The sequence below is a fragment of the Pan paniscus genome, chromosome 4 (assembly GCF_029289425.2).
Source record: "Pan paniscus chromosome 4, NHGRI_mPanPan1-v2.0_pri, whole genome shotgun sequence".
Taxonomy (NCBI): Eukaryota; Metazoa; Chordata; class Mammalia; order Primates; family Hominidae; genus Pan; species Pan paniscus.
Window position 1 is genome coordinate 3442025 of NC_073253.2, and position 72089 is coordinate 3514113.

Consider the following 72089-nt stretch of genomic DNA (forward strand, 5'->3'; position numbering starts at 1 on the left):
ACACTGAGCTTCATTTTCTCTCTCCAGACCATCTTCACTGTGGTGCAGCCTTCCTTGTCCACCTGCAAAAACGTTTGCAGTAAAATGAAAAACATTCTCCACTCTTCTTTGAATGTAAACTGTTAGATAGCGTTGTTTTCCTATAATCACATACAAAATTTACGTAGCCTTAACAAGGAAGAAAATGGCTTTAAAGAAGGTTTGGTTTAATAACATAATTATGAGGACTATATTCCTTCTAACTTCAAAGTGGGGACATGTGAGGTGTGATTTTGTTCCACTTCAAGCACGACACATTTTACTCCAAAGCATCTCTATTTCCTGAGACCCAAAGCCAGAGCAGGAACTGAGCTTTTCCAGAAAATCACGATGAATTTACAAGGTGTTTTTGGGAACTCTGGGTTAGAGCTTTTCTTTAGTGAAAGCCAGATTATTAATAGACTGAACACGGTTCCAGCGAAAGGCAATATTCTCTTGGAAGAGAAGTAGATTTGGGCTGTAACCAGTGATGGTCTGTGGGTCACTCTGGGTTTTCTTCAGAATATGGGGGGCTGTGAGGAGACCACTCCCCAAATGTCCAGCCACCTCTTTCGCTCCCATTTCCAGAGACAGGCAGCATGGGAGCTTTGTAAACAAATTCCATGGCCTTTTCAGGAAGCCCTTTCTGGCGGCCCATTGATACCACTGTTTATTCACGAAAACTCCTGAAGCGTGGCGAGCATGAAAACATGGTATTAAATGTGGAAACTTTAATTTTCATCTCATTAAGAGTGCATGAATTGAATACTAATTATAAAAAGTGAAGTAAAATAAAAAATGCCTGCTTGAGGGAGTCCAATTAAACTAACTTTGCCTTGACTGCACTCATAAAAATAGCAGGTACTCAATACAATGAATTCAATAACTAACCTGTATTAGTTACTGGCTTAAAGAACATTAAGAGGCTGGGCATGGTGGCTCACGCCTGTAATCTCGGCACTTTGGGAGGCCGAGGCAGGTGGATCGTTTGAGGTAAGGAGTTCGAGACCAGCCTGGCCAACATGGTGAAACCCCCATCTCTACTAAAAATAGAAGAATTAGCATGGTGTGGTGGTGGGCGCCTGTAATCCCAGCTACTCAGGAGGCTGAGGCAGGAGAATCCTTTGAACTCAGGAGGCAGGGTTGCTGTGAGCCAGGATCATACCACTGCACTCCAGCCTGGGTGACAGAGTGAGACTCCGTCTCAAAAAAGAAAGAAGGAAAAAGAAAAAGTAACATGAAAAATCTGAGATGGCTCCTACGAGAGAGGCGTCGTCATAATACCTCATATATGAGACTTTATTGCCATACCTGTTTTAGTAATACCTTTGCCAGTTTTTAAATCTTGCATTCTCAACTCCCTGGTTCTGAAAACAGACCTACTTTCTTTAAAACATGTAATGGGTTGTTTCCCATGACTTTCAAAGTCAAGGCATGTGACAGGTACCCTAAGTGGCTGTGTCCTCCTGGCCAAAAATCGCAGCCCAGGGTCCAGACATCTCTGTGTAGAGGGAGGGACGGTTGCCGAGGCCCCTAGGGGAATCTCTGCTGTCCCTGGAGTGGGATCTTCCTGCTTAAGCTTTTAGGAGCTGTCAGAGGTCACAGCAGGGGCTCAGCCCCTGGTCCCGTGGCAGCGCCGGGGGCCCCTGCGCACCCAGCTCCTCAGCCACCGCCGTGGCCTCACACTGTGCCCTCTGTCGAGCGAGCCGCAGCTTCTCCCACCTCTCCCTGCTCTGGGAGGCAGGTTTCCTTCCCCTCTGTTGCCAATATCTTGTCATGCTTAAAGAGCAAACAAAAGATCAAAAGCTTACATACAATGTTAGTGAACAGTACTCTCAAGTACAGGAACCTCTGTTTATTATTGTAAGAAAACTGAGCTAATTTCTTTAAAGCAAGGCAGACAGGCGTCGCCACCCTGCTCCGGATGCCCAGTGTGGTTTTGTGTGACCTGCTGGGGCTTGTTGTTTGGAAATCGGAGCGTTGCATTTTAGCCACATTGATGTCTTTGTAAAGGTGATACATGCGGTCTGTCTGTCAGACAAATACCCCAACAAGTACAGGTATTTATCAAATTACCTTTAAACGCGCAGGTGGGAGGGGCCTTTTCAGCCAAACGTGGGAAGGCGAGCTCAGCTCATTCACACAGAAATCACTTAATGATAGTTAATATCGCCCTATAATCTCTGCAGCTCCCACTTAATTGCAACGTTTTGAAGTCTGTCTGCACCCCCAGAGGACGGCGGATCCTTCGGTGTTAAGACAATTCAGGTGGTCCTGGCGCTCACGCCCAGGCAGAAAGGTCAGTGAGAGCAGTGACCTGCAGCAGCAGCAGCCAGGCTCCTCCGCCTGGATTTTCTTTTCTCCTTTGGAGAGGCCGCTCCCATGCAGCCCCTGCAGAAGGTGCCTGGGGAAGCGCAGGGAATGGGCGTGGGCTGCTTTGAAAAGGAAAGGCCAATATTGTGTGTGTGTGAATGTGTGTGTGTGTATGTGTGTGTTTCACAATCAAATCTTCAGGTTTTGAAAAGCCACACATTTTAGCAAATGACCTTGTTTGGAAATACAAACTAAATAGTCTAAAAATATTTAGTGACCTTCACTGTGTGGAGGGAAAATTGGAAAGTGGGATGTCATCCGTAGCATGGAGAGGATTTTATAAATGTTTTAACTGTAAAAGTTCCTCTCAAATAACTTCTTTCCCCAATGGTGCCTGATCTTTCCTCAGTTCCTGATGAAGTAGGATTCAAGTTAATGTTCTCCAGTATCTTCCTCTCTCCCGCCTAATTCACACTGGCTTTACCCTCAGAGCTATATGAATAAACAATTAAATAAAAACTGATGATTTAAACATTTTTTATTAGGTCTTCTTTCTTTTGATTACATAGAAACAGACTCAATAATCATTGCTCATCTTTTCCAGCCAAATTAATAAAACCATCAACAAATTAAGAGACTCAACATTACCACTTTTCCTTGCTCTAAAGTTCACAGATCTATTTGATATTTGTGTGTAATAATTGATTTTTCAGTGTAATCGAAAAGACACTGAAGTGTGCTCCATGCATATCTGTTAGGAATATCAAAGTGCTAACGAAAAGCTGGCAGCAATTTGACCTGTAAAGCCTTTGAATACTGTGGCCCAGAAAAGTTGCAAGTAAAATTCCAGCCACAAACGTAAAAGACTGGTAGACTAGGATTGTGATAGAATCCTTCATGTGTTGAATATTTTATTTGCTTTTTGAAGCAAGATAGTATGTACTTTTTAAAAGTGTGAACATATTTTCCTCAGCAGACATACGGCTTAAGGGTTCCATTGGATTGGGAATTATCTTAATTAAAATTATTCATATGAGCTGCCACAAATTTCCAATTCTTTGCCTTTTTTTTTTTTTCCTGCATCATGGGTGAAGCATTTCTGTTTCCTTCTTCAGCTGGAGTTAGCTGGCGATCATGCACGTAAAGCTGCATTTATTCCCCACTGCTCTCATCGGGAGCTTGCCTTGGGCCACGGAGGGCCCACCTTTTGCTCTCCTGAGTTGGGGAGTGGGCGGCAGAGGACAGGAGGGACTGGGCTGGTTGGATTCCAGCTCTTGAGCACCGTGGCTCAAGACTGCCTCTTCTGGAGGGTCTCCCAAGCACCCTCCTTGCCAGGAAAGCCAGCTCAAGACTGATGGTATCTCTAAATGTACATCTTCATCTGCAGCTCCTCCACCTTCTATTATAAAACTGGCACCCAAAGTGGGTTATGCTGCCAGAAAGGTTCACCGTTGCTTCAGGTAGACACAGGGCGACCTTGCGATCCCCTCCAAGGATGAGTACACTAATTGACTAAATAACCCCATGTCTACTGCCCATCGAGCAGGGGCTGCAGTGGAACAATGGCTATACATGGGAGGCCTCCCTGAAGCGGATTTGGGCATTAATTACACCCATGCTATGGGCTGATTTTTGTCTTATTTCCTTTTGTCTTGGAGATGACTGCCTGGACTTCAAAGGATGCTTTAAATTTGAATCTCTTCTCCATGGCAAAAGCCAGTGTTAAAAGACTGGGATTACAATAAAAGTTCTGTAGTTAAATGCCTGAGCTCATCATTGCACAAACTTCACAACAGTTAATGACATACATAAACCTATCATCGTTTTCAAGACAGAATGGTTTTAGAGTTTGGCATGGGAAATTCACACCCATTTATTTAAAGACCAGAAAGCATGCTTTTGATTTTCTTACCATAAAAGGTTTAAGAGACGTAGGCTTCCTAGGTTCTAACAAATATGTTGTCTCTGAATACATAGTAAATATCCCCAAAGCTAATCAAGACTGAGGCCGGTGGTGACCATTGAACAGTGTATGTATTTATTAGCCTTGTGTTCAAATCCACTTTGGATCCACACATTCACCCTGAATCAGATGGAAGCATTTTATTAATTTCTAAACAAAAATTTTAAGGGTGAGTGGTTTTACCCTGTCTGGCCACTACGTAGACAAATAGATGAAATCTAAGCATGAAGAGGTGTTGTGGTTTGCGCATTAGCATAACTTGTCCTGGCAGACACACCCTCTGCGATCCTGTCGCCTAGTACTGAGTGAAGGCGTCTTCATCCTAACAGACGGATGCCCGGCTAGCATCCTTGGGCTCTCTAAGAGTCCATTTCTGTGTATATTTGCATCTTTTTCTGGTGAGAATCCTTTTTCGAGGCTTCCCCGACTGTTTTCCCTTCTTCCCTGACACCCAGGCTCATACATTGTTTTCTGACAACCCCTTTGCTAATTTTGCTAACAGGTTCCTGTCTCTTGTAAAACATTACATCACAGCATTCCTATGCAATTATTCTATACATGAATTAGCACTTACTTTGCCTGAGTGAATGGCGTTTGGAACTTTTTGTTTTGTTTTGCTGTGCTGTGTGCCTGAGTGTGAGTGTGTCTACAGGGCGTGTGTCCCTTTGTGTGGGGTACGTGCACACACATATATAGAAGCAAGGCGATGCCCCCGGTGATCTCAATGGCTTTGTTACACATCCGTTATCGTGGCTGCTTGATTTCCGTAGAAATCAATCTAAAGAACTCGCGGTCCTGCGGCGTGATTTCCTGGGCCTGACTTCCTGGAGAGGCTACTGCGGAATGTGAGGGGCTGGCAGGAGCGGCCCTCCCAGGCCTTGGCCATTGTCTTTCCGGAGAGGCGTTCTGCCCCCGCTCCCGTCACTTGCGATGAGTCCCCTTTCCCAGAGCGGGCACTCTCCAGTCCAGCAGCACAAAAGATTGCTTTGCTCAATCTTGAGCTTGGGTGCTCCCGGCACGAGCTCCGTGACGACCATTCTCAGCTGCTCCTCGTCCCCAGTAATTAGCCTGTCACGGCTGCTGCCTCTTGTGGCTTTGCCTGTGAGAGACATTTGACACAGCAGACATCAGAGGGATTTTTCAGGAGGCTCTTGTGGCGTCCGAATGGCTCTTAATTAACCACTTAGGTATCCGCCTTCACTCCCCTGCCTGGCACTTTCCAAATGGTAGGGGTTGCGCTGTGGATCTAAACACCGGGGAAGCGTGCTATCAAAAGATCTTGTAAATGAAGGCTTGTGTAAATTATTTTTAATGATTCCCTCCTGGCACATCATTATGTTTGTAGTTGCACACAGGCACTTCAGAGATGGCTCCTCTTCCGCGAGGTCAGCTGCAGGACCGCCCTAACTAGCTGCAGTCAGTAAATGGCTTATTAATTAGCACCGTGATTTTACATTGCTAAGAGCTCTGATGTATGGAGCTGGAATTGTAATTGTGTAGGATCGAAATAATAAGCCATCTCAGGGCTCCTTATGCAAATTGGCATATTATAAAATCATTACCTATCTAAACACTGAGTTTTAATAAGAATTACCATGATGAATTTTATGATAATTGACACTCAAATTTTAATCTCTTGGATTTTTATCATTTTGGTGGTTAAAGTGTGTTTCTAATTAAATGTTGCTTAAAATGCAAAGGATTGTTTAACAATTCTATTCCGTTCTTCTAGTTCAAATCAGGTTATTCTCTTTGGTCATAGAAAATACGCCTTCTTAGTAATGGATACGTGACATTATGAAACACATGTACAGAAAGATGTTTAACCATCACTTTTTTTATGAGTATGGTTTTGATGACGATGTATTGTCAACTGTGAGACAAAGAACATTAAATGGTACTGGGCTTGACTCCATAGTAAGGGTGATACACCATGAAGAAGCAAAGCCAAGGAATATTGTTACATCTTTATAAGAGCTCATGGGTTTGGAGTGGGGATTGACTTTTTAAATAATTACGGCTTCAGTAACAAATATTTTATCTTCTAAAACCCATGAAATGCAATTTAATTTAAATGTATTGATTTTAAAATCACTTGCCAATATTATGATTTATGTATGGCATCTAGTAATAAATGATATCATAGTTGTTTCAAAAGCAAACTCTAATAAGCAAAGGAAGAAAAGTAAAGTTTTCTTTTTATTTGGTCTAGAACAAATAACTGTGTGAGATATCATCAGAAGACATAAGCTACACCTCACTGAAATAGTCAGGTTAATATAATCACTACCCCCATGATCTAAATAGAATTATCGTGCTTTTTTGAGAACTGACGCCATTTGTGCATGAAAGAAGTTTTTTCTATTTGTTGTGATGTTGCGTTTATCTCTAAGAACATGGGAAACCTGGCATGTAAATAATATGAGATTGAGAAAACTAAAAAACAACAAAACACACACATGCAACTGGATTTCAAAAGCAAAATAAAGCAGTTTTTAGAAAATCAATGTTATATCTTTTTGAGAGGAACAGGTGCACCTGTGGATCTTGATGATTTTATGAACATGTTACAGATTAAATAAAGGAATTTAACATGGGATGCATTCCAGGTGAGCCTCAGCGGGACTCCAAGGGTCTGTGTCCGAAATGTGAAGGATGGGTTCTGCCTCCCAATGGCCTGGAAGCCAAACTGGGTGAGGGCTACAGAACCTTAGGATGCTGGAGCTGGGAAGCCTGGGGAGTCCCCTTGTGCCACTGTTCTCTTTACGAGTCACCTGCTCATCCACAGGAGAACTGGGAACGGGAAGCTGTCTGCCAGAGCCTGACGTGGCAGTGCCCATGTTTAGGATGCTTCCTCCCTTTCCCTCTCCTTCTTTGTCCTCCAGGAAGTGACCAGGAGGACTCATGGTCTCACCCATGTCCCCTTCCCCATACCTAACTCTGTTTGGGGTGCTGTCCATCCTCAGAAAGGACCCACACTCCAAACCTCCTCCAACGTCCTGAGTGCACTGCCCCAACACCTGATCCACTCACTGGGGAGTCTCTGGGGGCTGCAGGGCCTCCTGCGCAGCTAATGCATTTGTGCTTGAGCTTGCATGAAGACGTTTCACATGCAAAGAAACAGAAAAACAGCAGCCTGGCCACCCCATTCTATCAATGCCCTGAGCCTTGTTCCACCTGCCTGTGCACATCTCAGGAACAGTCACCTGGGACGCCTGTGTTTTGGCACGTGGTTTTCCCAACTCCTCCATCAAGCAAAACTGCAGTGTGTGTAGGGAACCCCCGGAGGCAGCTGCGTACCTCTCTCGATGCCTCTGACTTCTTCCTGCAGCCCGGATTTACTGCTGCTTCCTTCTCAATGGATTCCACCTCCTTCCCTTTGCAACCAGCCTGCACCTCCAGATGCTGCTGCCCCGTGTCCCGGTCACACCCTCCTGCTGCTGGCAGGCTCCCCATGATTGCCTCTGCACCCTCAGCCTGGAAACTGAACCCCCTTTGTCGGTGTTTTGACCTTCAACCTTGCCATGCACTGTTTCAGTTGCCAGGGAGACAGCTGTGACCCAAACCACATGCCCCAGTTCTCCCAGGTCTCCCATTTTGGAGGTTTGTGTCTAATAAATCACTGCAGGAGGGAGCCAGGTGCCTCCCATGAGAGCTTTCCCTCAAAGCTTCCGGAGCCTTACAGAGGCCGAGCTTCCTGCTCTGGCCCTGCCCAGGACACAGTGAGACTGGGTGTGGAGACAGAAGCCACCAGATGTAGGTATCTCCTCCCCTGCTCCCGTCTGTCTTCAGCAGGTGGATATGCCGGCTCTGGGCTGTTGCTGAACCTGTGGCTGGCTCTGAGGGATGACACCTTTCCTGAGCTGCTCTTCTAAAAAACAGTCCAGATTGTCTGCGAGACATCTAGGGTAGGACCAAGTTTTGGCCAAGCAGAGAGCTGATGCGAGGGCGCTGCATCCTAAGAGGTGTGGGCTCAATTCCTCCCTCTTCTGGTTTCCCCCCAGGCAGCCAAATCAGAGCCCTACTAATTTTGGAACTTGGCCCCATATTGGGAAAACACACAATCCATTGGTATGTGCTCAGAGGAAAAAACAAAATGCTTGGCTGTCGTTTCAGCTGATCAGAAGCTTCCCAGCTTAGGTGCAGGAGGGCTGGAGGGGCCACGTATGTGCAGCTTCTTCTGGAGGCCTTCAGGCCCGTCACCCCCATCTCTCACCTCCACCATCAGCACGACGGTGCCTTCTTGTCCTCACCCCTGCATCCAAGCATCCACCGTGACAGTGGGGCATTTGAGCCCGACACCCCATCTCTATTAGTTTCTTGTACGGCTGTAACAAGGTGGCACAAACCAGGCAGCTTAAACAACAGGAATTTATTCTCACAGTCCTGGAGGGCTGGAGTCTGAAATCCAGGTGTCACAGGGCCACGCTCCCTCCAAGGCCTCCAGGGGAGGAGCCCTCCTGACTCTCTGGCGTCTGGCGGTGGCCAGTGACCCCGGCGCTCTGGGACGTGCAGGTTCATCCCTCCCCTCTCCGCCTGGCATCTCAGCCTGTGCCCAAATCTCCCTCTTCTTACAAGGATACCATTCATTGGTTCAGGGCCCACCCTACTCAGGGATGATCTCATCAAAGTGTAGCGAGTTGTATCTGCAAAGGTCTTTCCATTTGTACATTTTTTACTTTTATTATTTTAATTGACACATAGTAATTGTACACATTTATGTGATACATTGTGACATTGCTCTACATTTATACAACATGTAATGATCAACCAGGGTAATTAACATAGCCATTACCTCAAACGGGACATTTCTTTGTATTGGGAACATTCCCAATTCAATTCAATCTCTTCCAGCTGATTGAAAATATACAGTAAGTTGCAAATTACCATCACCATACAGTACTATACAGCACTAGAACTGTGTCTCCTGTTGAGTTGGGCTTGTGCATCCGTTAACTACCCTCTGGCTTGAGGAGGCCACGTGCCGAGGTTTTGAGCGGACAAACATTTTGGGAGACACCATTCAATGGTGACACCACCCCAGCCAAGGAAGGAGGAAAAGGGTAAGGGGTGCTCCTGCCTGCTCTCTTCCTCCTTATCCTTTTATGCAGAATACAGGCCTTTGCAGAAGTCCATCCTGTCTCCATAGGCACAAGCCTAATTTCTTTATTGGCTAAAATGGGTCCACTGCATGAGGTGGTTTTGTGCAGTGTCTCCCCGGACCCCCAGTGAGGACGGCGCTGGAAGGTTGCATGGCGAGCAGGATGACAGCTGCGGTGCCTTCACCTCACACCCTCAGGTCCGGAAGCCTCTGCCCCTGTGTGGAGCTAGAGCAATGACGTCCTCTCAGAGAGCCCTGCACCTGCAGCCTGTCACCTCTTCCTCCACCTTCTCCACCAGTGCCTCTCGGAGAGTCCTGCACCTGCAGCCTGATACCTCTTCCTCCACCTTCTCCAGCAATGACGTCCTCTCGGAGAGCCCTGCACCTGCAGCCTGTCACCTCTTCCTCCACCTTCTCCACCAGTGCCTCTCAGAGAGCCCTGCACCTGCAGCCTGTCACCTCTTCCTCCACCTTCTCCAGCAGTGCCTCTCGGAGAGCCCTGCACCTGCAGCCTGTCACCTCTTCCTCCACCTTCTCCACCAGTGCCTCCATCTAACCTCTGGAGCAATTCTTGTGGGCAAGTTGAAGACAAGTGGACCACGCGGTGGAGACATCTGACTGGCACAAATCGGCGTGGAGACCCGCGGCCCACGGCCTTGTCTCGGGACACGTGGCCCACAGCCCCATGTCAGGAGCTGGCCTGGTCGTCTTGCTGGTTTGGCCTCTGGGCTCGGGCTGGGTCTGGCTCTGCTCATTTTGCTCTAATCCCAGGCTCAACACACTTCCCTCAAACTCTAATTTTTGTGTTCCTCATTCCTCCTGGAAATTCCTCACCAAAGCAAATCCCATTTCCTCCTTTTCCCGTGAATGTTAGGTGGTTGATGCAGGCCACACCAGTGTTGGCACACGTCACCTAACTTTCAAAAGTGACATCAACGTAATAGAACGAGTGTGGCAGATCCATGCTAGCCTCTGACTCTGTAGGCAGATAAATAGATCCAAAAAATTCTTGGATGTCATCAAAGCAAACTTCAGATTCTTGTTTAGTACATGACGGCACTTGGAATAACCTTCACAAGCCATTAACCACCTAAATAAGAAGGCACTATGTTCCTCACTCATCAACATACAGAATGTAACTACTGACTTCTCAGTGAAATTCTGTTTTAAAGTCATGAGATAATGCCTGGGTAACAGAGCGGATGAGTTGGAAATGCTCACTGCCCCTCAGTCAAATTCTCTTTCTTTCTCATCCACAGGACTCTGACTGTGTGCTGGGAGCCCGGTGCAGACCTCGTTCCAGCCTCCTTTGCAGCTCGATGTGGCTGTCTGGCTGATCCTGGCCAGTGAAATGCAAGAGCAGGTGTGTGTAGGCTCCTCCAAAGCTGCCTAATGCCAGTGCCTCCACCAGGCATCTCCTGCAAGCCCACTGCCCTCTCCCTCCTGCAGCCTGAAATGTGAATGTGCATTCCAGGGGCTGTCAGCCACCTTGGCCCAGGAGAGGACTTTGAGAAATGGAGTCCATGTGGGATGCAGAGGCCACAGAGTGAGCATCCAGTCCCTAGCAATCGCATTTAAGCACCGGGTCTGTAGTCTCTCTGCTGGCAATGGAATGCACTTTCGAGCAGAAACAACCTCTTCCCCTACATTCCTCCAGCATGCCAGAGTCCAGTGAGTCTGTGGGGTTGCGCTGGTGCAATATTTTACAGATAGTCGCATAGAGGACTTGGTGGGTCCCCTGGTGTGTGATGGAACGTGGGGAGGGAGGTGGGCAGCTGGGCACGTTTTTCCTTTCTTCTGATAACAGGACTTCAGTTTGCCACGGTGGTTGTAGACCCCTCCGCACGCTCAGTCTCGGGGCTGATAGCACCTCTTAGAGATCATCAGAGGTCAAGAAGTCAGGCTTGGCTCCCAATCCCCATGGCGATAGTGGGTCCAACGAAGGTCAGTCCCATGACCGTGGAGACCACAGCAAAGAGGCCTCGGTCTTGCAAACTGAATTGCAGCGGGGTGCAGAGAAGAGTGGAAACCTGCTGGGGGGCAGCTCCTGGGTACAGCTGTGCCTGAAGCCAGCTAGCCTTGGACTTCTCAGGTCTCTGGAGCCGTAAATTCCTCTTCTTCTAAACAGGTGTGCATGCCCTAGGTTATTTTTTAACAATCACTCACAAACATGCTTTCTAATAAGAAGCAGTAACACAAGAACAGCCTGTTTGGGGCCAGGCCCCGAGGATGGGAGTGGCATCTGACTTGAACAGGACTGTTCTTCTAGGCCTGGCATGGAGTCTGGATCCTAGCATATGTGGCAGAAACTAGAAAATGGTTCCCCTGAAAAATTTTCAGACTGAGTCCTTGCGAACAACCCATGTTGCTTTACATTGTGAAATGGACTTTGTAGACAGGATTAAGTTTCAAATTCTGAGCTGGGGGGATCACTGTGGATTCTCTTCTGGGGGGCCTGCGTGTCCTCGCCTGCATCCTGATAGGAGGAAAGCACAGGGGGATTTGACTTCGACAGAAATGAAGAGGACAGACACACAGAGGAGAGAACCAGGTGGCCATGAGGTAGAGTCTGGAGTGACGCAGTCACAAGCCAAGGAATGCTGGAGGCCACCAGGGCAGAAAGAGGCTGGGAGTGGTTTTGCTTCTGAGCCCAGCACCTTTTGAGAATGAATTTCAGTTTGTGGTGATTTGTCATGGCAGAGTGTGCATACGCAGTGGCCATCGCCTTCTGCTGAAGGGCCTTCCATGGCGCTGACCATATGAAGAGATCGCTGCCCCAGCACCTTCCTTCCCTAGAGTCATCTGTCCATGTGCTACTGGAAGCTCTGTTAGGGTATGCCCATGGCATCTCAAATTCACTTCCCAGAAGCATACCTTATCTTCTCTCCCCACATCGAGGCCTTTTACATCTTTCCCCACAGAGTGAATGTCAGGGACATAGTGTCCCTTGAGCCACACACCTGGGAATTCTCCTCCACCTGCTCCTCTTTCCCACCCGCAAAGTCCAGCATTAGGGTCTTAGCTCTTTCCTCTTCAGTATCTCTTGAAGCATTCTTTTCTTGACACCTCCTTGGCCCGCCCCTTAGTTCAAGCTGCTCTGTCTCTCACCTGCGTGATAGCCTGCACTTCCAAACTGACAACCCTTCCTGCATGCTTCTTCTGCAGCCAGGTGAGCAACACCTTGGGTCAAGTCACCCCTGGGCAAGGTACTTCCCATAAAGAACCAGTTCCAGGGTCCATCAGCTCCCTCATGCTCTGGCCCACCCTGCTAGCTCTCCTGGGTGAACCTGCACCCAGCCATGCAGCTTGAGGGCGCTCTTCAGGGACTTGCCTGCTCCCTGTGTTCCTCGTGGGTGCCGTTGTGGTAGGACAGCCTCTTCTGCCAGTTTTGAGCCCGTGCCTCAGTTTCTCCTTCTCAGCTCCTACTCACCCTTCAGACCAAGCTTCCATCACCTTCCCTCCCTCAGAAACATCTTCCCCCATTTCCCCTTTAGTCAATGTTTTCATCACAACTGTTGTTTCATATTAGTTTATGTGATTCTTGAAATTGCCTAAAATTACACAGATCTTCATCACTAGCTTTGAAGCTCATGAAGGCAGAAAACAAGCTTGACTTTGCTTATCACTACATCCTGGGTTCGCAGCACAATACCTCATATGTGGGACATCCTTAGCAATGATTTATTGAATCAAAGAACACCGGGATAGAGAACAAAACACCAGCACCTGCTAAACATACTTGTCATGGTATTAGGCATCTCCAAAGAATCAAGTGTCCCATGAAGCTTCTTCTTTTTTATACCTTTGAAACCTCTCTGTGTTTTCCACTGATGATGACATTGAACTATATCATTTTATTGATTTATTTCATAATGCATTGGTTATTACATTTTTATCTCAAGAAAGGTCAACCACCACCTTGTTTTGAGAAGTATTACTTGGAAAAGTAATAAAGAAGCGTTATCATCCATTATAAAATAAAAAACATACTTTCTCCTGTTGTAAAGTCCACTTTCAACAGAGTGGTACTAATGCACAAAAGCCAGAGAAGAATCACCTCCTACTTCTGGAGAGTTGTTCCTTGAGACTCACCCTACGGGCATCCAGTGCTCTTGCAGCCCTATCTGCACCCCCCAGCTTCTGGGTGCCTCAGCGGCACATCCTGCCGTGTGACCCACCCCTGCTCCTTCCATCCCCAGGGGATTACTGCAGCACAGGAGCGTGATGTTTCCTTGGTATGGCTGAAATGAGATGTATGGCCCATCATCCATCATTTTCCCGTCATTCTTTCATACCTTGTCTGCTCACCCTCAGGACTCCTGCAAGAGCACGGACTGAATTCCTGTGTAAGTTCTTGGCCAGCTGTGAGGTGTCCCGCTGAAGAGGGCATTCTGCTTCTCCAGAGGCTCTCACAGCCCCTGGGCATCCCAGCCAAGCATAACACAAGCTGGACGTCCCTCAAAGCTCTCCCCAGGCCAGCGTCTACCAACCTTTCTAACAGGTGTCCTCTGAGACAGCTGTGCAGGAGAAGGGGCTGGGGATGGGGGTGGGTAAAAGAGAGCTTGAGACAATTCTAACAAATACCCGAGCTTGCTAAGCCTTCACTAAAGACATTTACTAAGTTTCCTGTGATAAAGTGAAAACTGCTATAATTTTTTTTTCCGTTTTAAAACAAAACTAAGGCCTGGCATGGTGGTTCACTCCTGTAATCACAGCACTTCGGGAGGCCGAGGCAGGTAGATTACCTCAGGTCAGGAGTTTGAGACCAGCCTGACCAACATGGTGAAACCCCATCTGTACTAAAAATACAAAAATTAGCTGGGCTTGGTGGCAGGTGCCTGTAATCCCAGCTACTTGGGAGGCTGAGGCAGGAGAATCCTTGATACCTGGGAGGCAGAGGTTGCAGTGAGCCAAGATCACACCATTGCATTCCAACCTGGGCAACAAGAGCAAAACTCCATCTCAAAAATGATAAATAAATAAATAAAAACTAAAACAAAATAAAATAAAACTCAGTGTGGTTTAAATGACAATGCCATGGCTGCCCAGAGACAGAGTTTTGCACAATAATCTCTTCTTTTCAGGGACATGCAAGATAGACATTTTAAGTGTTATTTTTAGCTTCAGAATTAATTTTTTAAAAGAGATTTTAACTTTTATTTTAAGTTCACAGGTACCTGTGTGCAGGATTGTCATCTAGATAAACTAGTGTCATGGGATTTGCTGTACAGATTATTTTATCACCTGGGTACCAAGCCTAGTACTCATTAGTTATTTTTCATGCTCCTCTCCCTTCTCCCCCCTCCACTCTTCAATAGGCCCCAGGGTCTGCTGTTCCCCTCTCTATGTGCCCATGTGTTCTTATCATTTGGCTCTCACTTATAAGTAAGAACATGCCGTATTTAGTTTTCTCTTCTTGCATTAGTTTGCCAAGGATAATGGCCCCCAACTCCAACCATGTTCCAGCAAAGGACATAACCTCTTTCTTTTATATGGTTGTATAGTATTCCGTGGTATAAACGAACCACCTTTTCCTTATCCAGGATGTCACTGATGGGCACTTAGGTTGATTTCATGCCTTTGCCATTGTGAACAGTGCTGCAATGAACACAGTGTGCATGTGTCTTTATAATCAAATGATTTATATTCCTTTTGTTAGAATAAAATGATTTACATTCCTTTGGGTATATACCCAGTAATGGGATGGCTGGGTCAAATGGTATTTCTGGTTCTAGGTCTTTGAGGAGTTGCCACAGTGTCTTCCATGATGGCTGAACTAGTTTACACTCCCATCAACAGTGTGTAAGCATTCCCTTTTCTTCACAACCTGTAGTGCAAGGAAATCAGAGAGCAAGCTTCAGTGTTCCAACACACGGACAGAGCCACAGCAATCTTAGCCTGGAAGTCACTTTTTAAGTCGGTGTAATCAACAGCAGAGGGGAAAAGGCCATGACCCAACTGGCCTCATCCAGACACTCATCTCTCCCGAGTTTAAGCAAGGACGCTGGTGCACCTCAAAGGTGAGTGGCTGGCGTGCAGCCTGCGGACACAGCAGAGTGCCACCAACACTGGCCAGCTAAATATTGATTTCCCAATGTTGGATGTAGGAGCAAATCTTTAGGAAAATTCCAGTTCAAAGTGTCAATTCCAGTCCAAAGGGGCTGAGATTGAGTCCTACGTAAAGTGCGCATGGAGCACATTCATCTAGAATAAGTCTCAGATTTCATCCATTTACAAAGAGATAAAAACAGACTTCATCATGATTTAGATTATTTTCTCCACTTTCAAGTAAAATGTGGTGACTAGTTTGGCATAAATTGGAAAGAGGATGAGCACAGGACATCATTTTACAAAACTAAAGAAGAGAAAACTTGAGTTTTACGAAAACTTTTTCAAATATTAATGTCATTTGTAAGCTATAAATAAATGAATAAATGGATTTTATTTGTTCATTTATTTATTTTTGTTTGTTTTTTTGTTTTTTGAGGTGGAGTCTCTCTCTGTTACCCAGGCTGGAGTGCCGTGGTGCGGTCTCACTTCACTGCAATCTCCCCCTCCCAGGTTTAAGTGATTCTCCTGCCTCAGCCTCCCAAGTAGCTGGGATTACATATGCCAGCCACCACATCTGGCTATTTTTTTTAATTTTTAATTTTTAATTTTTAGTAGAGATGGGGTTTTACCATTTTGGACAGGCCCATCTCCAATTCCTGAGCTCGAGCAATCTGCCCGCCTTGGCCTTCCAAAGGGCTGGGATTAGAGGCATTAGCCACTGCACCAGGCCACATTTTATTTATTTTTAAATGTTGTATTAGTCCTTTTTCATGATGCTGATAAAGACATACCCGAGACTGGAAAATTTACAAAAGAAAGAGGTTTAATGGACTTATGCTTCCACCTGGCTGGGGAAGCCTCATAATCATGGTGGAAGGCAAAGAGGAGCAAGTCTTACATGGATGGCAGCAGGCACAGACAGAGAGCTTGTGCAGAGAGACTCCCCCTGCTAAAACCATCACATCTTGTGAGACAGATTCACTATCACAAGACCAGAATGGGAAAGACCCACCCCCATGATTCAGTTACCTCTCACCAGGTCTCTCCCACAACATGCAGGAATTCTGGGAGCTACAAGATGAGATTTGGGTGGGGACCATATCAACTGTGTTTATCAAATGATCAACTTGGCTTGCAGGAAGTCACAGAACTGGTCCTTGAAACACCGAGAGCATAAATTAAGATTCTGACTTTCAGTGCTTTCTCCATTTCCACATGGCAAACTTTGCTTTATGTGTACCTCTCGTGTTTATTCTTATTTTAAAGGCTAATATTATTATTCTTGTTTGCCTGCACCATGCTCCCTTGGACAAGTCCTTTATCCTACTTGTATTCTTCCTTAAGAGCCTGAAGGTCTTTGGGGCCACTTGTTCTTGTAGAGCTGTATAACCGCAGTTTGAAATTCTGCACAGGCTATAAAAAACGGTCTTCTAGGATTGTTTTTAAATGAAAGACTTGGAGACAATTTCTTATCCTGGGTCACTGAAAGAAGCATATTGGTCCCAGAGCTGGAATAAAAGCAGATCGTGTCATGCCGGTGGCTGGACAAAGGGGCTGTGCTGTCCTGCTCCTTGGCGCCTCTTCCGTGAGAACCTTCCGTGGATACTCCTTCCATGCCAGGCTCCTGAGAGTTCAGTCCCCTGAGGTTTCTATTCAGCACTCGTGGCCTTGGTGCAAGGGCAGAAAGATTTCCCTGGGGTGCTGGCTGTTATCCTGGGTGCACAGGGTGTCTGGGGAACCCTGGACTGGATGTCCTGGGCCACATAGAGCTCCACCTTCCTCAAGGGCTCATGGTCAGACTACCCCTTAAGCAAAGCAGTGAGAACCACTTCCCTGGTTCTCCATTCCCTGGTGTCATTGGATGGTGAGGTTTCATTAACTTTAACGTGACACCTATTAAAGTTCATCAAGTGACCCAACTTCACGTTTTAAATAAACTCTATTTCATGGTGGTCCAGGTTAAGCCAGCTTTGCAGAGGAATGCAGTGAGCATGGGCCCAGGTGATGGAACCAGGTGTGTTATTTTGTTTTTCCTTTGCACTCCTTGTTTTTACTGGCATGGATGCTATGAGGAAACTGGCTTTCTTCTTTGCCTGTGATACTATTTAGGACACTCAGATGGTTTTTGTCTTTGTTTTGTTTTTCCCATCTATAAAGATTATTTCACTAAGGCATGCTCATACTCAGAAGACGCACCTGTTCTCTCAGATTTCCAAAGTTTTATTTTAATTCTGTCTAATGAGTATATAGTGTTGAGCATGTGAGGCTTTGAGCTGGGAGAGAAACAAGATGCTCTCTGTGGCCTTCTGAGCCTGTGTTCTGTAAGAGGGACGAGACACACCTGGGCACCTGTAAGGCAAGATGAAGAAAAGGACTGGGGCAGGAGAGTGCGCAGTGCCAGGTGTGTGGCCAGACAGTGCAGGCCGAAGCTGGTTCCCATGGAAGGGGGTCGAGGGTGGTGGGGGAGGATGAGGCTGGGGCCTCGATCTGCATCTGCAGCAGGCTCCCCTGGAGGGCCTGGTAAGCACAGATGGCTGGGGGCCTCCCCGACCCAATCCCAGCTTCTGTGTCCGTTGGTCTGGGTGGGGCTGGACAGTGTGTATTTGTAACAAGTGCTAGTTAACTAACACTGCTGGCCGAGAACTCCACTTGGGGAGCCACTTGGTTTTCGGGGTGCCAGGGCTCTGGTGAGAAGGTCAGCCAGGTGCTCTTGTCAACCACATTCACCACCAAGCTTGTGGGCCGTGTGATTCTCCCTGGGGGCAGCTGACGATGGCTTCCTCTCTGGAGAAGACTGGTTCTAGACCTCCCAGTGACTGGCTTTGGTAACCTCAGCCATCCACTGGTGCGGTCCTACTGGGTATCCTGCTGAGAACTCAGAGGCTGGCAGCCTTTTCATATCTCCTCGCCAGCTCTTGGGGACAGCACCCACCGGGGCACTGGCCAGGCCAGGAACACAGCACGGTGTGTGCTTAGGAGCAAGCCCCTCTTTTCCTAGCCTTCTGAGAAGTCTTCTTCCCCAACCCTCAGCTATGCGCCAAGGCAGGTAACAGCTTTTTCCCTACTTGCAGGGAATTTGGTGGAGATAGAGATGCCATCTCTCCGACACCCCTAACAAGCTGCCATTTGTGTCACCATCATTGGCACCCATGGCCTTAACTTTTACAGACTTCCTCTCCTGGTGCCACAGGCCCTCCAAGCCCCCTCTTCCTTTTTCTTTCTGCAACTTGAACACCACTTATAGGAGCAAAGTGGAGATTCAGCTTTGAGTGAGGTAGAGAAGGCACAGAATAATCCCTGGTCCAGGGGTCTTCCAGCCAAATTCCTGGCTAACAGCTACATGAGAAAAGTTCTCTGACCAAGTGGGAGTGTCAGAAATGTCAAAGGAGTAATACTTATCTGGCTTTCCATGTGTGCATGTGTGTGCGTTATGTGTGGCTGTAGGCTTCTGCAAGTATGTGTGCGCATGTGGGTATGAGAACGTGTGTGTGCATTGTGAGTGTGTGTGTGTAGATGTGTGTATGGGTGTGCATGCATGTGGGAGGATGAATGCAGGCATAGGTGTGTGCACTTGCGTGTAATTGTGTGTGCACATATGTATATGTGTGTGGAGGTGGGTGTGGAATGTGTGTGCGTGTGGGAGGGTTATGCCGGCATAGGTATGTGCACTGAGGTTTAAGTGTGTGTGTACACATGTGTATGTGTGTGTAGATGGGTGTACAGGTGTGTGTGTGCATTTGGGTGTAGGTGTGTGCACGTGAGTGTAGGTGTGTATGTGTAGAGGATGCATGTCTGTGTAGATGTGTGCATGGGCATGTGTGCATATGGGGGTGTGTGTATGTGTGTATGTGTGCGTGTGTGTGTAGATACATGGATGGGCGTGTGTCCCTGTGGAAGTGTGTGTGTAGCCATAGGTGTGTGCACTTGGTAGTAGCTGTGTATGTGCACGTGTATGTGTGTGTACAGAAGCATGGATGGGTGTGTGTGCATGTGGGAGGGTGCATGTAGGCATAGGTGTGTGGACTTGAGTGCAGTTGTGAAGGTGCACAGGTGTCTATGTGTGTGCAGATGGGTGTACAGGTGGTGTGTATGTGGGAGAATGTTCAGGTGTAGGTGTGTGCACTTGGAAATAGGTGTGTATGTGCACAGGTGTGCACGTGTGTATAGGTGTGTGCATGCGTGTATGTGAGTGGGTGCATGTAGGCATAGGTGTGTGCATGTGTGCACTTGGGTATAGAGGTGTGTGTGCATGGGTGCGTGTGTGTCTGCGTGCATGACTGTGCCTGGGTATATTGCCTGTGTGTGGTCAGTGTGCATGTGTGTGTGAGTGCATGACTGTGCCTGGGTATATTGCCTGCGTGTGGTCAGTGTGCATGTGTGTGTGAGTGTGTGTGCGTGGAGAAGCAGAGTTCCTAAAAGTCCATGGGAAGGGAGGGCTTGAGGCATCGCAGAAGGAAGGGTGCCGAGAGGCAGTACCCAGGTGGAGGAAGGTGGTGCTGACTCTTCAGTTTTGGGGAGCGAGACATCCCTGTGAGAATGTGTCCCCCTGGATGTGTCCCAGCTGCACGCCCACTTCCCTCCCCGGATACCAGTCTGTGCACACCTCCGTGGCTGCTGAACAACATGAGAAACCCTCACAGCCTCTATTGTACATCTCATGAGCACCCAAAAATGTCAACAACCTTGGGAAACAAATATGACAAAAGGATTAATTTACCTCCTGACATGTAATTAGGAGTCCCTCAAGCAAATTATGCATAATTTAAACAAAAGTTCTCAGAAAAGCACGTGTGAACAAATTAAATGTGGCTACTCTATTTTTTGTCCTAACTCACTCTCCAGCAGCAGCTTCTCGTCATTCAAATTAACGCAACGGTTGCGGCTCAGGCCCCAAGACAGCGAGATCGCGGGAAAGCTGGTTCGGCGGGTCGGTCACACCTTCCTCTTCTTTTTAGTGTTGGTTCCTGGAAGAATCATGGAAGAAATGGTCTTGGTGGCTTCCTGTGCCCTCCTCAATGCTCCTCCCATTCTGACACTGGCTGGTGCGTCCAAGGCTCATTTCTGTCTCATCTCCCCAGGGCAAAGTGAACTTCTCTGCAGCAAGTCTTTAATGAGACGTTCCCGGGTCCTTTTAGACGCAGTTTGTAGATCCAGAGGTTGATCCACGCCCCCACAGGCTCTCGGTCTGTGATTCAAACCCACTCATCCTTATAGGAAGAGAAGGTGCAGTGTCCGGGGTGAAGGGAGTTGTGACGGTTCCAAGGGCCTTTTCCAACCTTCTGCTTTTCTGGGAGCCTAGGAATCAGGTCAGGCCTGGGATTGGAACAATCACTGCATCTCGAAGTTTTTCTCTTTTTCTTTTCCAAGTTAAAAAATGTGTTAAGGTCTGGGTGTGATGGCTCACGCCTGTCATCCCAGCACTTTGGGAGGCAGAGGCAGGCGGATCACTTGAGGTCAGGAGTTCGAGACCACCCTGGCCAACAGGGTGAAACTCCATCACTACTAAAAACACAAAAATTAGCCAGGCGTGGTGGCAGGCGCTTGTAATCCCAGCTACTTGGGAGGCTGAGGCAGGAGAATCTCTTAAACCCGGGAGGTGGAGGTTGTAGTGAGCAGAGATCATGCCACTGCACTCCAGCCTGGGTAACAGACACAGATTCTGTCTCAAAAATAAAAAAAATGTGTAAAGTATGAGGAGGGCTCTGAGAACCAGCGTGACACATTCTCCCTGAGGAAGAGGAAGGCCCTGCAGCCACTGTGCTTGTGCGAACAGACCTCTCCAGCGAAGCCCAGCACACTCTCCTGCCAGGGCACACAGAGTCCCAGGGCTGTTGGGCAGTGTGCTGGACTTTGCCTGACAGATTGTCACAGATCTGTCAGCCCCGTGAACTAAGAAGTCACGCCAGGGTTGCACCAGAGCTTCTTCCTTTTTATTTTTTGAAACGGAGTTTTGCTTTTGTTGCCCAGGCTGGAGTGCAATGGCATGATCCTGGCTCAACACAACCTCCACCTCCCGGGTTCAAGCGATTCTCCTGCCTCAGCCTCCCGAGTAGCTGGGATTACAGGCATGCACCAACATGCCTGGCTAATTTTGTATTTTTAGTAGAGATGGGGTTTTTCCATGTTGGTCAGGCTGGTCTCAAACTCTCGACCTCAGGTGATCTGCCCGCCTCAGCCTCCCAAAGTGCTGGGATTACAGGCATGAGCCACCATGCCTGGCCCAGAGCTTCATCTTCAACTCCGAGAGGTGTGAGGTCTGCATGCTGGCATCTCCCCCGGACTCATACATTGGAAGCTCACAGCCAAGGTGCTGGCGTTAGGAGGTGGAGCCTTTGCCGGGTGATGAGGCCATGGAGAAGGAGCTCTCTGGAATGGGATTCATGACCCTATAAAACAGCTGCAGAGAGCTCCCTTGCCCCTTCCTCTATGATGCCACAGGGAGAAGGTGCCGTCTGCGAGCCAGGAAGCCGTCCTTATCAGACACCGAATCTGCATGCGCTGTGAACTTGGACTTCTAGCCTCCAGAAGGGTGAACAATCAATTTCCGCAGTTTCCAAATTACCCAGTCTGAGACATTTGTTATGGCAGCTGAGCAGACTAAGATGGAAGCCAGCCAGGGTCCAGTTAGGAAAGGGCAGCCTGCACCAGAGGGTGCAAGTTATGGGGCAGGTGACGAGAGCACTGCAGACAGGGGAAGCTGGACAGCTCTGGGATGACCGACTGTGAGCCACCACCAGCCGCGGAGACAAAGACGTATCACCAGAGCCCAGGAGCCGTGCCCTGCAGCCAACAGAAGGGCCACGGAGAGGATTCCTCTTAGTGAGGAGCCTGGTGTGAGCTGCGACCACAGAGCAGATGGAGCCACTCCTGGGAACGCCACTCATGAGGGGCAGAGACACAGCCTGGACTCTCCCATGCCCCCCTTCTGTGCCGCCCATCAGCCAAGCCTCACAGGGGGCCAGTGGATGAGGCACCTGGGAGGGACAGTCTGCACAGGTTGCCACCCTGATGGGCAAAACAGAGCAGAGGCAGGCTAGGGACAGCAGGACCGGAGGCCTTGGCCAAGAGATGGGAACGAGCCCCCAGCACCTGCCAAAGTGTGACCCACGGGGTCCAGTGCAGGGACCCTGCTAGGCAGCATGGCACTCTCTGCTTGTTGAGCAGGTCACCCCCTCTCTGTCCTCCTCTACTTCTCCCTCGACCTCACGGAGGAGATGAAATCCCTCCTTCAACCCACGCAGGCCAAGAGTCCCTACAAATGTGACCAGCAGTTCCCCAGAGGGCCCCAGGAGGGACGGTTCTGAGATGCCCTCCTCGGGCCTGGACTAGAATGTAAACCCCATCCTGCTCACATGCACAGGCTCAGCGCAGGGACCACACTGGGCATGGGCAGGCTGCTCAGGACACCTGGGGGACTGGCTCCACTTGGAGCTCTCACCTCAAGTCACAAAATGTCCTTGCATCAGTGACCCCTGGCCTGAGCCACTGGCTGGAACAAGAGCTCACTGCTCCTCCCTTGCGTTCAGGAACTTCTGGGTAGCAGTTCTGGAGAAGAGTCCTGTGGAGGCCCAAGGGTCCCTGCCCCCTGCCTTATATTTGACCAAGTTCAGATGATATTTTAACCCCACCAACTGAGAATCCAAAACAACACATTTGCTAGATCACATGCAGTGCTGGGTTAATAAGCTTACGTTATTAGTTAATATCATGCCAAAGTGTGGTGTGTGTACCTAGTGGAGTACTATTCAGCCGTAAAAGGAATGGGATCCCGTCACTGGCAACAACATAGATGGAACTGGAGGACATTATGTTAAGTAAAATAAGCCAGGCACAGAAAGAAAAACTTTGCATGTTCTCACTTATTCGTGGGAGCAAAAAATTAAAACAGTTGAACTCATGGAGACAGAGAGTAGAAGGATGGTTCCCAGAGGCCGGAAAGGGTAGTGGGTGGGGGATAGAGGGGAAGTGGGAATGCTTAATCGTACAAAAGACAGAAAGAAGGAACAAGAAAACAAGGAACCTCTTGTTGTAGTACTTGATAGCATAGCAAGGTGACTAGAGTCAATACTAATTCAATTGTACATTTAAAAATAACTAAGAGTACAGCTGGATTGTTCGTCACACAAAAGATAAATGCTTGAGGCCATGGATACCTTATCTGCCCTGACGTGATTGTGCACATTGTATGCCTACATCAAAATATCCCATATACCTCATACATAAATACACCTACTATGAACCCTCAAAAATTAAAAAAAAAGAAAGAAGAAAAAAGCAAATATTAAAAGATCATGGGAAGAGCTGGGATAGTTTTACTGTAATTATTGAGGGTGGAGGAGGGAGATCTCTGGCCATTTGGAGATGGGAAGGCAGATCTACTCAGCAGGATCAGCCTGGGAAAGGCCTGGAAATTAGATAAAAAGGGCAGCCCCGCAGCCGTGGATGCAAAACCCGTGCCACCCACGCCTGGCAGCGGGCGGCTGTGCCAGAGGCAGTGAGGACAGAGAGGGTGACAGGGAAATCCTTGGCCAGGTATCTACATTTGGGCTGGGAGGGTAGGGAAGCTCTGCTAAGTGCTATCAAAAAAAAAAAAAAAAAAAAGACAAAACAAAATAATGAGAAACACCAGTTCCACATATTTCAAAACCAACCGACATGCACAAGCACCTTCCCAGCCTGAGCAAGCTCCCCTTGCTTGTGCTAATTCCACAATGAAAATCGAGTCAGGAAACGTTACTGACAACAAAAACAGGGCCAGCTCTTTGATACAAAAGAAAAGAGATTATTTCACCACTCAAAGAAATCTATGAGAAAATTTGGCAATGTTCTACAAAGACCTAGAGCAGAGACAGTCTAGAATATCTCTAAATGTGATACACACACGGGAAGATACCAGGCGGAAGAGGCCAAGGAGGGCCCACCTAGAACCCCGAGGGAGTCACTTTGAAATTCACATTTCGGAGAGGCAGGGAGAAACTGCCTTCGTGCCCTGCATCCAGCCTTTGCCATCCCTCCGCCCTTCCGAGTGAGTCTCAATGCTCAGCCTCATCACGGATCCTGAGGAGGGGAGAGGATGGAGCAGATGCTGCCCAGACCACCTTCAGGACCCAGACCCTGGGCCTGGATGCAGATTCCCCAGGGGCTTCAATGCTTGGGAGAAAGACAGGGACAGGCTGCACAGTTGGCAGCCAAGTGTGAAGGCCAGAGGGGCTCCAGCTCATACGAAGGGACTCTCCTCCCCTATGCTCAGCAGGCAGAAAAATGGAGGTTCAGGTGCAGGTTCAGGACGTAGCAGAATCAGAGTTTCAGAAAAGGCTGAACACTCCACAACAGGGCCTGGTCTATGAAATCAGGCGCCAAGACTCAGAAGGGGATATTTGGGTCAACGCACTTGAAAACCTTGAATTCCCACATCCTCTGAGCCCTTTGGGGCTCCAGAAGGAGCCCCTCTGTTCTGTTCAAAGCCAGCACTCTCATCTTGATCTAGGCTGGTGCAGAGGTTTCTCTGCTTTGAAGGGAACACACACAGTCACACACATATGTACACACCTGCATGTTCACACACACACACCCCTCCCCCCTCTAACTTGTCCCGGGGTGCTGAGCCTGCTCAGAGAGGAAAGTGGATCCCCAACAAGGAGCTGCAGGACCAGCCAGCATGCACTGGCCTGCACACGGGACCAGATCCCAGGGGTGTGGGGGCAGGGGGGTTGGAATCTCAACTTAGATATGGGCAAGATTTCATCTAAATAGGAGCCCTGTCCCAGGAAGTCGCACTGAATGCCCTGGCAAAGACCCCAGGGGACCGTGCTAATATGCTGCCATATGGGCTATGGAAGGCTTGCGAAAGCAATGGTCCATGCTTAGTGGAGTAGAAATGACAGTCTCCAGGGCAGATGGCGGAGGAAGGATCAAAGGCTGAGAGAAGCGGGCACATTAGAGTCGACACAGCCCCGTCTGACGACCCATCCAGGGAGGGGGCAGCTCCCCGGGAGGGGTCTGGGACACTGCACTGGTGGGATACGGGATGTCCCAGGAGAGAAGTCTCCATGGAGAAGCTCCCCGTCACTGTCTGCTCCACACCAGGCCGCTTTCAGGAGGCTGTGGTGTTGCCCAGCTGGGACCCCGATAACCCCAGGTGAGGAGCCGGGCGATGGGGCTTAACTCAGCAGCCTGCTGGATGCACTTAGCGCAGGTGGGGCCAGGCTGGAGCCAGGGTCAGGAGGGCCTAAGCTGCAGATAGCCGCGGGGATGGTGAGTGCACCGGCTGGCATGCAGGGCAGGACAGAAGGGCAGGCAACAAGGGCATGGCTCACTCTGCACCATGAGAAGGAAAGGCAGAGTGAGCCCAGAGCTGCAGCCACTGCCCCAGGACAAAGTCATCATCCCTTGCTCGGATTCTGGGCTTGTGGCTATTTTTAGGCCCAGAACACATTGAGGGAGAGGTGAGTGCCCCCAGGGCAAGCCCTGCAGGACTCCACGGATGCAGGATCCAGCGGTTCCCCAGATCTTGCCGGGAGACCTGAAGAGCCGTCCTTGAGGGAAGGAAAAGACTCAGGCATTTGGAGGGTCGATCTACACAGGGCTTAACAGCCTGTGCTCTCGCTCACTAAGGCCCATGGGGTTACCCCTGCTTCCCATGTCCAATCTGCCAATAAGAGACCAACACTGAGCCACTGACACAGCATCATCCCTCCAGGAGACCAACTGCATGCTTGGTGTCTAGGCGATGGCATGGGAGCCCTTCCAGCCTTGGGACAGAGATTCTCCTCGCCTGGGGTTAAGGCATCTTCTCAGTGGGGACCTGCTTTTCCCACTTGCAGGACATGAACCAGCACTGCGAGCTGGGCCTTCCCAGCTCTATCCATTGTCTGGGCATCCCAGTAACATTGCATCAGACAAAGGGCCTGACTTACAGCAAAATGCAGCTTGGGCTGCGGCATGGGAACCCCTGGTCTCCTCACAGTCTACCTGCTGCCACCCGACAGAGGGGGAGCAACCCTCCACAGGTGCACTGAGACCCCAGCTCTGAGATGCCCTGTGGGGGACGCCCTGCCTCCAGGACAGTGCACGCTCATCGCTGAGGAGCACGTGGAGTCTCATCCTCCATAATGAGGCCTCAGGGGCCTGGAATCTGCGGGGAGGAAGGCAGGTGGCCCTTCCCACCTTCAGTCCTGGTAGCCAACTTGGGGGTTCTGTATATGTTGCTCGACACCTGTGCGTTGTGTAGGTCTGGAGCTCCTGGTCCACAGCGGGAGCTGCTTCCACGGCAGGAGGACCATCCAGCATTAAGGTTTAAGGGCTGCCCTGTGCACTTTGGGGTCCTCATGGCGAGGCACCACCAAGCGAGGAAGGAGTCACCCCTGGTCAGGGGCCATTGTTCCTGATGAGCAGGAGGAGGTGGGACTGCGGCTACCCCATGGGAGCCGGAGACCATCCTTCTGCACTGGGCCATGCCACAGGTTCCTCTTCACAGTCGCCTGGATAAACCACACAGTAGGTGGACCTATGCGGTGACAGGGTGAGGACACCTTGGTCACGAGGAGATGACACCTCTTAGCCCTGGGCCCCCACTAGACTTTCAGGGGTGTCAACAGAGGAGGAAGAGACTCTTCAACGGGTGGTAGAATAAAGTCTGGTTGTAGCGGAAAGGCTGTGTTTCCCCTCCTAAGCTTTCTCTTCCCGGATTTGCCAGGCAAAGCCTAATCAGCACTGGGGCAGAACTGCTCCCGAGGGAGCTGATGTCACTGCTTGGAGGGGCTGGACCTGAGCATGGCCAGGGTGGGCTGCAGCAGACGCTGTGCTGTGCTCACCCATCTCACCTTTGCATCAACTGCTCAAGAGAGGAAAATGACACTTAACAAGCAAAGAAATCGAGGCGCAGAGAGAAGGTGACCTCGTGGTTAGGAAGTGGGGGCAGATGTCAGACCCCGGCCATCCAGCTGTGCTGGACAACACCGAACCCTGACGCCCCTTGACGTCTCACCCTGCTCCTCTCCCTCCTCCATCCCCCATCCATTCCCTGCCATCATCATCACCCGATTGATCCATTTCAATAGAAACTGGATTTTGTAAGTCCAGTCAAACATCTTCAGTGGCTTTTATCACCTGCAGGGCAAAATTGGAGCCCTCGCCTCGGCAGAAGACCCCAGGTTCTGTCCTCCGCCCCCACCACCCTCGTGGCTCCAGCCGGTGCGGCTCCAGGCCAGTGCTCCCTGGTGCTGCTTGCTGTTCTGGGAAAGCCCCTCCCCGCCGCACACCTGGTTGACGGCTGCAGGAGGTTTCCCCAGGTGAGGGGGCTGCGGCGCCAGAGTCCTTTCCTGAAGCCCCAGGCTGAGCCAGATGTTCCCTGTGGGGCTCGCTCTGAGGCTGTGCCTCTCCGTAATAGAGTCGTTTGTCTCTGAGCCGACTGCTCCACAGACCAGGGGGTACACAGCCAGGCCTCTTCCTCCCCACAGTGGATCCCCAGTGCCTGCACACAGTAAGGCCCAAGACCTGCTTGTTGACCTGAACTGAATGGCCAGCCACCAATGCCAACGTCAGCCAATGTGGCACAGGCGCCCTAGTGTGCAGGAGAGGGCTCTGTGAGCTTAGAGGGGACAAAGGTCCTATCTGGCTGCCCTCAAGGTCTCGTGAGAGTTTGCTTTGGATGACAGCCTATGGATGGGAAGAGTTTTTGACCGAGGAGCTGGAGCAGGGGAGTTTCTGATGCGGAAACGCCACAAGCAGAGCAAGGGGAAGAACCAGCCCTTTGCCAGGCAGGCGTCTGGGCAGATGCAGGCCGGCGCACTGTGCTCCCGGTCCTGGCGCGAGCATCTCCTTTCCAGCCTGCCCGGCGCTAGGGCTCCATGGAACCCCAAGCTCTCTGGCTTCAGAACTGCTCCAGGCAAATGCGTGGCATCATTCATAAGGAGGCAGCGTCTTGCGGTGCTGAGACCGAGCCCCTGGCTGCTTCCAGATGTCACTTCCAATGCCAGCCCTTCCGCATGATAGCTCTGTCACCAGGAGCGCTCGGGCGCCTTCACTCTGCTTGTGCCTCTAAAGCACACCTGCCCCGCCCACCTGGATCTGCTGTCAATAGCTGTCGGGCGTGCGGTGTGCAATTTGGGACTTAGGAAGCGTTGATACATGGTCGTTACTCTTTACGATCATTAGAAATATTGACTTCAAGGGCAACTTATGATAAACTCAGGAGCATCTCATTTGAAAGATAAATAAGCTGCCAGCACCTCCGATGTTTCAGCAGAGGCAGGAGGTAGAAAAATATGTTCAGCAGAAGGAAGAGACCACGGAGAATGTCAACAGCCGAGTATCCCTCATTGTGCCTGGGGCCTGGGACCATTTTCTTGGAGTAGGAATTGATACTGTCTCCAATTGTCGGTCTTATTGCTCCTTTGGTTTTCCAGAAAGCAGACACCCAGGGAAGCTTGAGGAGGAGCTCTCCTTGGGGACAAGATCCCCAGGCTTCAGGACGTTGTGGATGCTGGCAGTGGCTTTTCAGCAGCTCACGTGGGGCGGTACCCAGGAAGAGCAGGGCAGAGGGATGGGTGGGTGGGAGCGCAGGGCCCCATGCCCAGAAGCACTGCCTGGCGGCTGGCATCTGGGCTGTGCTTGGTTTTGTAGAGTTCCAACCCTATTAAGCCCGATTGGAAGGTAGTTAGCAAAATGAAGTGTTGCGAATTATCTCACTAACTTGGGACGTATTGGTGGCCAATTGAGATAATTTAAATCCTTAAGGAAAATTTTGGTCCCTAATTACGTTGAATCACTTTATATTCAAGTTCAACAAATAATTCTCAATTTTTTCCCCCTTTGCATAGGTGGAAGTGCAGTAATAACTATAAAGTAGGCAGAATTTAAAACAGAGGTTTTTTTCTGTCTTTATTTATTTATTTATTTATTTATTTATTTATTTATTTTTTATTTTTATTTTTTGAGATGGAGTCTTGCTCTGTCGCCCAGGCTGGAGTGCAGTGGCGTGATCTCAGCTCACTGCAAGCTCCGCCTCCCAGGTTCACGCCATTCTCCTGCCTCAGCCTCCCGAGCAGCTGGGACTACAGGAGCCCGCCACCAGGCCTGGCTAACTTTTTGTATTTTTAGTAGAGACGGGGTTTCACCGTGTTAGCCAGGATGGTCTCGATCTCCCGACCTTGTGATCCGCCCGCCTCGGCCTCCCAAAGTGCTGGGATTACAGGCTTGAGCCACCGCGCCTGGCCTCTGTCTTTATTTTTAGAAATGTGTGTGGAAAAGATTAGATTCTGCAAAGTGGCAAATGGCTGAAAGATGTTCCTTGGAGATCACTTTTCCAGTCCTGGGAAGCATGCGGAGAGGGATGGGACCCACAGCCTCAACTGCTCCAGGGCAAGGGCAATGCGGAAAGACATGGCAGGGTACATCGCCATAACTCACGAAGGGTAAAGACCATGAGGCTAGTTGAGGACTGCACCACATCCGCCTCTCACTGAAGCAAGAGGAAGATCATCTCTTTTCCTTTTTCTCACTTAGAGGGGAGTGCACTCCCAAATCTGCAATTCTTTGGCTGCTGTGGGTTGTTGTTGCTGCTGCTTGCATTCTCTGGATTAAAATGAAACACACGTTCCAAACCGTGAAAGGTCAGCAAGAAAGAGAGAAGTGTCCACAGGCTGCAGTCTGAGGGTTTGATGAGCTGGTTCCTGAACTTTTGTAGGAAAATCTGAGAAGGGAAAGCTGGTTAAAGGGCCAGGGTTCAGCAAGCCAGGCTTCTTGGGGCAGCATCTCTCCACTCGCAGGGTGCCCTGTTCTGGACAGCAGAGGAATAGGATTGCCCTCCCAAATGCCCAGGAGGGTGTGTCTGTGAATAAATTCTGCTTGAAGCTCCATTGGCCTGAGGGCCAGGCACACCCTGGACATAGAGTGTTCACCCAGGCGAGGCCTTGGACCCCTGCAGGACAGCCTAGGACCACCTGGGGAATGGAAGCGTCCTGGTGCCTGACCTCTCTTGCACCTGTTTGTACAAACTCCAGTGATAACTGGAGTGGGAGTTATGGCCACATTCAGCTGGGAAGGCCTGGGTCCAGCCAGGGGCCATTAGACCAGTTCAGTGCTCTGTGGGCTGTGGCCAGAGGCACCTTGACTGGGGCTGCTGTCCCCATCCTCATCCTGCTCCACTTGCTAGGCCCACTTCGTGAGGTGCCGAAGGTGAAACAGCCAGAGAACTTCACTTGCCCACAACAACCTTAGAGTCAGATGCAGGTGGGGGAAAAGCCATATATCATCAGGTAACTTCATAGAGTTATAAACTTAAGAAATGCTTGGGGCCAAAGAGAGAGATCATCTTTCATTCATTCAACTAATATGTACTCCATGAGTTCTGAGCCGGAAGCGGAATTCCTTGGACAGTTTTTGCTATTCTCCATGCCCGTGTTCCCTCTGGGCCTAGAGGTTTCTTTTTAGTCTGCCCTCATCCCCCGTTTCTGTCTTCTCTCTCTTCATGCAAATATTTCTTGGAAATTTCAACAAGGGTTACATGCCTTCTAGCATCTGCCTAGACACTCCCAAAATATAGTAGAAAGCTATTTGAATGCATGGCTAGATGTGCAATTTCAGAAGTGCACCATCCACTAAGTCTTCTGAGGGACTGTGAAGTGTGTGAGCCAGCCTTGATTCTTCATTTACATCTTTTCTACCTGCAAAAGGACACCCTAAACCATTACTGCAAGCTTGCAGACAGCACTGGGGAAAGTGTCTACAGCAACCTTTCACCAGAATGCAATTTGCATATTTTAAAGCATACATTTCATAATTATGGTATATATGTGTGTATAGCTATATATTATTGTTATATATAGGTATATGTACATATTACTCTCTCTCTCCATATATATATATATATATATACCAACTTACCAACAATAAAAATCCCATTAGTTTCTCATCATTACCTATGAGAACTATAAACCCAATTTTGTTGTTGAGGGACCTGTGAGGTAGGTGCACAGCTCTGTATGCATTCCTCTGTGTAGAAAAGTTTAAGGAACAGCTGACTGTATATGGCTCAGTTAATCATGATGAAAATGTTTGCAAATGATTAGCATGTATGGTGTTCTTTCTGTTAGCTTTGAATTTTTCTTGCTTTGAATACCATGCATCACACTGTGGCAAGCAGTGTGGCTTGGAGGGAAAAGTGGGATTTTCAGGGTCAGAAAGTCTTTGAATGCGTCCTGGGGAAAGTGTGTGCCCTGGCTTCTAGGGCGCCAGGGAGGATTTACACAATAATGTGTGGAAAGTGCTCTGTGCAGTGCCTGGCACGCGGCAGACACTCAGTGCGTGGTGGCTGAGATGGCAGTGACTTAAAGTTGTTGGCTCAGTGTTATTCAGAGAGTGTCCTGATTGGCTGGCCCACCCTCTCCACCCATCAGTCCCGTGCAGAACACATGCCATGAGCCTGGCACCTGTTGGATGCTGTGGAAGCAAAGGTGAATCACACGCATCCCTGCAACACCCACTACTAGTGAGGTGTGGTCAGGGAGACATAACAATGCAAGTAGAACATGACGTTGCAGAGATAACAACGCAAGTAGAACACAACATTGCAGAGATAACAATGCACGTAGAACACGAAGTTGCGGAGATGTGAACGAGATGGCCAGTTCCCCAAGCATCCTTTCCTTCTAGAAGCAACTTCAAAAGTGCTGAACATACCTCTCTCTGGTGTGATCCCCTCCATACTTACCCATCATCTAAGCATCAGGAGTCCCAGAGTGGGGCCCTCCTATTGCCTCCAGTCTGGGTTGGGAGGCCAGGATCTCCCTGGGTAAGACTCAAAAACACCCTCTCCCCCAGCACTCTGAATGTTTGGAAGAGAAGGTAGTGATAGGGAGTGAGGAAAGAAGGGTTTCCACCGACTCACACAGCCAGAACTCGAGGACCACAGGGGAGACTGTGGAGCCTGAGGAAGAGCCTGAAGCGTCCTGGGGGAGCTGCCACTTGGCATCTGTGTTTGAAGCTTTAGAAGCTCTAGTTTTTGTTTTGTTTCTCCCTGAGGTTATCTGAATTGGCAGGACTGCAAGCGCACTTGAAATCTGCAACTATTGAGGTTTTTCCCCTGGTCTCCTAACCCTCCACATGGTCAACACTGCATGGGGTGGTGCTGGCAGCAGGAGGAGAGAGCCGAGCTCTCCCCACAGCGGGGGAGCCTTAGGTCAGGAGACACATGTCTAAGCATCCTAAACCAAGCATGCTTGGTAGATGCGAGCATGGGGGTGTTGCTCCAGGAACCAGGACGTCTGTAAATGCAGGGACCTGGGAAGGGCAGAGTGTCAACTTGAGGCACACGGGCTGGTGTGCAAGGAACAGTTGCTCTTCTTGCCTTTCATAGAGAAGGAATGCCTCGCTGGCATGGGGAGCTGTGTTCCGGAAGTTGCCAGCCTGCTTCTCCTCCCACAGCCACTTGAGGTCGAGCTTTAATTTGGCACAAAGTTGCTGGTTGTCTCCTGATTTGACCACGTCGATTCTGGCCCTGTAGATTGCAACTGGGCTGCTCTCAGGAATCCTGGAACTCACCGCTAGCTTCCAGGGAAAGGACATTTTTCAGCCCTCTGGAGAATCTGAGTGCAGACAACTCACTGGCAGAAGATCGGCATTTTGGTAACCCGCGAGGCCAACTGCCGGGTACTCTGTTCCCGCATGTTGTGATGTTGAGGATTGGCCTGGGGAGGCCCCGGCTCAGGATTGTGTGAGGATGAGGAGCGGCCGGGGAGACGGAGGAAGGTAATTTGGTGTTTTAGAAAGGAATTCGATGTGGTCTTTCTCAGTCTTTGCTTTTCTCCTTAAAAATCCATCCACAGAAGCATCATCGTGCATGCAGCCAAGAGCAAAGCAAACAGCGTTTTGCCGCCGACCAGCCTTTTGATTCTGCAATAGAGCCCGATGGATTATGGCCCACTCAGCCTGCAATGCCATAATACTTTATTTCAACATGATATGACATCATTAAAGACACTTTATGTTGTTTTTGTCTGTGGTTTGGAATTATGTCTGCTTAATCAATTCCATTATGCATTCAACTTCCATGACACGTCAAAGGCTGATAAGGTTTTTATTTTTTTTAAACTTTGCTTGCTTAAAATGATTTCCCTCCAGATCAAGATGCAGAGCACAAAATATTAATCAGTTTAAATAAATATCAAGACTACCCAAATAATATGAATAATTGGCACGGGATCGTGCCTACTGCCCAGTTCCCAGCAGCTGGTCACGCTGGCACGAGGCTCCTCTCAACAGTCTCTGAGATAATGACTTTGGCATCTGCTGATGAGTGCTTGTGACTGCCCACAGAATTTACAACTCACAAGTGGAAAACAGAGGCTCCGACAGAACTGTTTTATGCAAGGTCTTTGAAATTTATTAATGTAATGCAAACACGAGCCTTCCAACCCATTAAATTGTTGATGTTATGCGAGCCCACTCTGGAATTGCAGATCCTCATTAGCATTATTTGCATGTTAATCTGCATCTTTTTAATTAGTGATATTATTTATGCACATAATTTTCGCCTACTGGTGCCAAGGCTGAAGCGCATTAATTAATCTACCGAGATGCCAAACTGTTTATTTTCCCCCGTACTTTTATTTGTTTACATGGTGTTTTGGATTCAGGGAAAATAAAAAAGAGCCTGAAGAATAAAAGCCGAAAGACAAGATTAACTAAAAGCTCTTTTTGTTTTCATAATTTAAATTGTAATATTAGCCAAATGTTGTGTTTCTTCCCTTAGAGATCGGTTATTCAGTTACATTACCTTGATGTATTATTAAAATGTATAATGGACTCTGGAGGCTTCTGTTAGTTCTCTCCTTCATTTACAGAATCTACTCAATGTTATTTTAATCTTCCTACAACGCTCCCATGCATAGGCAATGATGAGCCATCCCTAGTGAATCCCCCGCACGGCTCCACTTTGCACAACTGATAAACATTTAAATAAGCCTTTTCAAAAAAGAATAGCACGTAAAATTATTAACCCATTGATGGAGTTAGCTACCGCTCAGTAATTCATCTTTCCTCAAAACAGGTCAATCGCAAAATGCATTTGACTTGGCGACATTGAGGCATTCTCATTCCTGCAACCGTGGTTACCACGCATTATCCAGAACCGTGTGTCCATTTGAGTACACGCACGCCACACGAATTTTTTAAATGTATAATTAAAAGTGTCCCGCACTATCTATGCTAAGTACATACAATTTGAGAGCCAGGAAAAGGCCTAGAGATTGTATGCCATGGGGCCTTGTAATAAATGATAACATAATTCAAAACCAGTGATCATTCCAAAGGAATGAAAGTTAAAAATGCCATTCAACTAACCACGGTCATGCAATATCTATTATTTATACCACATCGGAAAGGGTATTCGCAGAGCAGTTGGAAAGATACACAAATAAGTGTTTATGTTATTAGTAGAAGGGAATAACAATTTGTTTCCAGTATCAATTTATCAGGGATATGAGGTAATACCTCTGCCTCTCCACATCATATCTGTCTTCCAGAGAGCTACCCTCTGAATTTTCTCCAGTTGAACAGGACCTCATGTACCGCAAGTGACTAACCCATCAGGCCTGCCTGGAGTAAATCATAACCATGGCCCCTATTTTAATAAGATGGTTGCAATCTATTGGGCATGACGGCATGGGGGAGTGAAGTTAGACCAAGTTCCCTTCTGTTTGATGTTATTGGAATAGCACATAATCCTAGGCGGTGCTTCATCTGTCAAACAGCTTGGAGTCCTGTGCTGGTTCCTGGTTCACCGAAGGGTCGAGAAGAGAGAACTGGCTGTGGCGGGTGTGGAAATTCAAGGGCAAGGCAGTGAGTATGAAGGTCTCTGGGTACAAACCAGGAGCAGGAGTGCCGTCGTCGATGTCTTCCAAGAGGACTGGGGCAATGGGACCAAAGGCACATGACCTTGTTTGTTGTGAGGCAGCAAATCTGAAATTGTTTTTTATTAATTGATTTTTATTTTAGGGGGTAACAAATGCTGTTGGTAAAAGCCCAAAGACAAAGAATGTATCGTGAAAGCAAAGAACTTCTTCCTGGCCCCTGACTAAAGGTCTTGCTTATCTTTGCAGAAAATTCTATGAATGTGCAAGCATCTCTCCAGTCATGAAAAACAGGAATACATTATACCTGCCCTTCTGCAGGTGTTCCTTCCAAGAAACAACACGAGATGAGCATCTTTCCAGCCATGTTTTGACTCATGCAATTCTGGATTCTGTGGAGGTTTTGGTCATGGACATTCCCAGGATGCAACCACAGCACAGCCCACTGCTGTAGGTGACAGGGAACTCTAGGGAATGTGATCCCGCCAGGGAATGACTTTGGAGCTGCTGAGCTATACTCATTGACATTCTTCATTTTTCATGCCTCCCAGGTAATTGCCTGAGAGAATCATCCACAATAGCCTGGATGGATCAACCAGTGGAAGACACAATTTCTTGTAATTCTACAAATGGTTTTTAGATGGTTATTCCTAACATAATATCCATTTTGATGTAAGCGAGAACGTGGAAAGAATAGACAAATTATATACAAATCATACATGAAAATGTGATGTTAAATACAAAACTGAAAAAAGGAGGGTGGACTTCCAAGCATGTAGCTAGGCTAACTTTACAATGACTGTTGACACTGGCGTTCTAGCTGACTGCAGAATGAGCTCACCACACCTAGATCCTATAATCTGGGTCTGGCTTGATTTGAAGTTGCTGGGTCAGGTTGGTGGTAGTGTTAGGGCCTTTCTTTAGGGTTGGACAGTTTGGAATTAATGCAGATATAAAAATGACACCTCAGACCTCAGGAAGATTAGGTCTGACTCTCTCCTGATAGACCTAGAATCTTCTGGAGTTTCTTGAGGGGAGAGAATCCTGAAGACTCTGGAATGAGAGGCCACGAAGTGTAATTTTCCCTTCATCCATACTGTGGCCTGCCTGCTGTGGTCCTCTTTTGTCAGTTGGCCAATGGGTGTTTTGCTTTCAACTGCTGGTTAGGGGAACCCACTATTTTCTCCTCACGCTATTTCATCTTCTTCTTTACTAGGATGATTACACTAGTGGACTACATTATTACATGAAATAGCTCAGTATCTTCTGGGAGGAATTTGCTTGTACAATGTATGAGCTATGTTAGTGGCATATTATTTTACACTTTCTTCTTTTATTGACACATTTTTGGGGTTCTCCAGCAAATCGCTTAACCCTGATTTCCTTATCTTAACCACCAAGGGATTGAACCTGATCGTCTCTAAAGTCTCATACAAAGTCTTCTCTCCCTGCTCCCGCATGCATGCATTGTGTTCACAGCACCTACCTGGCCTCCCAGCCTCCGGTTCTCTAACCTACTCCTACCCGAATCCACACTCCACCATGTTACTCAGTATATTCCTGTGCGGCCTGGCATTGCTGGATAGAGGGAAGGGCTCCCTGCCCCTGGTTCTTGGCATGGTTCTTGCAAACTCTCAGCTTCACCACTCACAGGGCAAGACATGCCCACCTCTGCCCCAGCCCAAACAAGGGCAGCTTCCTAGGAGGCCGTGTGGTTTGTGGATGCCCTGCCTTTGTTCAGAGCAATGCCTGGAATCATATCCCTCTAGTGCACCGAGAGCATTTTCTCCACCTCACAAGTCCATCAGGATTGTCCAGAGAAATTTTGAAAATCACGGATGCCTCTGTTTCACCTGCAGCAATGGTGATTCCACTAGTCTAGATTGGGACCTGGGCAATGATGTTTTCTAAACCCCTCAGGTCGGAGAACCACCAGCTTAGGGAAGCCCAGTCAGCTTTAGAAACAGCACAAGCTATCTGTAATCCCAGCACTTTGGGAGGCCAAGGTGGGCAGATCATTTGAGGTCAAGAGTTTGAGAACAGCCTGGCCAACACGGTGAAACCCCGTCCCTACTAAAAATACAAAAAATTAGCCAGGCGTCGTGGAGTGCATCTGTAGTCCCAGCTACTTGGGAGGCTGAGGCAGGAGAATGGCTTGAACCCGGGAGGCAGAAGTTGCAGTGAGCTAAGATCGCTCCATTACACTCCAGCCTGGGTGACAGAGACTCTGTGCCAACAAACAAACAAGCAAAAACAAAAACAAAAAAAAAGAAAAGAAACTGCACAAGTATCATGAGGCATGTCCCACCACACTGCATTCCCTGCACCCTAGGCAGCCCTGCTTCTGGAAGCCACCCTGTGGTCTGTCCCCTGCCCCTCTGTCTCCCTGGCCACTCAGGAAGGCCATGAGTCCCCACACATAGCAGTATGACTGGTCCCCAGTAGGCCAACAATGACTGCTCAGAAAACACTCTGGGCTCATTCGGTCTTTACCAGCAGGGAGGCACCTGTTGCCCTGAGTGAGCAGATGAATCTGATACTTGCTCCTCTTTGCATTTTCTAACGTTTACTTCAATGCTGTCTGCAAGGATCATAGCACATTTCACAAGCACGTGAAAGTGCACTTGGCAGCTGTGAGTCGTGCAAGGACAGTATTCTACTGACCTGAGATTGCGCTCTCTGCCCTCACACCCCAACCCGCGCAGCCCCAACTGCGTCCAAGTTTCCTGCCCTCCTGCTCACATTGACCCATCTGTGTTGACCCAATCAACCAAACGAGCTTCAGGCCCAAACAGAATTCAGGATTTTCCTCAAATGTTATGTTCCAGCATTTAAAACTATGTAAGTATAAAATGTGTACCTCAGCTATGATGTTTATGTATGTTTTATAAATTTTTTTGAAAAAAAAATAAAGAGAATTTGAATCCCAAGTGAAAAGGAAACTTGGCCATCCCATCTGGTGTCCGCAGGAGGTTTGGTCTGCGTTCATGCTTCTCAGATTCACACTGGCTTCATTGCTTTGTTAACACCCGCTCTGTGGTGCTTCTGGGCACATGTTCTGCAGATGTTCCAGAGGCCTGGTCAGACAGAAACGCTTGCCCCTCAGAGTCCTGTCTCACCTGCTCCAGGGACCCCAGAACCTGGGAGTGTTGAGGAACTGCTCCGTGCTCTTATCCGTGGAAGTCCAAGTTCCAATGGACAGCGGTTTTTGGAGGCCCAGGGGCCATGGGCAGAGGGCCTGTGACCTTCTCAGCAGTAGGTCAGGCGTGTGTCAGCCTGTGAGGCTCACACCAGCTCCCTGTTGTCTGTGGCTGAGCACTGTGGACACGTCATAGGGGAGCATTACTACGCGGATGTCTGTCCCGACCAGCTGGTGGTCACAACATCCTCGCTGCCACTCAGAAACAAATGACTGGCCCCCTCCGGTCCATATGTGATGTCTGAAGCAAGCCCCAAAATGGACTGGGTTGAGATCCACAAAGAATCCTTGGCTAGGCACATGTAGGGAGACAAACTGGATGTCTAGGGGGTAACTTTGTAATTACCAAAGGATTTTCCATTTTGTGAAAATGCTTGTTCATGTAGTTTCTTCATTATTTCTTTGTTAATGTGGCTGTTCGCTAATTTTTCCATTGTTCACCATGTTCCGGGCACTTGTCTGGAGCTGGGACCTGGATAAACAAGACAGCATCTCTGCCCTCAAGCACTTCTCTAGGTGATGGCATTTTGAAGTAGGTGATATTTTAAAGGGGATGCATCTGCAGTCTTTTCGGGAACTAATATTTTACAAATCAGGCCCCATTGCCAAAGCCATTGGGCAACGTGTCCACAGATGGCCTAAGTGATAGAGAATTCTTTTCTTCAGAGAGGGGGTTTACCTTGGTGTGAAAAGAGTTGGGCTCTCCGCACAATCTTTGCAAGCACAATCAAAATTCTATGGGCATCTGTTAGAACTTGTGAGAAAGCCCATCTTCTATCAAACACCCTTCATTTTGGCTTCAGATGCCCTGTTCTCTGATGAATCCTGCTCGGCTTCCCTGCATGATGGGTGTGCTCAGGTGAGGGGTGACATTGGCACTTGAGGTTTTGGTTTACAGCCTCTTTAATTATACCCGTTCTCTAAAGCACTTACATGATGCTCTTAAATAGAGCTGACCCTTTTTATTTAATTTCATTTGCCTGTTAGTGTTTGGAGACTCTCCAGCAAAGCACTTCAGTAAATTCAATAAAGTTCATACTACAATTAATATGGGACCCAGTAACTGTGGGGACCCAGTCCTCTATGAGCAGCATCATAATTTGACTAGAAGCACCAATATTTTAGTGAATTAAGTAGCAGAAACTGGAGTGAATCAATGAAACAAAACGTTATGTTTTGTAAAATTAGTAAGCTTCAAATGTGGAACAGTTTACTACCAAATGCAATCAGAAGGGTCTTCTGGACCTTTTGTACCACTGTAATTATGGTGTGAGCTATAGATTTTGCTGCGTTGTTGGGATACATTACTGATTTCTCCCTGCTTCCATCACACAAATTAAAATAATGTCGAGTTTTACTTTAGGTCTTGTATTATTCTTTTTTTTTTTTTTTTGTAGCTACAATTTAGAGCCAACTCTGGATGAAAAGAGTGCATTCTGTATTGACCGCTGACATTCTACTTCTGATTCTAGAAATAATATTTCTTTTAAGAATTACCTTTATTAGTTATAGATTGTGTAACTTGAGGGACCTCTGGTCTAGGATAATCAAGATTGACTAAGTTAAAGCTGAAAAGTAATGTTAATGAAATACGGTAGGAGCCACAATTTTAAACACATTGGTCACTGCCACTGTTCACTGTAGACTCATTGGAACTCTATGGAGTATATTTGCATCTCCAGAATCTTCCCAATAATGTCATCCATTCCAGTGAAGCTCTAAATGGAAAGCAAGGATCTAGGTTCTTTTTAAAAATTGAAACATAATATTTGTATATACTTATTGGGTACATATATTTTGTTACATGCATAGAAGGCGGAATGATTAAGTTAAGGCATTTAGGATATTCGTCACCTTGAGTATGTATCATTTCTATGTATTGGAAACATTACAAGTCCTCCCTTTAGCTAGTTTGAAATATATAATACATCCTTGTTAACTATAGTCACCTCCTCTCCCAGTGATCAATAGGAAAAAAAAAAACATAAAACTATAGTCCCCCCTCCCACCCACACACCTTTTCCAGTCTCTGGAATCTATTATTCTACTGTCTAACTCTGTGAGACTTTTTTTTTTTTTAGCTCCCACATATGAATAAAAGTGCGATATTTGTCTTTCTGTGAGTGGCTTATGTCACTTAACATAATGACTTTCAGTTCCATCCGTGTTGCTGCAAATGATATGATTCTTCTTTTTTATGGCTGCATAGTATTCCACTATATATATAATATAATATATATATATGTGTGATGATCTCCCAAAAAACTAAAAATAGAACTACCACACAATCCAGCAATCCCACTACTGAATATTTATTCAAAGGAAAGGAGATATATATATATATATATATAACTCTCTCTCTCTATATATATATGTGTGTGTGTGTACATATACGTGTGTGTGTGTACATATATATATATATACAGTTTCTTTATCCACTCATCTATGGATAGGCACTTTGGTTGATTTCTTATCTTTACTCTTGTGAACAGTCTGTGATAAATAGGAAGATGCCATATGGGTTCCCTTTTCTTTGAATAAATATTCAGTAGTGGGATTGCTGGATTGTGTGGTAGTTCTATTTTTAGTTTTTTGGGAGATGATCACACTGTTTTCCATAGTGGCTGTACTATAGGACCACAACTCTGAACAGAAAAATACACTGTAAATAATCAGCTTGTGGCCAGGATGCTGCCAGTGGCATTATTTCATTAATAATGCATTTTTGGTTGTCAAAAACAATCAGTATTGTAGCTCTTTCCTAGATATTGTTTATTAGAAATCATTTTGCAACAGTGCATATTTTGCAGAGAATAAAAAGCAAAACCATTCCATCAGCTGGAATTAACAGTCAGGAAAGACAATCTTTCAGAAAAGGAAAGAGATAAATTAGCATATGGAAATCTGTTCTAAAACATCAGCCTATATTTGTTGACATAGGAAAATGAACAATGTGTATTCAAGCACAGAGATTAAAGTTACTTGAAACATTTCCTAATTGTTGTTGTTGGTTAATAAGAAAGTACTGTTTGAGGAATGTCAAATTCTTGTTGTTGTTGTTTTTCAATCCCAGTTGGGGTTTGTACCACATGTAAAATAGATATTTCATGAGCAAGCCTTACAAGAAAACAGAATTGCTTAAATCAGACTGTAATATCGTAACGATATGGTAATCCTCTTCTCAGACCTTTAAAAATCCTATTGTCTACCAATTGCAATAAGATTTCAATTTGTACTTGAGCCTTATTTAGGTGGAATAGAAGAAGACATTGACCACTGTGGTTGCACTTTCAGCACACATGGGTGTGGCCCCGCACTGGCAGGCAGAGTGCTTCTGCCTTTGGAGCAAGAGGCCGAGTCATGCACCTTCTCCACCATTGCGATGAGAAGAGACCTTTCCCTGTGGATAAATGGGGCAAAAGTTGTTCAATCCTGAGCTCCATGTGTTTTCTTATGGTGTGGAAACCCAACCTGCCCCATGTCTGGACGTGTGTTTTGTCCCCGCCACCTGCGGAGGCCAGCAGGCCTGTGTGCAGTACGGTTGGCTCAGCTAATTGCCCACTTGCCTAAAGGAAAATGTGAAGCAGCATGTTAAAACTTGTTGGAAGGAATCCTGAGTCAAAGTCACAGCTGAGATATCTGCCGGGGGTGTCTAAGGAACAAGGACACCCGGTTGTGACCCTTGGGGGCTCTCAGACTCCAATGAGGGTGCATAAGCCTTTTGTATGAGTAATGGAATAATCCACACTACTCTTCACCTGTTTGGGACAGGAACTGACTCAGTCTTACAATGGAGAAACATGAGATGTGGTATTAAAAGAATTCACTTTTTAAAAACTTAGTCCAGAGACGATGAGCTGCACATCCAACTCAAGAATTAGAACAGGCCGGCCAGCACTCACTCACTCTTTCACTGGTGCATAATTAGAGGACAGAGAGAGACCATGTAAATATCCAAGTCACCGTACCTCCACATCGTATAAACTGTAGCACAAGTCAGGGGAGAACATTACTTGCTTCTTTTTCCCTATGTGACCCTTTTCAAGGGAGAGTTCTAGAAGAACAAAAGGCCAGACATCCCCTACATCATGCCACTGCTGACACTGACAGAAATGGCAATCTCAGACTTTTGTATCGGAAGGTGTCCATCTGAATCATAACAGGTTGTCCCAGTTATTCTTTGCAGCTATCAGTCCAAGGGTCAAAAGAGCATCTCACCCAGCACCTGCATACAGGTGCATTTGGTTGTGATGACTGTGGGAGGTGTGGCCGGGCACCACAGGGTGACAGGGAGGAAGCCATAGACACACCATGAACAGAAAGGGCCACCTGACCAAGGCTCTTCCACCTTCATGGGGCCTATATTTTGCCTGTTTTCTAGCAAGCTGGGCTCTGCCCAGCTTCAAACTAGAAAAGACTTTCTCCCACGGAAATGGATGCCAGGCATTCACCATCAAGAGGCATCTTATGCTCGCCCTTTCTCCGTTCGTTGGCCATTGAACTCAGAGCCCACCTGGCTGTTATGGTGTCTTCTCTCCTGCCATGTTGGATGCACACCTTCCTCACTCCTGGTACAAGTGAGCTTCCTCCAGAATGTCACTGTTCCAGTTCATCCAGGCAACTAGCTCAAGGACCCGCATCAGTACACCCCACATCTTGGCCTAGCCCTGGCACCCTGCTTCCCAAGAGCCTTCCTGGGAGGGGCCATGCTCCCCATTGGCCTGATCTTCCTGGGTCTCAGGTCCCAGGGCTTACACTTAGTGGACTTTGTAGAGTCCACAGGGACCTAATGTTGATGCCTAAGAAGAAATTTGATGCATGGTTTGCTAAACTCAGACCTCATGGCCAACTGTAGGAACAAGGACTGAAGCAGTGTGGCCCTGGAATCACAACCCGGCTCCCTGTCTTCCCTTCTCCCTGTCTTCCCTGCTCCCTGTCTTCCCTTCTGAAACCTTATGCCCGAGGCCCAGTTCCCAGTGAGTGGAGCCTCTGGGCAACCACAGGAATTCTTACCTGCCATCTGATACCTCACCATATGGCCAGTACCACACATGCTCCCTTGGCTGCAAGACGGAGAGGGAGCCTTCACGAGTGGGAATGTCATTCATGCACGGTGGCGGGAAAGGGTGCTCCACATCTGCTCCTCCAAAGTGTCCCTGAGAGGACCGTGAGGAGCTCCGCAGGACTGGCGTGACCCTCCATTCGCCACCTCCCCCGCTTTGTCTCACCTGCCTATTCCCAGGGGATGAAGGAACACATGAAATCCTTGCCTCCTCTGTTCGAAGAGGAGGGTCAGCCATTATGTTGGCAAATTGACACTTTCTGTACAGAAACTGATGTGAATGGCTGCCCTGATGAATGCATCAGTTTCTGTGATGAAAAGCCTCTTTCAGCTTGAAGCTGGACAAAACCTAGTTTGTTAGAAAACAAGCAAAATACAGGTGTTGGGGCCCCATCAAGGTGGAAGAGCCTTGGTCAGGTGGCCCTCTCTGTTCATGGTGCGCCAATGGCTTCCTCCCTGCCACCCTGTGGTGCCCGGCCACACCTCCCACAGTCTTTACAACCGAAATGTGAGGAGACAACCGCACCCTCTGTCCTATGATCTGGCCCTATGTGAGGTGCTGGGAAGAGTGACCAGGTAGGTGATTCAGGGCCAGCCTCACCTGCCAGGATCCCAGAGTGGATGGGGCCTGAGGTGCTGGCAGAAAAGTGTCCCCCATGCTGGTGGCCTCTGTGTCCACCTGGCACAATGACCAAGCACTTACTGATCAGTTTCTTAATTCAGGTAGGCTTGATCTGTGGGTGGATTCATCGTATAGGAGAGTACATGCACTAGATAAAGCATGATTCACGGTCCACACTGGGTGCGGTCAGCGACGGCCACCATCAGCAGTGAGCTCTAGTCAGAAACAGACACATGGGGAAGGGGAGCCACACCATTGATTCCAAGGCCAAGTGCTATGTCGTGGTGTTCACTGGATACATCTCTCAAATTGGAAGCAGGAGCTCATTCCAAAAAAAATGGTCCCGAGAGGCACAAAAACACTCCCTTGGGGTGGCCTGCCTATCTGCTGCAACCATGGGGTTTGGCCGCCACCGTCTGGAGCAAGTGCAGCCCCATGGAAGCAGGCAGCAGAAGGGTGGAACTGTTTCCAATGCCTTTGTCTCTAGGCTGTCCATGTATGCAATGGCCTCACCGCCGAGCTGGCCCCCATTCCATGTGTCTGTGCAGCACCACAGAGCACTGACCCTGGGGACCTCCTTGCCTGGAGAACTTCATTGACTTGTTGGCTTACCTTGATTAGGTGGATCGTGTTCCAATCAGTCACAGGTACCATCCACAGATTCAAGGTGGCTGAAGAACCGCTCCAGCGAGAGGCATTCTCATGCTCCTAGCCCAAGGTACCTTCAAGCAGTCTGGGTCTGACACCAAGTCCTGCTGGTTCTTTATGGAGGTAGGTACCTGCTGGTTCGCCATGGAGGTGGGTACCTGCTGGTTCGCCATGGCAGTACTCACACCATGCAGGGGCCTCTGCCTTATTCTGCACTAAGTCTGCTAAGCTCCTGGGGTCCTGAGCTGCATTGCTGCACAGAGCTTGGGTTTGGGGAGAGGCGTTGAGGGAGCCACAGCGTCCTAGGGCAGAGTTGGGAATTCTGTGCCTATGCTCAGTGTCAGCACTCACAGCATGGGGCAGGGGAGGGGAGGGCCAGGTTTTTTTTCTCGAAATTGCCTCCTCTGAGACCATAACTCTCTTGTCTTGTTAGTAAAATGGCTCGTTTTGCTTCTGGAATTGGACATTTTCCTCAGTCTACTGGCCTCATTCCCATGGGAGGTGTCTGCATGATGATCTGTTTCATGAGGTAGGTTCCCACTTTGGAGAAGACATTTAAGACATTTGAGATGTTAATTCACTTTGTCCACACCTACCAGTTCCGGACCCTGACCAGATAAAACTTTCAAGAGGTTTCCAGAGAAGTTTTCCAGGCCTCTTCCCAGCCAGCACAGGACTGGGCACTTTCCCATAAATGCACCCTGCCCAAGGACCACTGTCTCCGGGGAGCCGCATCGGCCTCAGCATTTCCTGTATCCTTTGCTTCACCAGGCTTGATGGATGACAACTTATCTGAACTCTGTGACACTGAGGGAGACCTTTGAGATAGGCTTTGCCCGGCGAGCAACTGAGCACAGCCTCACACCAGCCCTGTCAGGAGAGACAATCTTCCACAAAGCCAACCAGTTACACTTGGCCACACAGCTGTTGCCCACAAAACCTTGGCAGCCACCCTTTGCATGGCTAAAGTCACCAACCTCTCTGATGGACAGTCCATTTTTGCCATTTTGTAAACAGCAGAGTCCCTGTACAGACATGAGAGGTTGAGGAAGCGGTATAGGATCATTGATGCTAGACAGCTAAGCTGCTAAGACCACCAGCATTGGCAACAACAACTCCTGTGCTTAGCCCAGCAGGGGAGCGTAGGAATGGCATGGGGAGAAAGTGGGAAACCTCTCTCCCTACCCCAGACATGCTCTGCTGCTGTTCGGAAATTATGGAGAATTTCAAAATAGTGGCAGCAGAGCCTACATTAAGCAGGGGACTTATAATTTCATAGGCTGCGACCCCGGGAAGATTGTCTGCTCAGCCCTATACCAGCTACCTTTAACCCAGCATAAACATCCCAGGAAAGAATATTCTCTAGGCTTCATGGGCCATTTCTGAATCCACTGGCACACAGCCCATGCCCTGTATTGCTCTCCTCTCAACAAGCCCTGCCCTCCAGCCGTGGTGCATTCCCATCTCTGCTTCTTCACTTACCCCTGGCTTAGAATGCAGGTGTGACCTCTTGGGGCCCTCTAGACAGATGCATATTCTCTCCCTGCATTCCAGCAGAACATCTGCTGGCTGACTCAGAGATGCCTGGTAACGATGGGCAGGGTCCCAGAGACCCTCCTGTCCGAATCCCAGCATCTGACAAGTCACATCCCTTCATGGTTTCAATGCAGGATCCTTTCATCTTTACTAGAAAGAGACTCAGGGATTTTTTTTTTTGAGACAGAGTCTTGCTATGTTGCCCAGGCTGAAGTGCAGTGGCGCAATCTCGGCTCACTGCAACCTCCGCCTCCCGGGTTTAAGTGATTCTCCTGCCTCAGCCTCCGGAGTAGCTGGGATTACAGGCGTGCACCACCACGCCTGGCTAAATTTTGTATTGATTCTGAAGGATTCCTAACAGAGGTATTGTTGCAATCACATATGGAGTTATCTGTATAGAGTTAGTCATCTGTTTAGAATTCTCTATAAAGTCTCTACAGTTATTTGTATAGAGAAACAACTGCATAGGCCAAACTGGGCATGCCCAAAGAAGAGATGATGTCAGTGTTATCGTTGATAATGGAACACACACAGGAGGGAACGTTCAAAAGCGAACAAAAAATATACAGAACAAAATTTACTTGAGGACAAATAATTTATTATTTTGAGTGTTTCACCATTTGTAAAATTAACAGAAATATAAATCTCAGCCTTAAAATAAAAGATGGAGTTGGAAATTTCTCAGAGCTTTGATAGTTCTAGGAAAACTTAAGTCTTTATTACACCATTGTGTTAAATCTAACAAATTAGAGAGGGAATGACATTTTCATATATTGAGTCTTCTGATACACGAGCATGGTATATCTCTCTATTTATTGAGATATTTTAAAATTTTCCCCAGCAATGTTTTACAGTGTTCTGCTTACAGGTTTTGCACCTTATTATTTTTAAAAATTTATTTACTTATTTATTTATTTTGAGACAGAGTCTCGCTCTGTTGCCCAGGCTGGAGTGCAGTGGCACGATCTCAGCTCACTGCAAGCTCTGCCTCCCGGGTTCATGCCATTCTGCTGCCTCAGCCTCCTGAGTAGCTGGGACCACAGGCACCCGCCACCACACCTGGCTAATTTTTTGTATTTTTAGTACAGACAGCGTTTCGCCATGTTAGACAGGATGGTCTCCATCTCCTGACCTCATGATCCGCCCACCTCGGCCTCCCAAAGTGCTAGGATTACAGGCGTGAGCTACCGCGCCGGGCCACACATTATTTTGCAAATTTACCTTTATTCTTTAGAAAAATTTTGATACTGTTTTAAATAATAATTGTTTAAAATTTTTAATTTCTTATTTTTGTTGCTGCTCTGTATCCTACACCCTTAGTAAACTCATAAGTTCTAATATCATTTTGTATATCCCTTTGAATTTTATAAAAAAGTATTAAATTTGTAAGTAGAAAAGGATTTGCTTCATTTCCCACCCAAATCCATATGATTTTGTTTCTTTTTCTCATCCTATTTCACTACTACAACCTCTAGAATATGTTGAATACAGGACATCTTTTCCTTTTCCTGATCTTATACAATTTTATTTTAGAGCAATTTTCGTTTCATATAAAATTAAGTGAAAGTTACAGAGATTCCATGAAGGAAGCTATGTATGCTCTCACACATGCAGAGCTTCTCCCATTATCAGCATCTCCTACCAGAGTGGAACATTTGTTACACTTGATGAACCTGCATTAACACATCATAATCATCCAAAGTCTATAGTTTACCTTAGGGTTCACTCTTGCTGTAATGACATGTATCCAACATTGTAGGATAATACAGAGTATTTTTCACTGCCCTTAAAATCCTCTGCATTTCAACTATTCCTTTTTCTTCTCACTTCCAATTCCTGACAACCATTTATATTTTTCTCTTTTGCCTTTTTGAGAATGTCATACTGATGGAATCACACAGGATGTAGCCCTTTCAGATTGGCTTTTTTTCACTTAGTAACATGCTTGATAGCTCATTTCCTTTTAGTTCTGAATAATATCATATTTTTTTGAAGAATCATGGTTAATTTATTTCATCACACAGGGAGTGACATCTTGGTTGACTCCAAGTTTTGGCAATTATGAATAAAGCTTTTATAAACATCTATGTGCAAGTTTTTGTACAGAACTAAGTTCTCATCTCTTTTGGGTAGATATCCAGAAGTATGATTTCTGTATCACATGGCAACAGTGTGTTTAGTTTTGTAAGAAACTGCCAAACTGTTCCCCAGAGTGGCTGTACCATCGTGCATTTCTACCAGCAATAAAGGAGAGTTCCTGTTGCTCCCCATCCTCACCAACATTTGATGTTGTCAGTGGTCTAGATTTTGGCCATTCTGATAGGTAAGTGGTCTCATTTTATTGATTTTTTTTTTTTTTAGACCAAGTCTCACTCTTATCCCCCAGGCACGGTCTCAGCTCACTGCAACCTCTGCCTCTCGGCTTCAAGAGATTCTCATGCCTCAGCCTCCTGAGTAGCTGGGATTACCGACGCCTGCCACCTCAACTGGCTAATTTTTGTATTTTTAGTAGAGATGGGGTTTCACCATGTTGGCCAGGCTGGTTTCGAACTCCTGACCTCAGGTCATCCACTCACCTCAGCCTCCCAAAGTGCTGGGATTACAGGCGTGAGCCACTGTGCCCGGCCTTATTGATGTTTTCATTTGCACTTCTCTGATGACATATGAAGTGGAGCATCTTTTCCTATGCTTACTTGCCGTGTGTATATCTTTCTTGGTAAGATGTCTCTTAAGGTCCGGCTAATTTTGAAATCTGGTTGTTTGTTTTGTCATTGAGTTTTTAAATTTTGGATATTAGTCATTTATTCAATGTTTCCTTTGCAAATAGCTTCTTTTAGTCTGTGGCTTGTCTTCTCATTCTCCTGACATTGTCTTTCATAGAGCAGAACTTTTACATTTTATTGAAGCCTAGCTTATCAATTACTTTTCTCAAGGATTATGCCTTTGGCATATATCAAAAAAAGTTATCACCATCCAAGGTAATCTAGGTTTTCTCCTATATTTCTTCTAGGGTTTTATAGTTTTGCATGTTACATTCAAATCTGTGATCCATTTTGAGTTAATTTTTTGTGAAGAGTTTAAGGTCTGTGTCTGAATCCATTTTTACAGGTGGCAGTCCAGTTGTTCCAGCACCATTTGCTGAAAAAAGATTCTCTTTTCTTCATTGTATTTATCTTTCTCTGTCTCAAAAATCAACTGATTATATTTACGTGGGTATTCGTGGGCTTTCTGTTCTGTTCCACTGATCTATTTGTTAATACCCCACTGTATTTTATTATGGTAGCTTTATGGTAAGTCTGGAAGTTGGGTAGTATCAGTCCTGCAATGTTCTTCTCTGTCAATATTTCATTGGTCATCCTGGCCCTTTTGGTTTTCCCTATAAACTTTAGAATCATTTTTTGACACCTATAAAATCACAGCTGAAATTTTGATTGGAATAAAAATTCATCTACATATGAAAGTGATTCTATTAGGGAGAATTAACTCAAACGATTACAAAGGTGAAGTCCCATGACAGGCTGTCTGCAAGCTGGAGAAAGAGAAAAGCGAGTAGTGTGGCTTCCAGGGAAGGTGGTAGCATGGCACAGTTTAATTCCAAAAGCCTCAAAACCATAGAAGCTGACAGTGTAGCCCCTGGTCCGAGGCCAATGGCCTGAGATCCCCTGGGTGGCTGCTGGTGCAAGATGCAGAGTTTGAAAGCCAAAGAAACAACCTGGAGTCTGATGTCCAAGGGCTGGAGGAGAAAAACTATCCTGCTCCAGAAGAGAAAGTACAGGGTGAGAGGCAGAGAGAGAGAAAGAGAACAGGCAAATGAGAGTTAAGCACCTGGCATACCCCCTCTTCCACCTGCTTTGTTTTAGTCACGTCTGCAGCTGATTAGGTAGTACCCAACCTCATTAGGAAGCACCTTTCTCTCTCAGTCCACTGGCTCACAGGTAAATCTCTTATGGAAGCACCTTCACAGACACACCCAGAAACAACACTTCATCAGTCGTCTAGGCATATCTCAATCCAGTCAAGTTGACACCTAATAATAATCATCCCAAGTTCGCCCTGCGTCAACTTGACATCCATATGTGTCTCCTTAAGGTATACTTAATTTCCAAACAAAGACAATAGGAAGGTCATCATTCCACCTGATATACAACTGAAAACACACTAATCCTATCCCCAGAAGAGGAAGTAAATTATTGAGTAATGTTAATTTCTGATATCCAATAACTTAAACACTATGACGCAAAATTTATAATACTTAAATGCTGACATAAAGTTAATTAACATTACGTTACGTGATAAAGGAATAACAGAAAATAAAACAAAGATATTTTCTTAATATGAGTGTATATAGCACATATTCCTAACAAAATAAGGAGAAAATACTCATCACAATTTCAGTCTTTATTACTATAATCTGTCATGCGGTTGTAGCTGGTATTTGTAACTATCTTCATCTACTACTCATTGTGTATTCCCTTGGCCTTCAGCAGGCCCTCCAACTGATCATGGTTCTTCACCTAGTGAGGTGACCCAAACCTTTGTTCCTGAAGGGCCTGGGCCATTCATAATCCCTCTTGGATTGGTTGTTGTAGTTTCCAATTGACCTTAATTACAGGGCACAGTAATATTAAAAGAAGCCCTAGGGACCTTGTGTATTCCAGACATAATCTTTCTTACTTCCATGTAGTCCAATTTCCTTTTGGTAGTTTGGATTAATCATCCCAGCCAACACTGTAACTCCCTTCTTAGACTTTTGACTAAGAGGCATGAGGAGCCCAAAGTGGCTGGGTGGCAATCCTAACTTCCAGTTTAGTAAAATCATGGTTGCGTCTCCTGGTAGAAGCATTCCTCCCTCTGGAACTCTAGGCCAGCAGTGGAGCATCTTAAAATCTTTGCCTTAGTCTCTGTTCTCTGCTTGTCTCATCACACCCTTAATCTTTCTCTTATAAGAATCTTTGTGATTACATTGGGCTTATTTAGACAGTCCAGAATAACCTCCCAACTCCTTTTCTTTATTCTTTTTTTTTTTTTTTTTTTTTTTGAGATGGGTCTCTCTCTGTAGCCCAGGCTGGAGTACAGTGGCGTGATCTCCGCTCACTGCAAACTCCGCCTCCTGGGGTTCACGCCATTCTCCTGCCTCAGCCTCCTGAGTAGCTGGGACTACAGGCGCCCACCACCAAGCCCGGGTACTTTTTTTTGTATTTTTAGTACAGACGGGGTTTCACCGTGTTAGCCAGGATGGTCTCGATCTCCTGACCTCATGATCCACCTGCCTCAGCCTCCCAAAGTGCTAGGATTACAGGCGTGAGCCACTGCGCCCGGCCTAACCTCCCCACTCTTAGTACCGAATTTCTGTCTTAGTTCTGTTCATGTTGCTATACAGGGATAGCTGAGTAATTTTTAAAGAAAAGAGGTTTATTTGGCTCTGTTCTGCAGGCTGTAGAAGCACGGCACAAGCATCTGCTTGGCTTCTGATGAGAACTCATGCTGCTTCCACTCACCAGGAAGGCAAAAGGGAGCTGATGTGCAGAGATCATATAACGAGAGCAGAAGCAAGAGAGAGGAGTAGGAGGTGCTCGGCTTCCTTCAACAACCAGCTCTGGCAGGAACCAACAGAGTGAGAACTCAACTGTGACCTCAAGGATAGCACCAAGCCATTTACCAGGGAACCACCTACCCTATGACCAAACACCTTTCACAAGGCCCCACTCCAAACACTAGGACCAAATTCCAAAATGAGGAGTGGAGGGCCAAACATCCACACCAAAACATCAATGTATTTATTTTTTGGGGTGCTAATGTAAATAGTATTGCATTTTAAATTTTAAAATTCTGCTTGTTCATTGCTGGTATGTAAGAAAGCTAGTGATGATTGTATACTAACTTTATATACTGAAAACTTGCCGTAATTGCCCATTGTTCCAGGAAACTTTTGTTTGATTTACTTGGATTTTCTATATAATGACCATGTAATCGGCAAAAAGAGTTTTATTTCCTCTTTCCTAATAGTGTAACTTTTTTTTATTTCTTGTCTTATTGCATTAGCTAAAACTTTCAGTACAATGTTGAAAAGGAGCAGAAATAGGAAACATCCTTGCATTGTTTTCAACCTTAGTGAGAAAGCTTAAGTTTCTCACCATTAGGTATGATGTTAGCTGTAGGCTTTTTGTAGACATCTATTGTCAAGCTGAGCTAGTTCTCCTCTATTCCTGGCTTACTGAGAGATCTTATCAGGGCTGAGTGTTAGTTTTTTTCTTTTTTTTTTCTGTGCTTTTTTGGTATCAATTAATATGATCATGTTTTTATTTTTTTAGCCTATTGATATGATGAATTATATTAACTGGCATTTGAATTTTGAACCAGCCTTGCATATTTAACATAAATCCTACATGGTCATGGTATATAATCAATTTTATACATTTATAGATTTGATTTGCTAATATTTTGTTGAGAATTTTTGCATCTAAGCTCATAAGAGATAGTGGTCTGTGTTTTCTTTTCTTGTAATGTCTTTGTTTTATATTGGCATTAGAGTGATACCGGTCTCAAAGAGTTAGAAAATATTCCCTCTGCATTCTACCTTCTTAAAGAGATTATAAAGACTTGGTATAGTATTTTTCTTACATGACTGGTACAGTTTACCAGTGAACATATCTGAGTCTGGTGCTTTCAGATTACTTGTTCAATTTATTTAATATATACAGTTCTATTTAGATTGGTTATTTCTTCTTATATGAGCTTTGGCAGATTGTGTCTTTCAATAATTTGTCTATTTCATCTAGGTTATCATAATTGCGGGCATAAAGTTATGCATATCATGGCTTGATTTTTATTTTAATATCTATGGAATCTGCAGTGATATCCTCTTTTTCATTTCTGATGTCCATAATTTGTATTACCTTTCTTTTTTTCTTAGTTACACTAGCTAGAGACTTATCAATTTTATTGATCTTTTCCAGTAATCAACTTTTAGTTTTGCTAGTTTTTAAAAATTTATTTCCTGTTTTCAATTTTATCGATTTCTATTGTACTGCTTTTTTCTTTTTCCTTCTGCTTACTTTGAATTTAATTTGTTATTCTTTTTCTAGTTCCCTAAGGTGGAAACTTAGATTATTGATTTTATGTATTTCTTATTTTCAAATACATGCATTCAATGCTATAAATTTCCCTTTATTCACTGGTTTTGCTGCATCCAACAAATTTTGGTAAGTTGTTATTTCATCTTTAGTTAAAAATAATTTTTATTTTTTCTTGAGGTTTCTTCTTTGAACCATTTGTTATTTGGAAGTGTGTTGTTTAATTTCTTCAGATTTCGAGATTTTCCAGTTGTCTTTCTGTTATTGATTTCTAGTTTAATTTGTTGTTGAGTTCAACTAGGTCCTCACTGATTTTCTGCCTGCTGAATCTGTCCATGTTTTATAGAGGATGTTTGAAATAATCTACTATGATATTTTATTTATTTATTTCTTCTTTCAGTTCTATCAGTTTTTGCCAAATGTAGTTTAACAGTCTGTTGTTAGGTGCATACATGTTAAGGATCATTATGTCTTCTTAGAGAACTGACTCTTTATCGTTATGTAATGCCTTTCTTTATCCCTGATAACTGTCCCTGCTTGGAAGTCTTTTCCGCCTGAAATTAATGTACCTATTCCATCTTTTTTAGATTAGTCTTAGTATGATATATTTTTCTTCATTCGTTTGCTTTTAATCTACGTGTCTTTATTTTTAAAGTTGCTTTTTCCAGACAATATGGAGTTGGGTCTTATTTTTTGATTCACTCTGGCAGTATCTGTATGTTTTTTTCTTGGAGCATAGATTCAAGTTGCCCTGAATATATATGCACTCAGTCTCAGTTTTTGATTTTGGGAATTTAGTCTATTGAAGTTCAAAATGAATGTATAGTTGAATTAGTATCTGCCGTATTTCTTACTGTTTTCCATTTGTTGCCATTGCTTTTTATTCCTATTTTTATTTTTCACTTTTCTGCTTTTTGTGGTTTTAATTAAATGTTTTATATGATTCCCTTTTGTCTCCTTTCTTAGAGTAACAGTTACACCTTTATTAATTTTCTTGCGGTTCCCCTAGATTTTGTAATATTCATTCAACCTAATCTAAACCCTCTTTCAGGTAAAATTATACTATTCACTGATAGTGTGAGTATATTATAATAACAAATTAATCTCAATCACTTTCTCTTTCCTTCTTTATCATCGCTTTTATTCCTTTCTTGTATATGAGAATATAAGCTTATGTATAAGCATTCATTTCTTGTATATAAACATACATAAACATATATGTATACATATTATATATACATAAGCATATGTAATCAAATGCATTGCTACTATTATTATTTTAGGCACTGTTATCTGTTAAATCAATTGAGAATAAGAACAATAAAAGTTTTCATGTTACCTTCATTTATACCATTTTTGATGTTCTTTCTTTATCTATAAAAAGCTGAGTTTCTGACCTATATTATTTTTCTTTTCTCTAAAGAACTTCTTTTAATGTTCCTTGGAGGCAGGTCCACTGGCAACACATTCCCTTAATTTTTGTTTGCCTGAGAAATTTATACTTTTTTCTCCTTTACTTTTAAAGAATAATTTTTCAGGATATAAAATCATAACTTGGTGTTTTGTTTTGTTTTGCGTTTTTGCTCTCTCAGCACTTTAAATATAATCTGCTTGGTGTGCTCTAAGAATTCTGGATCTATGATTTAGTGTCTGATTTTAATTTGGATACTTTAAAAAAAATTATTTGTGTATTTATTTTTGTTATACTTTAAGTTCTGGGATACATGTGCAGAACATGAAGGTTTGTTACATAGCTATACATATGCCATGGTGGTTTGCTGCACTCATCAACCCATTATCTACATTGGGTATTTCTCCTCATGCTATCCCTCCCCTAGCCCCCCATCCCCCGACAGGTCCAGTTTGTGATGTTCCCCTCCCTGTGCCCATGTGTTCTCATTGTTCAACTCCCACTTATGAGTGAGAACATGTGGTGTTTGGTTTTCTGTTCCTGTGTTAGTTTGCTGAGGATAATGGTTTCCAGCTTCATCCGTATCCCTGCAAAGTGCATGAACTCATGCTTTCTTATGGCTGAATAGTATTCCGTGGTATATATGTGCCATATTTTCTTTATCCAGTCTACCACTGATGGGCATTTGGGTTGGTTCCAAGTCTTTGCTATTGTGAATAGTGCTGCAATAAACATACGTGTGCATATGTCTTTATAGTAGAATGATTTATAATCCTTTGGGTATCTACCCAGTAATGGGATGGCTGGGTCAAAATAGTATTTCTGGTTCTAGATCCTTGAGGAATCACCACACTGTCTTCCACAATGATTGAACTAATTTACACTCCCACCAACTGTGAAAAGTGTTCCTATTTCTCCACACTCTTTCCAGCATCTGTTGTTTCCTGACTTTTTAATGATCTCCATTCTAATTGGCTTGAGATGGTATCTCATTGTGGTTTTGATTTGCATTTCTCTAACGACCAACGATGAGCCTTTTTTCATGTTTCTGGCCGCATAAATGTCTTCTTTTGGGAAGTGTCTGTTCATATCTTTCGCCTACCTTTTGATGGGGTTGTTTGTTTTTTTTCTTGCAAATTTGTTTAAGTCCCTTGTAGATTCTGCATATGAGCCCTTTGTCCGATGGATAGATTGCAAAAATTTTCTCCCATTCTGTAGGTTGCCTGCTCACACTGATGATAGTTTCTTTTGCTGTGCAGAAGCTCTTTAGTTTAATTAGATCCCATTTGTCAATTTTGGCTTTTGTTGCCATTGCTTTTGGTGTTTTAGTCATGAAGTCTTCACCTATGCCTATGTCCTGAACGGTATTGCCTAGGTTTTCTTCTAGGGTTTTTATGGTTCTAGGTCTTACATTTAAGTCTTTAATCCATCTTGAATTAATTTTTGAATTTGGAGACTTCTAAAGATAATATTGTTTCAAATATTTCTTCTTTTCTCTCTTCTCTCTCCTTATGGTATTCCTATTATGTGTGTGTTACATCTTTTATACTTGTCCCACAGTCCTTGGATATGTTGTTCTTTTTTTTTCCTTGTCTTTGTTTTCTTTGCTTCTCAGTTTTAGAGGATTTTATTGATAAATCCTGAAGCTTAGAGATTCCTTCCTCAGTCATGTCCTGTCTATTAATAAGCCCATCAAAGGCATTCTTTTCTGTTCCAGTGTTTTTGATCTCTAACATTTATTTTTTGTTCTTTCTTAAGATTTTTATCTCTCTGCTTATATTGCCTATCTATTCTAGCATGTTGTCTACTTTATCTATTAGAGCCCTTAACATATTAATCCTTGTTGTTTTAAATTCTCAGTCTGATAATTCCAATATCTTTGCCATGTCTGATCCTGATGCTTTCTCTGTCTCTTCAAATTGTGTGTGTGTGTGTGTGTGTGTGTGTGTGTGTGTGTGTTGCCTTTTAGTATGCCTTGTTATTTTTCTTGATGACTAGACATAACGTACTGGGTAAAAGAAACTGCTGCAAAAAGGCCCTTAGTAATGCAGCAGTGAGGTGTGGGGGAGGAGAATTCTATAGTCCTGTGGTTAGTTGTTCATGTTTTCATAAGTCTGTGTCTCTGGACTTTAAACTTCACAATTGCTCATTAGTCCTCCTCCCCTTCTAAATGAGACAGGATGGGATCAGTGGCTAGAGTTGGATATTTGTCTTCTCTCATGCAGAAGACTAGAGCTGGAGTTGAGTACTTCCACCTCCTCAACATCAGTTAGGCTTTGATAAAACTGCAGCAGATTAAGCACTGGTTGTATTACTTCTTCAGAGGGGAGAGCTTCTGAGGAAGAATGGAGTGTTCTGAACTATTTTAAACTGATATGTTTTGACCTACCCCTGCCAGGAGCAAGAGGAGATTTTTGTCCAGTGTTTACTGTGAGAACCTGGTCTAGCTCCTGGAGGTGAAACTCATGAAGTGTGGGCACATGAGTGCACTGCATAATTGGGTCTTCCTGGAGTTTGGTGTTCTCAGGCTTGTCTTTTCTTAGCCTCCAGCAGTTTGCTCATTACAACTTAGGTTCTACTACCATGGCCCTGGCTCCCGTGGTGGTGGTTTCTGCTCCTGTGTTTCTGCTCCTGCAGTACGTGACTCCCTGTATTTGCCTGTCTCTTCACTCTAGAGCTTAGCAGTTTGCCCTTTGTCTTCACCTCTTTATGGATCCAAGAAGGGGTTTAAGTTTTCAGTCTGTTCAGCTTTTCACCTGTGGTGAGGATGGAGTTGTATTTCCAAGCTTCTTACATGCAGAACTGATAAAGAAAAGTTTAGATGAGTCGACATTTTTAAAGTTAACTTCATTGATAAACCAGAAAATGTCTGAGACAGATTTCAATCTATTTAGAGGTTTATTTTGCCAAGGTTGAGGATGTGCTCAGGAAAAGACACACAAGTTCCAGCAGGATCTGCGATCCGTGCTTTTTCCAAGAAGGTTTTTGAGGACCTTACATTTAAAGGAAAAAGAGCAGGCAGGTGGGGAAGGAGGAATTAAAAAAAAGAAATAAACAGAGAAAGGGGGATATAGACGATGAAATGGTTACACTCTTGTGAAGCTTTGATTAGTGCTCACTGAATCCACATTTTACATGTGAGAAGAGGGGAGTAGAAAAAAATTGTTATGCATTCATCCTGTGTGCAGTAGCTCTACATTTTACATAAGATAAGGTCAGTATAGTGTAGAGGAAGAAGTCGAATACGCAGTAGTCTCAGGGTGGTCAGGTGGATGATTTCTAGTCTTGTCTTTGTCCCATATCTGTGAAGACAAACTCTTAATTTACGCTGTCCGAGTGAGATTCAATAGACCTTTGCTTTAGGGTTAGTTTATGAGGGGGATATATATTCTGAAAGATTTGGGGGCCCACAAGAAATTCCCTTGTGAGCAATTTGTGAGGACCACCTGGAGAGAGACGTGGCCTTCTATGTCACAGCTATCTGGGAACAAACAAGAAAGCAGTTTTATTATTCTTCTTCTTACTATTTTGGCATGACTCAGTTCCCAAGTTAAACTTTCTCTCTGGGATAGTGAATGTGGGGTCCCAATATTTTATTTTCCTTTCACACAATGATTAATTTTTAAAATAAAAAGCAACACTGCATTCATGAGATGAAGCCTATTTAGTTAAGATGTGTCAACATTTTTATATATTTTTAGACTTTATATTATACTGTTGTGTTAAAAATCGTTGCCCCTGTTTTCTTGAAAGGCATTGACCCATAGTTGATTTTTTTCTTCCTAATATTTTTATCAAGATAATGTTGCCCTCATGCCGAATTAGTTTATGTAGAATAGGTATTAATTCTTCTTTTAATATTTTCTAAAATTCACTAGTAAAGCCATTTGGATCTGGAGGTGTCTTTGTGAGAAAATCTTTAAATACAGGTTCAATTTCTTTAAAAGATATAGGGCTTTTGATATTATCAATTTTGTTTCAGGTGAGCTTACTTATATTGTATTTTTCAGTGAATATGTCCATTTCACTAAGTCATGAAATTCATTTTTATGCAATCTTTTATAATATGCCATTACATCTTTTAACTATTTGCTGCATGAGTAGAAATGTACCTGCTGTCATTTATGATAGTAGTAATTTGTACCTTTGCTCTGTTTTTCCTAATCAGCCTGGCTAGAGATTTATCAGTTTTATTGATCTTCTCAAGGAAACAGCCTTCGGTTTATTTGATTTTCTATATCGATTTCCTGTTTTCTATTTTGTTGATTTTTGTTCTTATGCTAAGTATCTCTTTTTATCTGCCTTTCTTTGGTGTTAGGGCTTTCCCCTTTGTTATGTATGAGCAGACCCAGATGCCAGCACCAGATGACACGGCCCCTCCCTCCATTCCCTGTGTCCCCTCTGGGAAGGACCGCACACCTTCCTGCAGGAGGTAAGTTTGGGCTGTTGCCTTCCTTGATGTGCTGCCTGCTTTGGCCCGGGGCTCTCCTCCCTGAGGTACCCCCAGAGCACTGTCCTGTGGCTGTTTACACAGTTGTCCCATGTGGGCTGGACTTCAGACACAAGCGAGGAAGTCCAGAACTGTGGCCCCTCAGGTATTCGGTTTGGAGAATTACTCCTGGATACAACGGCATGAATCCCCTACTGTGAAGACTTAGAGAGCCTGGAGGTGTGAAGAATGTTAACTACTTTAACTCAGAGCAATTATTAAAGTAATTGTCTACCTTGAGTCACATGTGAGGTAAATCACTGGGCATGAGCAGCAGCCTCAACTGATATCCTTTTAACACAGACAGAACATGCTTGGGACTTACCAAGGAAGGAGAAGCAACTTTCCCACTGTTATCAGAGCAGGAGGCCTCACCTTTCTCTGGGAGGAGAGGTCCTCAGCCCCCATCACTGCCCTTTCTGGAGAACTGTGAGTTCTTCTCCTGATGGCAGTGAGACTCTGGGCTGATGTGCTGCCTGATCCAGGGATGACCCTGTCTTGGGCAGTGAAAGGCAACTTCAACAGAATCTGAAGGTCAGCCCAGACATCAGAATCCAGAGAGAAGCCAGTGGGGAGGAGGATGAGAACTTAAAAAAATGGGCAATAAAAATTTCAAAATGGAAATGACAAGATACTCGTTACAGTGGCACCAAAAATGCAATATTTAGAGATAAATATAAAACAATATATGTAATATCTGTACACTGAAAACTGCAGAATGCTGTAGTGAGGAATTTAAAAAGAACTAAATAATGGAGAGCCACACCATCAGAAGCCACCATCGTGAAGAACACAGGCAAATTCTACATGATATTCTATGATCAGAAGACGCCACTGTTAAGAACAGAGGTGAAATCTTACATACTGGAAAGAAAAGAGGAGAGAAAGATTAGAACTTTTATAAGCAGAACATTGATTCTTAGGGTGCTAGGTCAGGACACGGAAGAGAGGGGCCTGTTGGTACAAACTGAGGTCAGACAAGAGAAGTAATCTGGGGACATGAGGCACTATAGAATACCTGGGGTCTAGTGATGGGGCTTGATAGGGTTTCCTAAACTGAGACAGGAGGGAAAAGAGGCCATAGCAGGCATCCTAAAAAATGGTTTCTACCCTCAAACAATTATTTGGTAAAGATTCAAAGGCTTCCATATCACCATCTCCCCACCCTCTGTTTTGTCACAATCCCCACAGAGGCTAAGTCCTCTGTTCCTCCTCCGCTTCTCTGCTCAGAAGACACACTGCTAGTATCCTTTCTATTAGGGCATTAGCAACAATAGAGTTTTGGGACTTGACAACTTCTTACAGGCAACTTGGCTTGGAGTCCACAGATAGGTTTCCATCTAGGAAAAACACGTGTGTTTGTCAGTACTGTTCATGGATGTGATTGGAAGGGGCTGGGAAATTTCTGTTTTACTCACCTTGACCATTTCCCAAAGCCTGTTAAATAGAGAAATTGGTTGACTTGGGAGAGGCCACCTAAGTTGGAAATGATGGGTGGTTTATTCCTTCCATTCCATGGTGGCACAGTGGGAGAACCACTAGCATGGATTAGGGAGTTTGAACAGCTGTGGGTCACTAGAAAATTTATTGAAGTCTGTGTGTCACCTGCATTGGTGGAGATTCGACCAATGGACTCATAATCCCTTTCAAGGTCAAACACGATATGGTTTTAGAAGGATGTTCTTCAAGTTCAGGAAACTGAGGAAAACCACAGAAAGCCCATCTGACTCTCTAGCAGTTTATCCTCTGTGTATCGCACAGAGCCCAGCAGAGAGGATCTCTCCGTGGGATCATGCACAGAAGCCAATGAAGATGATAAAAGTTGCAAGCTAGGAAAACTACAAAGCAATAAAACACTTGGAACCCCAAGCTAGGAAAGCTACACAGGAATAAAACACTCTGGAATCCACAAAACCCAATGAGCTTGTAGGTATCAGTAAGGACGTTTTAAACTCCCAAGATTATAAACCTTAATGGGTGATTAAAAATTATGATTTATTTCTAGCCAATGTCAAAATTAAATGAACAGCAATACCCACTCAGATGTGAAAGTCTCCAGTTTTCAGCTTTTACTTTTGAAACCATATTCAATGTTCAATGTCAGTTAGTTACTTTGCTAAACAAGTGTATGATTCTTGAAGAACACAAATATTCCACTTAATTTGGAAGAAGAGAGTGTCTGGCTGGAGAGAGAGAGGATAGTGGCTAATTTTTCTCCAGATTCACAAGAAGGAGCAAAGCTTGCAAGAAGACTAATGCTTCACCAGGCCTTCAACTCCTTGACTGTTGATTCAAAGGAAATGTCAGTGTACAAGATACACTATATGTGCAATTAGCTGCAGGATTTTTAATAAAAGGCAAAAAGACTGGTTACAACGCAGCCGGGCATGCATTGCCTATGCATGGCCACTTGCTGCTTCAGCCTGCAGAGGCCTCCCAGTAACTAACTGGGTACATGCGTTGAGGTGGCGGCTTGGGGCTCTCTCTCCCATTGGGGGTGCTGGCTTTACAATCAGATGGGTCAGTGCTCAGGGCTGATGAATGCTTCTGCCCTTCCTTCCTGATTCACCTGCCATGGATAGCAGGACCTAAAACATCCGACCAATACCCGTGGTTGAATGGTTGAATTAAAAGTTAAGAATAAGGCAGGAAGTGGTTTGAGCAGAAACTATGATCTTCTTCACCCCAGATCCATGCATGCTCTGCAAAGTTTTCCATGGACACGTGCATTAAAATAAAATATTCCTTTAGCCTCATTAATCTGGCTCTGGAGACAAAAATACTATAAGAGTGAGGTGCTCACACCTGTCTGCTCACCTCAGAAGCCCATTCTGGGGGATGATGTAGTGTGAATATTGGGTTTACACTTGAAATATTCCAAGAAGCAGCTGTGTGCCTGGTAGAGGATGAAAGGCATTTTATTTTTAGTTTTTGCTTGCTTGTTGTTGCCCTTAAAGAGTGCATCTGGACATATTTCCAGCAGGTGGGAGCAACAGGAGGAAATCATAGCACTGTGGCACGGTGGAAGCACCATTAGCCCGGATTCCAAAAGCCAGGGGAGACTCAGGGCACTGGAGAATTCACTGAAGTCTCTGTATCTCACCTGCAAAATATGGGGATTGGGCCAGACTAACTCAAAGGCCCCTTCAAGGTTAATCATGATATGAGTTTGGAGGGAAGTAAACGTAACAGAGGTTGGCAGGATGGAAGATTTTCCTGCACGTTTCACCATAATTTAAAATTGGAGGGTGGCACAATTGATTTTTATGGCTGTAGCAACCCTCTTCTATCCTCATAGCAACCTTTTCTCGGGGGTGTGATGAAAGAACAACTTTGAGGAAATAAGGTGTCCAGTGTGTCCGGGGGTTGGTACTGATGTTATAAGCACAGAATGGTGAGAATCGCGTGCTTCTTCAGCTGCATGAGTTAGTTCAGCTCAGGACTGGAAAAAGTTATGATGCAGGAACCTGCAGAATCCTCCTGTCATCCAGGGGCTCTGTAAAGCGTTTGATTTAGTGTCCCTGTTTGCAGATGACATGATTGTATATCTAGAAAACCCCATTGTCTCAGCCCAAAATCTCCTTAAGCTGATAAGCAACTTAAGTAAAGTCTCAGGATACAAAATCAATGTACAAAAATCACAAGCATTCTTATACACCAATAACAGACAAACAGAGAGCCAAATCATGAGTGAACTCCCATTCACAATTGCTTCAGAGAGAATAAAATACCTAGGAATCCAACTTACAAGGGACATGAAGGACCTCTTCAAGAACTACAAACCACTGCTCAATGAAATAAAAGAGGATACAAAGAAATGGAAGAACATTCCATGCTCATGGGTAGGAAGAATCAATATCGTGAAAATGGCCATACTGCCCAAGGTAATTTATAGATTCAATGCCATCCCCATCAAGCTACCAATGACATTCTTCACAGAATTAGAAAAAACTACTTTAAAGTTCATATGGAACCAAAAAAGAGCCCGCATCACCAAGTCAATCCTAAGCCAAAAGAACAAAGCTGAAGGCATCACGCTACCTGACTTCAAACTATACTAAAAGGCTACAGTAACCAAAACAGCATGGTACTGGTACCAAAACAGAGATATAGATCAATGGAACAGAACAGAGCCCTCAGAAACAACGCCACATATCTACAACTATCTGATCTTTGACAAACCTGAGAAAAACAAGCAATGGGGAAAAGATTCCCTATTTAATAAATGGTGCTGGGAAAACTGGCTAGCCATATGTAGAAAGCTGAAACTGGATCCCTTCCTTACACCTTATACAAAAATTAATTCAAGGTGGATTAAAGACTTAAAAGTTATACCTAAAACCATAAAAACCCTAGAAGAAAACCTAGGCATTACCATTCAGGACATAGGCATGGGCAAGGACTTCATGTCTAAAACACCAAAAGCAATGGCAACAAAAGCCAAAATTGACAAATGGGATCTCATTAAACTAAAGAGCTTCTGCACAGCAAAAGAAACTACCATCAGAGTGAACAGGCAACCTACAAAATGGGGGAAAATTTTCGCAACCTACTTATCTGACAAAGGGCTAATATCCAGAATCTACAATGAACTCAAACAAATTTACAAGAAAAAACAAACAACCCCATCAAAAAGTGGGAGAAGGACATGAACAGACACTTCTCAAAAGAAGACATCTATGCAGCCAAAAAACATATGAAAAAATGCTCATCATCACTGGCCATCAGAGAAATGCAAATCAAAACCACAATGAGATACCATCTCACACCAGTTAGAATGGCGATCAGTAAAAAGTCAGGAAACAACAGGTGCTGGAAAGGATGTGGAGAAATAGGAACACTTTTACACTGTTGGTGGGACTGTGAACTAGTTCAACCACTGTGGAAGTCAGTGTGGCGATTCCTCAGGGATCTAGAACTAGAAATACCATTTGACCCAGCCATCCCATTACTGGGTATATACCCAAAGGATTATAAATCATGCTGCTATAAAGACACATGCACACGTATGTTTATTGCGGCACTCTTCACAATAGCAAAGACTTGGAACCAACCCAAATGTCCAACAATGATAGACTGAATTAAGAAAATGTGGCACATATACACCATGCAATACTATGCAGCCATAAAAAATGATGAGTTCATGTCCTTTGTAGGGACATGGATGAAATTGGAAATCATCATTCTCAGTAAACTATCTCAAGGACAAAAAACCAAACACATGTTCTCACTCACAGGTGGGTATTGAACAATGAGAACACATGGACACAGGAAGGGGAACATAACACTCTGGGGACTGTTGTGGGGTGGGGAGAGGGGGGAGGGATAGCATTAGGAGATATATCTAACGCTAAATGACGAGTTAATGGGTGCAGCACACCAGCATGGCAAATGTATACGTATGCAGCTAACCTGCACATTGTGCACATGTACCCTAAAACTTAAAGTATAATAAAATAAAATAAAATAAAATAAAGTAAAAAGAACACTCTAAGCACTCACATTTTATTTCCTTGCTATCTATAAAATTGACTAAAGAGAAATCCAAGTTTTGCTGCTAACAGGTGCCCCAAAAACAACCTTGGAAGACAAACCAGGAAGCCCAGGTCTTCCTCTGGCTCTGCTCCCAGCTTGCTCTGCGACCTGGAAAATTCCTCTCACCTTCCCGGGCTTTAGTTTGTTTGTCCGTAAAATGGAGCCAGGTGGACAAATTCATCATCACCATTTCACTGGCCGGAGTTAAACAAACAAACATAGCTCTATGCGTTGGTGGTGTATGCATTCCTAATGCATCTTGAGGTACTCATATATGAAAAAACAAAACCATGTTTTGCTTGGTAAATAGGTTACCTATACTGGTCATTAAAACAAGGCACCCATTGCTGAAAAAGAGAGCCGTCTGTACTAGGACGAATTGCAATCTTTTGAGAATAAAGCAGAATGAGATGGCTTGGGCTCATCTAACTTGCGTAGGTCCAGTCTTCGAGCATTCCTGTTTATTTTTGTGTTCAAAATTGTTTGTCAAAATAGCAGTGAGAAAACAAGGTGGGTTTGTCTCTGTGGTAGCAGCGCCCGGTGCCCCTGCTGCCCTTCTGTCCAGGCAGACGAAGGGAGAGCTCTCCTCTGAAGCCATGGCGGCCTTTCCCAGTAGCTGCTCTCCGGTCATCTGACACCCTGACAGAGCCACCAACAGCCGCACATCTGATCTGGAAGAATTGTGTCTCATCTGCTGAGTGGAGGCATTGTGACTGCTGAACTTGCATTGGAGGTGATTCAGCACATCGTGTCTTGAAATCAGATCCCAAGAGGGCCGCCAAACACATGGGAACCTCTGTGTGGGAAAGAGTTTGACCAAATCTTAGCATTTCACGCAGCAGCCCACGTGTTGGTAATGCTGTTCTAACCCAGCTCCGTAATGCTCATGAAGACATTTATTAGAATAGAAAGACTGTAAAAAGGAAACTTGAAGTCTAATTAAAAGAGGAGAAGACAAATCTAGTCTATGATAGCTCAACAGGATGGTGACGGTCAACAATAATTTACTGCAGATGTTAAAAATAACTAAAAGAGTATTTAAGTGGAATGTTTGTAGCACAAAGAAATGACAAACGCTTGAGGTGATGGACACCCTGTTTGCCTTTATGTGATTGTTACGCATTGTATACCTAGATCAAAATAGTTCACTGACCCCATACTACTATACACCTACCATGCACTCCTAAAAATTAAAAAGAAAAAAGAAATACAAGCAAGCAAGTGTATCACTGTTTTCAGGAAGGTTCAAAAAACAACTAGCCATAGACAACAGGCTAATAAACATGTCACAAAGCAGGAAAAAAGTGAGGTTCTGATGCAACTTCAGCAGTATGTTTTCGTGAAAATAAAATTTTTCATTTTTTTACATTAAAATGTTTATCTGTATATTATTTGCCAAGTAAATGCTACAGATTCCATAATAAAAATAAGAAGGTTTCTATGTACCACAATGAGATCCATGAGTGGTCTTAAAATGTTTGATTTGTGCACTACTCTATGCAGATCAAATAATTAAGCATTTTATTCTGACTGACAAAGATGAGCATGGTAGAGAAACAATTGCGAAATGCATATCTGTGTAAATCAAATTGTGCATTAAATCACAGAGGAATAAAAAGGAATAGGTAAATCTAAGCAGACTGATTAACTAAATCTAAGCAGACTGATTAAATAGTTATTTTAAATTTTTCCATTTAGGTTTTTGAGTGATAAAAATCAAAGACTCTCTCACATCATAAAACTGGTAATGTTTACTACACATGACTAAATAAAAATTGCATTTGGTGAGATAATATTTGCCGTGTTCATAGCACTTACACTGGCAAGGTATGTGGAAGCAGACAGCACGTTATTCTGTTTCCATGTAAGATTTTTACATATGTTGTTATACATGATATTCTCAAAAGCCTAAGAATCTAACCATAACAGGTGCTTGCTCCGAGCGCAGTGCCCCACTGCCATGAGTGAGTTCTCAGTTATAAAGAACAAATCACTGGGTTCCCATGGACTTTCCTTTAAACACATCTACTGTTCTCAATCAATATAATTAATAGCAAGGAGCGCATATTTATATTGAAGATGGCGAAAGTCAATTTGTTGTGGAAATTCAAGGGGTCCCTTGGATATCAGTCCTCCATTTAGTGCGTGTTATCACCCTCAATCATATTAAGAAGTGGTTTTCAATGCATTTCTCAAAATTCCTGTTCTGATTTCTCATGTCAAGGGAGAGTCTAATTGGATTTTTAATCCTTGGCTAATCATGCTACACATGGCATGCTGGGTTTAGGTGGAAACTGAAAAGTGCTTTCCACCAACCTATTATTGCAAGGCAGGCTTGAATGTAACCCGAATCAGTAGAAAAATAATGCAGTAAGCCCTTCTACTGTATAGACATTACATGAAAACAATACGCTCCTTTCTTCATGAGGAAGCCCCTCCCCTGCCTTTGAAGCAGCTTTGAAATAATGGACTGCCATGGGCTATTTTCTTCTGGTTTCTATGTTTCAATACCAGGCTTGTCTCTTCTGTTTGTTTTCAGCTAATTGCCTCAAGATCTAATAAGTTAGTGATGACGGGTGTTGAGCACCAGTGACCCTGCCAAAAGAAATATCATGTCGCACCAAAGTTGAAGGAGCAGTCCTGGTGGGTCAAAAATGCTTTCTCTGAGGGGCTCTAATTCCTCTAGTGGGGTCAGGAATGGCACCAGTGATTGGATTGGGTTCCTTAAGCGTCTGCACAAGGGAGCTGCTCTAAGAGAGGGACCAATAGACACGCTCGTCATTGGATGCTTGGGTTCTTGACCTTGTTGAAAAGACATTACCGTGGCACAGTCCTGTCTTCCTGCAAAGCACTCACGCCACCCTTTCTTTGAGAGCCATTACAGGAAAATTCAACTTTGATGAGAAGTTTAATCTGGTTGTTTCATTCTTCCCACAGAACATGCTTTCCTGAAGTTTTATCCAATGTACTTCCCTCCTCAGGGCAACGAAGTCTCATAAAGGAAATGGATGGTGTTGGTTGCAGGGAGCATCTCATTCCAGGAAGCTAAAACACACACTGGCCAACATTTGATCAATGAACAACATCTTCCATTAAAAGAAAAAATCAAGGTGTCTTAAAAAAATGATGAGAGATTATATGCATGAACAAATCCAGAGGCAGAAGCCTGTGGTGTTGTAAACTGAAATCCCAGCTCAAAGTGAGGTCAGGGCAGTCTGGTTAATGCCAAAGCGTTAGTACAACAGTGTCCCTTTCCCATTCTGAGAAATGCACATGGCGTCCATTTCTTAGGGCTGCCATGACAAATTGCCACACAGTTGGTGGCTTAAAATTACAGAACTTTATTATCTCACAGTGCTGGAGGCCAGAAGTCTGGAATCAAGGTGCTGGAGTGTGGTGCTTGCTCTGAAGGCTCCAGGGAAGAGTCTGCTTCTTGTGTTTCTCCTTGCTTCTAGGACCGTGGGTGCTCCTCGGCTTGTGGCTGCATCTCTCCAATCCTGTCTTTTCTTCACCTGGCCACACTCCCTCTGTGTGTCTCTTCTTTGTGTGTCTCTTCTGTGTGTTCTCCTTTGTGTGTCTTTGTGTCCACATTTCATCATTTTATAGGGACACCAGTCACTGGATTAAGGTCCACCCTAACCCCGTGTGATGCCACCTTGCCTTGATTATAGACACAAAGACCCTATTTCCAGATAAGGGCACATTGGCAGGTGCAAGGGCTGGGCCTCCAACATATCTTTCTGGGGGACACAGTTCCACCCACCACACACACTGTGAAGGAAAGTTGCGCATTTATCTCACAGGTAATCTCCCCAAGCCCACTCTGGTCATCTGTGTGAAGGGGCTTTGGCGTTTCCATCATCAGCTTCTCTCCCCTCCTATTCTGTGCTTCTGATCTCCCGGTTATCACCCTGGGGCTCCCTGTGCCCTCAGTTGGCGTCCAGGATCTGGAAGAGCTCCAGCCTGGCAGGTTGACTCTTCCTGCAAGGATGTCTGATTACAGGTTCTCATGGGCGTGCAGAGCTTGCAACCTGAGTCTCAGCACCAGTCTTGTGTTTGGAGGTCTTCCAAAGCCCACGATTCTAATCCTTTCTTACAACACTGCAAAGCATGAGTGTTTTCTCAGGAGGCAATATGGAGAGAAGGGGGGAGGTATGGTGAGAAGACAGTGCTAAAGTGCACAATACTAGGTGAGACTTCTGCCACCTGGCTGTGCTCAGCACACCTCTCATGCAAACACCCCAACCTCCAACCACATGTCCTTTGCCCCCTCATCCACTTCCCAGAGGGTCTCCTTCCTCTGGTTGCCCCCACTGGGTCTCTACTGGTCTATGCTCACTATCATCTCTTTCCATGCCACAGTCAACCATGGGACCACTGAGAAGCTCACTGAAGGGCAGGTGATATGGCTTGGCTCTGTGTCCCCACCCAAATCAATCTCATCTCAAATTGAAATCCCCACGTGTCAAGGGAGGGAGGTGGTTTGACCATGGGGGCGGTTTCTCCCATGCTGTTCTCATGGCAGTGAGTGAGTTCTCACAAGATCTGATACTTTTATAAGGGGCTCTTTCTCCTTCACTCCACCCTTCTCCCTCCTGTTGCCTTTTGAAGATGTGCTTACTTCCCCTTCACCTTCTGCCATGATTGGAAGCTTCCCGAGGCCTCCTGGCCATGCTTCTTGTACAGCATGCGGAACTGTGAGCCAATTAAACCTCTTTTCTTTATAAATTACCTAGTCTCAGATAGTATTCTTTATAGCAGTGTGAGAACAGACTAATAAACCAGGAGAGGATGAAGCTATTGGTACTTGCACTTTTATATTTTTGTTCCTGTTACTGTTTTTTAATATGCAAAAACAAATTTATTTTTTGTTTATGAGCAACTTGCTAAAACTGTTTTATATATGCAGTTGTGTAAGTGCATGAAGAAAAGTGCTCAGGAAAGGGCCATGCTGGCCAGTGAGGCCCCAAGCTTCTGCGAGGGGAGGGCAGCTGCGGAGGAGAAGCACAGGAGGGGAGCAAGTGGGCGGTGGGAGGAAACCGGGCTGGGATGGTCTGGAGCCTGGAGGCCAGGGACAAAGGAGGGCCACCAAAGACAAGATTCAGGGACAGTCAGAGGAGCTGTGGGCCGGAGACCTCGAGCAGGACTGAAGCATGTGACATACAATAGTCATCAACTGTCGTGACATTTCTACCAGGCAAGCAGTACCACCCTTTCACTGATGGAAAGAATGTGACACAGAGGTAAAATTCCTCACCCCAAATCTCTTCATGGATTAACGGTAGCACCAGGATTGGCCAAGTCAACCTGGGGCCAAACCCATGTTTACTAATTAAATGCAGAAACAACTGTTTTGAGCTATAAGTTACAGAGATTGTAAGACCCAATGAGAAAATATGTTGTGCTTTGTTCAAAGATTAGATGCAATGTAACTAAAAGCCTTCTGTGTGGACTTAGGAGGAGGGTGGGCCCCTGTGAGGGACCCTGGGATTGTCTGGGGTTGGGAGAGGCCAGGAAGGGGCCAGGACCAGAACTTCTGCAGACCTGACCCGCCTCCCTGGGACATGTGCACGACTCCCAGTCTTTTATTAGAAACTCGTTTTTCACTGAAACCAATTGTTCCTGCTGGATTGAATTTTACGAGGATTAAAAAGTACATATAGGCCAGGCGCAACGGCTCACGCTTGTAATCTCAACACTTTGGGAGGCCTAGGTGGGAGGATCACTTGAGCCCAGGGGTTTGAGACCAGCCTGGGCAACATAGTGAGACCCCGTGTCTGAAAAAAAAAAAATTAGCTGGGTGTGGTGGCACATGCCTGCAGTCGCAGTTATTTGGGGCTGAGGTGGGAGGATCACCGGGGTCTAGGGAGGTCGAGGCTTCAGTGAGCCGTGATCAAACCACCGCACTTCAGCCTGAGCTGCAGAGTGAGACCTTGTCTCAAAAAAACAAAACAAAACAAATTTCCAACATATAATTGGAGAAGGAAAATTAAGAAAAAACTGAGATCCAGGAAACCCAGAGTCAATGGGCAGAAATCCCTCCACCTTCCTGGGATCTCCCTGGTGGTGCCACCACACCCGCCTGTGGCATGAATCAGGCTCTGCCGTCCACAGGGACACTTCTGTGTCCATAGAAGCAGGGGAGGGAGAAGCTCACTCTTTCTTTCTTATTTGTGCAATAATTCAATCTTCTATCCACTTCATTTATCTCTCCAATTTGACTAGGGATTAGTTTTTATTTTATTACTATTTTTTCTCAATATTTTTTGCGTATACTTGGATTTAGAAACCTACATTTAATCTGAGATATTTACCAAACTAAATATAAAATCTTCACATATAATAATATATTTAACTGGAAAGGTTTAGACTTGATTCACTCTCAGGAAAAAAGAAATCATTTTCTTAATAAGAAATATTATTTGGCTTGTTTTGAAAATAATTCTCCAAGTTAGAATTTATTTTGAATCATTTTCTGACACTGACATAGGTATCCTGCCGTGCTTCACAGATTTTGGTGATATCACACACCCTCTCAGTAGAAATCACAAATATACACTGAATGCATATGAGCTTTGAAAGTTGTGTTTTAAAGAGACTTAACCCCTTTTCTGATTGAGATCATGTTTGCTGTTCCCTTTGTTTAAAATATGTCTAAGAATTCTTCTTCTCCTGCAAAAATAAATGATAAATTATTTATACATACCAATTATTTATTATTATTTATGCAAAGTTTGTCAGATTATGCATGCATGGGGGGATTGAATCGCTGTTGGCCCACAATGCCTTTAGGGGCATGATATGATGGGCAAAGGGTAGCAGGTGGGATTGCCATATGCATTCAGAGCCTACGCATTGTTTACATACATTGCTGGGCTGATAACAGGAAGAAAACCACCACATCACAACCCGTATTGCTTATCCATCTAATTCTAAATTTTGTTACCTTGGCATTAAATAAATATCTCACCCAAGGAAAGAAGCATGAAAGTATGGCATGCATTGTAAGGTAGACATAAAAATGCCCACGGGTTTAAGCTTAAAACTAAAAGAAACAGATGAGCTCAACTTAAAAAAATGATACTTTTCCTAGGGCAATTCTTTGACACATAATAAGAACATATTACAATCAAGAAATAGAGATAAATCAGGAAAATACCATGATATGATGACTTGTCATGGTGCTTTCTGATAGCATTTTGAATTTCAAGGCAAATT